The sequence below is a fragment of the Chlorocebus sabaeus genome, chromosome 15, assembly GCF_047675955.1.
Source record: "Chlorocebus sabaeus isolate Y175 chromosome 15, mChlSab1.0.hap1, whole genome shotgun sequence".
NCBI classification, from domain to species: Eukaryota; Metazoa; Chordata; class Mammalia; order Primates; family Cercopithecidae; genus Chlorocebus; species Chlorocebus sabaeus.
In genome coordinates this window covers 40582595-40654683 of record NC_132918.1, presented here as the reverse complement: position 1 = coordinate 40654683, position 72089 = coordinate 40582595, and the positions used below count along the sequence as shown (strand labels likewise).

At 36.7% G+C, this 72089-nt stretch overlaps 1 protein-coding gene across 3 annotated transcripts; it reads left to right on the top strand.

Annotated features, from left to right (window-relative positions):
- The first annotated feature begins 11552 nt into the window (after positions 1-11552).
- On the top strand, positions 11553-63490 carry TSC22D2 (TSC22 domain family member 2). Of its 3 annotated transcripts, XM_008008738.3 has the most exons (4): positions 11553-14022; positions 26318-26389; positions 60621-60672; positions 61917-63490. In XM_008008738.3, exons 1-4 carry the CDS (start codon positions 12065-12067, stop codon positions 62175-62177), a joined length of 2343 nt encoding a protein of 780 aa, XP_008006929.2. In that variant the 5' UTR covers positions 11553-12064; the 3' UTR covers positions 62178-63490. The 3 variants fall into 3 exon arrangements, 2 of the variants coding, with proteins under 2 accessions (XP_008006929.2, XP_008006930.2); XR_500445.3 differs by lacking the exons at positions 26318-26389; positions 61917-63490 and adding an exon at positions 41775-41931 and having other exon boundaries at positions 60621-60673; XM_008008739.3 differs by lacking the exon at positions 26318-26389.
- Positions 63491-72089: the final 8599 nt, after the last annotated feature.

The following is a 72089-nucleotide window of genomic DNA, read 5'->3' as shown; positions in this document are numbered from 1 at the left end:
TAGCTGATTATTCTGAGTTCTCATTATCCTGAAACTATATTAGCACTAAAGAAAAATATGTTTGCAAATTTGGCTTCTTTTATGTGATGGTTCTATCTCTCATGTACCAACCATAAATTCTTTGCCTCTGGGACTGCAAATGCTTCAGCATGTAATGGAAAGTTAGTATCACATGGCAAGACATTTGTTCTCATTGCAGAGTGAGGCCAGCTCTGAAATTCAAACCCTAATGAGAGCAAGTATGTAAATGAGAGCAGCCAAACCAAACAGATGAAGAAAACAAAGCCCAAGGAGTCTATAAAAGACATTTTTTAAAAATCTAAGTGTTCATTATTAATCAATAGCATTTAGACTCTATGAATTCAAAATAGAGCTTTTCCTAATACTTCGTTACTACCGTGACATATCTATAGACCTACATTTAAAAAACTAAGGAGTTTGTACCCTTAGAGTGTCTATATTTTTTAGATTTTTCTATGCAAAGGTTATTTTAGCCATTATACCAAATATTTAAAATATTTCAATGTGTCTTGAATTAAATATGATTAAGAATGGCTAGTGTCAAAGTAACGTGTATTCTTGATCAAGATTTTAATCTTATACTTTCTAAATACTAAATAAGCTATTTTCTCAAGGACTTCAACATACGATCCAATACATACCTTGTATATTTTCTGAAAATTTTGCAACAAATGAAATGCATCAATAAAAAGGTAAAGAAACTTTTATCTTGTAATTAAAATAGTATCTTTCTTTTTTTCCCTTTAAAAAAGACATGTTTCGGCCAGGCATGGTGACTCACACCTGTAATCCCAGCACTTTGGGAGGCGGAGGCAGGAGGATCACCTGAAGTCGGGAGTTCGAGACCAGCCTGACCAACATGGAGAAACCCCGTCTCTACTAAAAGTACAAAAATTAGCCAGGCATGGTGGCACATGCCTGTAATCCCAGCTACTCGGGAGGCTGAGGCAAGAGAATTGCTTAAACCCGGGAGGCGGAGGTTGCAGTGAGCCAAGATCATGCCATTGCACTCCAGCCTGGGCAACAAGAGCGAAACTTCATCTCAAAAAAAAAAAAAAAAAAAAAAGACATGTTTCAATTGCAGGGAATTTGTCTGTCATTGCAGGGAATTTCCCACTTTACCAATGTTCCACGCTTTTCAGCATGTTTATTTACTATCATAAATATTGAATAAAATTGTTGTAGCATGTTGTAAAAAGGGAACATTCATTTATTTATGTAACATTTACTTAGAATCCAGTATGTCCAGGTTATATTATTCACTCTGAGAATATAAGAATGAACAAGACAGATTAAAACCCTCTCCCTCTTGGAATAATCCATTTCAATATAGGAAGAGAGACAACAAACAAAATAAGTAAATAATATAGTATATTAGAAGGTTATAAGTGTGCTAGAGAAAAATCAAGCTGAAAAGAGGGATGGGAGGTGGAGACGTTTGCAGTTTTAAATAGTGTATTCAGGGAAGTCCTCACTGAAAAGATGACATTTGGGCCAAGACCTGAAGATGAGGGAATTAGTCATGCAAACAGCTTAGGGAATAAGGAGAAAATATAGTACGTACAAAGGTCCTGAGGCAGGAGGGTACATTGGTAGGCTACAAGAATAGCAAGGAGATCACTGTGGCTGGAGTAGGGTAAGCACAGAACAAATCATATAGGTTATTGTTAAGACTTGACTCTTATTCTGAGTATGACAGGAAACAATGAATTTGAGCAAAGTTGTACAAATCAGAAAAAGAGAAATGACTTGGATGTATTCACCTAGTCCTAGCAAGAAACTGAAGGCACAGTTCCAAGGGGATTTTGAGTACAAACTAATGTAAAGAACAATTACAGAAATGTGGGCAGTTAAGAGTCCAAACAAGGAATGCTGAGGCATTCCGGGGCTAGTACACTGGGGTTCTATCACCACACCTGGATCTGAAGCAGCCCAATAAGAGTTAGAGCCATGGGCGGGGATCTGATACGGGATGCAGTTGTAGAGGGATGGCATCACTACCAGAATCTCAGCCTAGCTCAAAGGGAGGGGGAAAGAAATACCCCAAGTTCTTTTTTCTACTACCCTCTGACCTCCTGCCTGCAGTTCTCATTGGCTAAACCCAGGGAAGACAAGGGATCCCTGGTGATGAGGGCCAGAGCACCCCATTCCTGGAATGCAAGAGTGCACAGAAGAGCAGGGAAATGATAGAGAAGTGGAATCAGGCAATAACCAGCACACTTGAGTGTTACCAATGCTGAAGCAAAGACATCTTCTGGACCCATTTATATATTTATTGCTGCATGTAAAAACAAGAATCCAAATTTGTTTGGGGAATTTAGATACATGAAGTATTAGCACTGAAAATAGTCATTTGTTCAGCCAACTCTGTAATTTTACAGTTAAAGAAACTGAGGCCCATCGAGACTATGACTTGTTCAGAGACACACAACTAGACACAATGCTGCAGAGACTGTAACAGAACAAAGGTTTCCCGACGTCCGTCTCTTTCAACTTTGCTTATAATATTTTAATTATTTTTCTGTCCTTTCTGTCCTTGTTAATTCCATTCTAAAATCCTTTTGTATTTCATAAATTAACTCTTATAAGTTTCTCTGCATTAGTTTGATTCAACTGAAAAGGTACCAATTATTTATAATATTATCTTTGAGGGCATTCAAATATATACTATTCCCAAGGGACAATTTATCTTTGGATAGCATTTATGAACTATCGTCGATCACAACAGCTAAAACTATAATCTTGGCTGTTGTTAATACACCCTTACAAAGTTATATTTGGCTTAGCCTGGAGTCTGTGGGTACATTTTAAAATATATAAAAGTAATATATTTAAATAAAAATGATATGTGATCATTGCAGAAATTTTGAAAAAAATATATAAAGCAAAAAAAAAAAAAAAAAAAGCCTATTATCTCATCCCTTAGATATAGCCGTTATTAAAGTTCTGATGTATTTCTCCCAAACTCTTTTCCTATGCATACATGTAATTTTTAAAAGGCATGATATAATTTTAAATTTTTTTACTTGGTATTCTAACATACTTAACATTTTTTAAAATTTTCAACAAATGACAAAAGTTCATCTTCAAAATGATTTTGACTTTTGAAAACAGAAGTCAACTAGAAGGTCAAGAATTTGAGACCAGACTAGCCAAAATGGTGAAACTCCATCTCTACTAAAAATACAAAAAATTAGTCAGGTATGGTGGTGGGCGCCTGTAATCCCGGCTACTCAGGAGGCTGAGGCAGGAGAATCCCTTGAACCCAGGAGGCAGAGGTTGCAGTGGGCTGAGATTGCACCACTGTACTCCAACCTGGGAGACAGAGTGAAACTCTGTCACAAAAAAAAAAAAAAAAAAAAAAAAAAAGTCACCTAGAAGCAAAGTTCATTAATAAGGTGGGCTATAAAGTTTGGGTAATATTTTTCTACCCATAACAAGGTACTATTTTAAAGCAATATGATCAGGATTTGTAAGCTTTATAATTAAGTTGTAAAATAATCTAAGTTTTAGGATATTTAACAAAAATGCAACACGAGCATGTGTACCCTTTTTAAAGAATTTACACAATAACTTTGGCATGCTATCCTTTTTTTTTTAATTGAGACGGTGTTTCTCTCTTGTTGCCTAGGCTGGAGTGCAATGGCATAATCTTGGCTCACTGCAACCTCTGCCTCCCAGGTTCAAGCGATTCTCCTGCCTCAGCCTCCCATGTAGCTGGGATTACGGGTGCCTGCCACCATGCCCGGCTAATTTTTGGTATTTTTAGTAGAGATGGGGTTTCACCATGTTGGCCAGGCTGGTCTCAAACTCCTGACCTCAGGTGATCCGTGCACCTCAGCCTCCCAAAGTGCTGGTATTGCAGGCGTAAGCCACCGCATCTGGCCTTCCTTTTTTAGTCTTAAGGTTTTATCATATCTTATAAAACGCCAAATGCCATCAAATAGTAACATATTTCAAAAGCATTGGATAAGATAAGCAAATTTTCTTCTTTTTGCTTGGAATTTATATCACCTATTCACATTTACATTGGAGCCTATGGTATAAAACATCTAGGTATTTCTTCTCTCATGTTCAACTAGGAAAACAGATTACCTTTGTGTGCTCTACAGAAAGTAATAATGGCCTATGGTGGCCTTGCTTTAGATTTTAGCTGAGTAGGAACAAATTTAACCTTTGTATACATAGGCCTGAGTTGAGAGAAGATAAAGGGAGATATGAAGAAAGTGCCCAGGCCAGTTGTCCCCACAGGTGCTTGAGAGTGTAACCTTGCTAATAAAGACATAGCCCATGAAACAGAATAATAATCATCTACTGTTCAATTGTACTGGACAAGGAAAAGAAAGTAGTTTCTACAAGAAAAGCAACCCACCAATATCAAAACGCATGGCCTTTCCACCGATCTCTTTCAGGAGAGGCCCCCGCTCTGAGGCCCTTTTATTACTACTTGAACTCTTTAAAGTGTCCCTAGATTTGCCTATGGATATTTTTATCCACTGAAAAAAAGGAGTCTCACCCCTGAGCATCCCTAAAATTAGCTCTATTTTTGTCACACTTATCTAATAATTACGTTTAAACAAAATGACTTCTTTTTCCCTGTTGTCCAGAGTTGTTGTTTTTTTTTCAAGTGGGGCATTTCAAGCTTCTCTTAAATATCGAAATCACTGCCCTTAAATTAAAGTTAAGGTTTCACTGAGAAAACGATTTCTCTCTTACAAAAACTTAGTCATTTTGCAACAAAGTTATTAAATCTCTATAAGAAATGCCATATAGATTATTGAATATTTCTTCCATTTTGGTATTACACAAATAGTATAGTCCTACAAAAAGAAACTTACCTTTGACCATATAAGTTATTTTTAAATCTCTCTAAACATAATACGCAATATATTATAAACTATTAGAGGTTAAGAAGATTTTTTAAAAAGGTTTCCTCGTAAGTGTAAATCAGATCATGCTAATCCTCTGCTTATAATCTGCCTGTGGCTTCTCATTGCATTTAAAATAAAATATCTGTTCCTTCACTTGGCCAACAATGTCCATATGATCTGGCCCTTGCCTACTGCTCAGATGCCCCCTACTCCCTTCCAACCACATACTAGTTTCCAGCACAAAGGCATTGTCCTCATCGGTCTCCCTTCCTAAAATGCTCCCCTGATGAGCTTGTCCTTAGCTCAAAGAACACTTCCTCAGGCCTACCTGCAGGTAACCTGAGTAAGGTACACTGTCTCCCTTCTCACCTTGCATTGTTGTTTCATTTTGTTCTTAACACTTACGAATATTTGAAATTATATTTTTTTGCTTATGTCTTTGGTGGTTGTTTCCCCCACTAAAATATAAGACCTATTTGAACAAGGACTTTGCTTTTCATGTCTGGTTCACAACTGTTTTCCCCAAGTTCAGCAAAGAGGCCAACATAGTAGGTTTCTTATGGAGTCTTGTTCTGTCACCCAGGCTGGAGTGCAGTGGTGTGATCTCGGCTCACTGCAATCTCTGCCTCCCAGGTTCAAGCGATTTTCGTGCCTCAGTCCCCCAAGTACCTGTGCCTGCTACCATGCTAGCTAATTTTTGTATTTTTAGTAGAGACAGGGTTTCACCATGTTGGCCAGGCTGGTCTCAAACTCCTGACCTCAAGTGATCTGCCCACCTCGGCCTCCCAAAGTGCTGGGATTACAGGTGTGAGCCACTGTGCCCAGCCAGGTTTCTAAATTTATGTTGAATGCATGAAGAAGTAGAGCTGGTATTATTATATTTGGAGCTGTTTGTTCAAGATACAAGCTTGATGTTACTATGATAAATCTTTCTATTCCACAGAAATAAAATATCTCAAATGAAATATTAGTACAAAAATTATTTTGAACACAGTAGTTACGCTTAAAGAAATTCAGTGGTGAATACTTACTATGATTGAATCATCACAATGTAATTTATCTTTCTTGAATATATGCATTTTTGTGTGACAGGCTGATTTTTTTTTCCTTGGAGGGTAGAGTCATTGTATTGATGAAATACCAATGAAAAAAACAAAAATGAAATGTGGATAAGCTAAACATCTAAAATTAGATTAGTTGTTGAGTAAATATACTCAATATGCAAAGAAAAAAGATTAGTATCAAAATCCAGAAACAATGGGGAAGGATAAAAATTCTAAACATTTGAAGATGAAAATATATTTACATCTAGTCAATTTAGTTTAACAATAGGTAAATGCCACAAAATGGGTGTCAAAACAATACTGTTACCATTATTAACTAGGGGTTTGATGGCCAAAATTAAAACAACCCTCTGGTTAACTTTTCACCTTGATTTTGCATTTCCCTATGTCTTTAGTTTGGTCACTTCCTTTTCCTTCAAAGATCCCACATTAAGGATGGGGGAAGGGAGTGAATATTAATTTGCAGAGAAACAGCTCATTACATGACCATTTTGAGTAACACCCAAATCCTTATGTAAACATGGATCATGTGTTGAGCTTTTAATGAGTATAAATGCTTTCAAGGTAGGATTTCAAGTATTCTAAAGTTAAATGCTAAAAGTGTTTTGTTTCCAGTGACTAAAGAGCTAGCTATTTTGGAATTAAAACATAACTGGGAATGCAAGGTAGTCAAGATTCTATCTGTACCTTTCAAAACTTTGGCTTCTATGAATAAAAGTAGTTCAATCAGCCAGGTTAGAATGACCTTCAGATTATCAGTCCGGAGCATTTAGGCTATCCTTCATGTGTGAATACAGTTCATATAAGTTTCTACACTCACATTTTTAAAAACTTTACAAGATGATAGTAGTAACATACAGAGGGAATTATTACTCCCAAGTCTAGAAATTTGCAGTCTTTCAATGTTCTTTTGTGAGTATTAAAGTTTTACAACTTAAAATTACAGGTATACTACAACTTTAATCAATACTTCAAATTCATATACAAGAAAGACTAGACAGTGATGATTCACTTTGTCAAAGAATGTGTCATTGAAAGTCTGTAAATAGCCCATCTATGACAGAATATGGCTTCTCCATAAAATCATGGATATCTAGTAACTGCTTTCTTCTTTTCTTTTTTTAATTAACAAATGGTATTGCCAGTAGTATCACATTGAGTTGCTATCTTTTCTTCTGAAGATGCCAAAGCACTGCCACATCTGTGACCTTTTTCCAAAGTTTTTCAGTGGGTTTGGTAGTTTAACACCCCTTTACCACAATGTTATTTCTTTTTAGTGATAGGGAAACTGAGGGATTAATAGACTTGTCAGCAATCACAAAACAAGATTATAGCAAAACTGGAGCTTACTCTTGATCTGTCCAACTAGGAAATGTAGTTTAAAAAAAAAACTTTATCCTCAGTGGCCACATATCATATTTAAAAAGAAAAATAAAGAAGTAATATAGTCATTAATGGATTTTGTTTGGATTTTCTGTTGCCCTACATTGCAGCATTTAAACAACTTGTAAAACCACAGAGCTAATATCTTACATTCTAAGTTAAATTCCATAAAATATAATACAGGCCTTAATAGGACATTATGTTTATCATCAGTTTGAAATGCACCCTTTACTTTTACCAAATTGCTACATTTTGCTTGAACATCAAAGGTCTTTGGACGTCAAGGAAATCTTCACTAAAAAAAAAAAAAGACATTGTTTCACAGTATATTAAACTCAAAAAGAAATAGAAGTTTCCTTAAAACACCTCATTATCAAGTAGGCATTTGTGCATCTCAGTCAAATTATATTTTTCTTTATAAAAGTATTTATGGAATTTTATTAGCCTTAGTTCTTTCTCATTATATTTTTTTTCCTTTTTGGGCAATACCACACAATGGACTCACTGAAGGGGATTATTAATATGATATTGTTCCAGAAATGGAACCCTAGGAAAATCATACTAATAAATCAAGTACTACTTATTTAGACAACTGATATTTATTTCTACCAAATGCTTTCTGGAACCTGAAAACTATTTCTCCATTTTGTATTTTTCTATTAGGTTGGCGCAAAAGTAATTGTGTTTTTTTGCCATCATGTAAGTGGCAAAAACCACAATTACTTTTGCACCAAACTCTAATAATTTGGTAATAAAAAACACAGAAAATAAGCATACGCTATTTCTAAACTCCGGAAAAAATTGTTAACTGGGCTATAGGTAGTCCAATTCTTAATACACAACACAGAGAATGTTCAATAAATGTCACTGTCTGATAGTATTAATGCTAAAGGGTTACTTCTCTTTGCCTAGGACGTTGCTTAATTTCTATGGAAAGTATCTTCTTTATCCCATAATGTTTAATGTATCATTATTATTTTAAATATATTATATCTTCATTTTAAAAAAAAGTCAGGTTTTCTTGAGTATCTAGAGTTTACATTCCAGGATTTTCTATGAAATAATGCACCATCTGGTACTGATACGGTTAGATAATAACCTACAAACATTTGGGGGTATGATGTTTACAGATGATGAAAAGATCTTGCTGTAGCAGTTTTTTATTTTATATCAGTAGAAACTGTCCTTAATTTTTAACTGCTTTTATTCCCCTGCATTATGTTTTCTAAATGTACCTCATGCATCACTGCAATTTGAAATATTTGAAAAAAGTATCAGGTACAGAAGAAACAGTCAAATTGGGGGCTCTAAGAGCAGTAATTGAGGATTCCCACAGCCTCTAGTATGGTCTCTGGGTGCAGGCATGCAGCCTGGTAACTGCATTAAGACTCCTAGTCTTGAGGTTTGGGACTCCAGGGATCTCTTTCTTCCAGTGAGTTAGGCTACCATGTTACTTATTAACAACACTCTATACAGGGAGAATATGTACTTGCATATACATCCTGCTTTCTATCATTTAAATTAGTTATTTAAAGGCTTTCAATTCTTTGTGGACCAACTTATGAATTACATACTTTTTAATTTAGATATAACTATGCCACTTTTTGTCCTCTACATTAATTTCAAACTTAATTGCAAAAATCAGAATTCTTATTTCTTCATAGCAGTTTGATGTAATAAATTCTGTACATTTTTTTTAAGGGCAAATGTATAAAAGTAGCTAGGGCCTTTAAACTTCTGGAAAACAGTATTTTCAAGAGAACTATTAAACACAAACACAAATCCTTAAACATCTAAACGAGACTTTTAAAAGTTATAAATCATATGCTTTTCCTAAGATGTCTTTGAACACCTTTAGCACCCTCATTACCAGAAATTTAGTCCACTTCTGGATCTCTTCTAAACTATCTTTATCTTTCCTTTCATCTCATAATATATCCTTTTAAGGAGAAATGGTCTTACAGATTACTCTAAGATTTTTCCTTTAAATATATGATTTAAGAGTATCATAACGAGTAATCAAGAAGTTTATATGATAAAATAATGTAAAGGGATGAGCAGGCATATAATACTCATTTTTCCAAAAGTACCACCATCAACACTACCCATAGATAACCACCTTAAACAATCTGGTAAATCAATCCAAAATTAAATTAAGCTTTTATAAATTCATAGTGGATTGAACCATTTGATCTAATTTATTGATGGAAAACTGCCTCTGACAATTACTGAAATTACAGATTTAGAAAAGAAACATTCCATTAGCTATCGCTGCCACAATAGCATAACGTTACATTTTATTCCATTACTTTCGCCCACCCCCTTAAGAAATAGGGATTTTATGTGGTCTTATTTCACATTCTGACTCTAGTCACTTGGGTTTGGAGGGCATGGTTTCCACTAAGATTAAAAGACCTAGCTGTATAAATTACAACTAAAGACCTAAAAAATTCTCTGCAAATTTAATTCTCAAAACACCTTTTGGGATTAAAAAGTATTTCTATTCTTCAAAGATTAGAGAACCGAGTTCAACGATTTTCTGATTTAAGTTATCATAATGTGATTGCTAACGCTGCAGTAGATATGAAATCTCCATTTCTATTAAGACTTAGATTTTACCTAAATGATGACTGCTTTAGTATGTCAGAGTTTAGGAGCCCATCCCCATTTTTTTTTAACTGCTTAAAAGAATGGCCTTACCATTTTCTTTGGCCAGGAACTAGCTACAAGATGAAAAATTTGCCAGTACTTTCTTTTCATAGTTATGCTTTGTACTGCAACAGGAAAGGGTGCTTTATCACTCGTTATGGTTGTTTGTGGCCCAATCCAAATCATATAACACCCTGGCTGCTACTAACAGTTTTAGAATAAACAAAAAGAAGAACTATAATGCAGTAGGTTCTACATTTATAAAGCCCATAAGCTGATTTCGTGCCGAAAGTAAAAACAGCGTCAGGAGTTTCAATGAATCCTGGAATCACAGCAACTTCAGGAAATTTAGGAATACGTTGGTAACCCTTAAGCTTTTTAAAAACTGACTTCACCCTGGGCAAGTAACCATCCCCTGATGCCGTTGTTGGAGACAGAATTTCTGGCAGGAAGATAATTTTCTGACTCAATCTGGCTTGCTGTTCTTGTTTAATCATCCCCATTTCTCTGAACATTTTAATCCTCTGACGACAATGGTCAACATTTATTTTCAGAAGTTTTAAAGTGATTTAGTTCTTCCAGCCGCATCTCTCTTTATCCCATCTAAGTTTTCCCCAGCCCCCATTCCTATCGCCCTCCTTTCACTAAGATTTTGCTAAACATTAGACACAAGCACATGACCTCCAGTCTTCCAATGTCTCGCAACAAACCGACGTAAAAACACCTGATTAGTTCCATTGTAAGCTTCCCTAGGCTTGGAATTTAAAAATTGTCTTTAGCTCGTCAATTCTTAAAGAACCTTCAACGCAAAATTTAAATTTAAAAATTTTTAAATAAAGAAACCGCTCCCTTTTTTAACCTTTAGCTCCGCCCATTACCCCCCCCCACCCCAGGTTCCACGCGATACTGCAGGAAACCGGAGGGGGCGGAGCGGTGACGTCACGACGCCGGTGCGTCACGGAACGGCGGCGGCTGCGGCGCTGGCGGTGGCTGCGGCAGCGGCGGCATTTTAGTCGGCAGCGGCGGCGGCAGCGGGGCTGCTGCTTCTCCCGGCATCCCTGGCGCGGCCATTTCAGCCCCATCTTGGCCCAGCGGAGGGAGCTGCAGCCGCCGCTTCAGCAGTTTGAATTTCAGTTTCTCCGGGGTTTAGGAATTGGGCGCACCGAGAAGGAGCCGAAGAAGCCGCCACCGCTACCTCACACAGCCGGGGCGCCTCCGCTCCCGTGCCAGCGGTCTGCCGCCGCCGCCGCCCCTCTGTGAGAGAAGCCGCGAGGGGAGGCCGAGACCGCCGTCGCCGCCCGCCCGCAGGGGTGGTTCCCCCTGTAAGGGGAGGACCGAGCCGGCTTTCCCCTCCCCCAGAGCGGGTTTCCGCCAGAGACAGTCGACATGTCCCTGGGGTTGAGCTCCGGCTAGAGCCGGGGAGGGAGGGCCGCCTGCCCGCGCCGCAGCCCCACCGCCCGCCGGCGGACCTTCAGCCAGCCCCGGCCCGCGGCTCCCGGCTGAATCAGGCATCTCCGACTCCGGACTCGCCACTCCTTCCCTCAGTCGGAGAGCCCAGCGCTGACGCCGGCACCGGCCTGAGGAGCCCGAGCGGGGCAGCACCGCCCCTCACGCCGCCGCCGCCACCGCCTCCTCCTCCTCCTCCTCCTCTTCGCCCTCCCACTCCCACCCCCAGCCAAGGCCTGCTGACCGCGCCGAGCGCCGAGCTGGACTGACCACGGCTGCCCGGAGACGGGAGAGGAAGCAGCCGGCCCGCCCCTGGGTTCGCGCTCTCGCCGCCTCTGAGGAAATTGAATTGAGGCGCCGCGGCTGCGGGAGCTGAAAAGGAAGGAGGAGCCGCCGCGGGACTGAGACGGGGGCAGAGCCGAAGAGACAGACACAGAGAAGGAAACGAGGAGGAGGATGTCTCACCGGGCGACCAGCGCCTGGATCAGCTCGTGACTCTTACAGCGGCGGGCCTCAGACCCCAGCGCAGACTCGGACTTTTGTCTTTGGGGGCCCGTGCTCTGCCCTCCCTGGTTTCCGGCAGGACCCGGTGGAGCCGGCGTGCCTCTCTGCCCTCCAGCCTTCTTCACCATGTCCAAGATGCCGGCCAAAAAGAAGAGCTGCTTCCAGATCACCAGTGTCACCACGGCCCAGGTGGCCACTAGCATCACCGAGGACACTGAGAGCTTGGACGACCCGGACGAGTCACGTACAGAGGACGTCTCTTCCGAGATTTTCGACGTCTCTCGGGCCACGGATTATGGCCCTGAGGAGGTCTGCGAGCGCAGCTCTTCCGAAGAGACGCTTAACAATGTTGGGGATGCGGAGACTCCCGGGACCGTCTCCCCAAACCTCCTTCTGGATGGGCAGCTGGCAGCGGCGGCTGCTGCTCCCGCCAACGGAGGAGGAGTCGTTTCGGCCCGGAGCGTGTCTGGGGCGCTCGCCAGTACCCTGGCGGCGGCCGCCACTTCGGCCCCCGCCTCAGGAGCACCCGGCGGCCCCCCGGTCGCGGGCTCATCCGCCGGGCCAGTGACTGCAGCCCCATCTCAGCCTCCCACCACTTGTAGTTCCCGTTTTCGCGTGATCAAGCTGGACCACGGGAGCGGAGAGCCCTATCGACGCGGCCGATGGACGTGTATGGAATACTATGAGCGGGATTCAGACAGCAGCGTCCTGACTAGATCCGGGGATTGCATTAGACACAGCAATACTTTTGACCAGACTGCGGAGCGGGACAGCGGCCTGGGCGCCACCGGAGGGTCGGTGGTGGTAGTAGTGGCCTCCATGCAGGGGGCGCACGGGCCCGAGTCGGGAACTGACAGCTCCTTGACTGCTGTGTCACAGCTACCCCCGTCGGAGAAAATGAGCCAGCCCACTCCGGCCCAGCCGCAGAGTTTTAGCGTTGGGCAGCCACAGCCACCGCCGCCACCCGTAGGTGGGGCTGTGGCTCAAACCTCGGCTCCGCTGCCGCCGTTCGCTGGAGCCGCGACCGGGCCGTCGCCAATGATGGCAGCCGCGCAGCCCAGCCAGCCCCAGGGAACGGGGCCCGGGGGACAGACTCTGCCGCCGACGAATGTAACCCTGGCACAGCCGGCTATGTCCCTGCCTCCGCAGCCGGGCCCTGCAGTCGGCGCTTCTGCTGCGCAGCAGCCCCAGCAGTTCGCGTATCCTCAGCCTCAGATACTGCCCGGACATTTGCTGCCCGTCCAACCCTCCGGCCAGAGTGAGTACCTGCAGCAGCACGTGGCCGGCCTGCAGCCGCCAAGCCCCGCGCAGCCGTCGTCCACCGGCGCCGCAGCGAGCCCCGCCACGGCGGCTAGCCTTCCCGTGGGCACTGGCCAGAATGTCTCCTCGGTGGGCGCGCAGCTCTTGGGCGCGTCTTCCCAGCCCAGCGAAGCCATGGCCCCCCGGACGGGACCAGCGCAAGGTGGGCAGGCCGCGCCATGTCAGCCGGCTGGAGTGCCCCCGGCTACTGTGGGAGGCGTGGTGCAGCCGTGCATGGGTCCTGCCGGGGCTGGGCAGCCCCAGTCCGTGCCTCCACCGCAGATGGGTGGCAGTGGTCCGCTGTCAGCCGTACCTGGTGGCCCTCACGCCGTGGTGCCCGGAGTTCCAAACGTGCCTGCAGCCGTGCCCGCTCCAAGCGTGCCTAGTGTGTCTACCACTTCTGTTACTATGCCAAATGTACCCGCGCCTCTGGCCCAGTCTCAACAGCTGAGCAGCCATACGCCAGTCAGCAGGAGCAGCAGCATAATCCAGCACGTTGGGCTGCCCTTAGCGCCAGGCACACACAGTGCACCAACAAGTCTACCACAGTCTGACCTAAGCCAGTTTCAGACTCAGACCCAACCTTTAGTCGGGCAAGTCGACGATACTAGAAGAAAATCAGAACCCCTACCTCAACCACCACTTTCTCTCATTGCTGAAAATAAGCCTGTTGTGAAGCCGCCTGTTGCAGATGCCCTGGCAAACCCCCTTCAGTTAACACCTATGAACAGTCTGGCCACCTCTGTATTCAGCATAGCTATTCCTGTTGATGGTGATGAAGACAGGTATGGAAATATCTATTTTAAATATTTGATAGAAATGCTTGGCCAACATTGTAGCTTAGGATGCAACTTTGGGAGATTTGTTGTCAACTGAGGCCCTTAGCATTTTTAAATACAAAATTTAGTGTTTGGTAAAATTGATTTAGATTGCTGATGTCAAAGGGTGTAATGAGCGAATTGGTCATGTCACAGTTGTTTAAAAGCACGAAAATGGGTCAGGATGCAACATTGTTTACTCAAAAAAAGGTGAATTTAAGCTTAATCCTTACCATTTAATGGTGGTAGCTAGTATGTTATGCTCCCATAGATTTGTTCTTTTCTTACATATCAGTCACACTCGAACACTTAAGGCAGAGAGATTTGTCAGTGTGAGTTTTGAGGCTGAGACATAATATTACTTACAAGTTTTCCTTTCTGGAAAACCAGAAGGCCCTCTAGTGAAAGAAAAAAAAAAAATCCATGTGAAGAATCTCCTCCAGTGTATCTGGAAGGGCTGGAGACATAATGGTGAAATGTCAAACCTGGCTTTGAAGATCATACTTAGTTCAGCCTTTTGATTAAAGAAGGTACACCCAGAGACTTCTCTAAGATACTTTTTTGTTGTTGTTAAGCAAAAACTGTACTGGAAAGATGTTCTTACCTTCCATCAGTCTATTTACTACAGGAAAGGGAGGTTGAGATCGATGTGGTGAAAGCTATAGTTCTTGAAATTTAAGAGTAATTTTTTAATAAAAGTGTAAATGTTAATAACTGGCTCCCTGTATTTAGGGATGCTTTTTTAATGGCCTAAATAAGATTTGGTGTATTGCTACACCAATACCACAAGAGCTGATGTTTGGTTATGGTTTAATGAGGATTTTTGTGGTTTTGAGGAAATGTCACATGTAAATTTGACATATATATTGCAAATTTTTAAAAGCCGACTCGTTGCAATGTTTTAAAATTATATTTTAAAATTATAGAAAAAGTTTCACGAATTTCACAGACATTTCTTTGCTGGGATTTTTGTTTAGCGAGAGGCTAATTTTAGGTGTTTTTAAAAGATGAAAAGTGGTATTATGGATTTCCAGAATAATTAGTGTGTGGAAGAATACAATGACATGTATGTTAAAGCTTTCTCTTTCCATGGTTTCTTCTGAGTTCCTTCACATTTCTTAACCTCCCATTTCTAATTAGCCTTGTATTTTTGTTATATACTTTTGTTGGTTTGAAAAATACTCACTGAAATTCATTCATCTTCTCTGCTTTTTGTAATTTAAAGTTCATCTTTTTTTGTAGGTGACTTACTTATGGGGAGTCTTTCTTCACTTGAGAACGCTTAGAGAACACCACGTGTCCATAAGTGCGCTCAGCTAGCTAGTCATTGAGAAATTTTGTGTGGATGGGACTACCAAGTAAACTGATTCCACAAGCCACTCAGAAAAATCTGTCTACTTTTTATAGTTGCTCCCATTGTCACACACAGGGACACACCTGTAACACAGATTGAGTTTATTTTTTCACCTTTGGTAATAATCAACAGGCATCTTCTCTTTTCTAGCTGCCACAAGCCATTTTTTTCCTGATAAGTTGGCAAATAACCTTTTCTTTCCTCTGTTCCTGTATACTGCCCTATATCTCTTCAAGAAATGATGACTGGTTTCCTGACGTACCCCGCTTTCTATACACACACACCCCTCCACCCAAGAATGCAGATTACATTTTCTCTCCTCTTCACACCTCTCAGTTCACAGAATACATACTTAGGTTCCTCAGAACTTTAGTATGATGATAGGCATGAAGCAGATAGTTCTGTTGATAGATGGAAATTGAAATGTATTTAGGATATGACATCAAAAATGCATTTATTTTTCCTCTTACTGTGTTAACAGTTGATAATCTGAAGAATCTCGTTTCCAAATTTGTGAATGTTTGAACTACAGATACTACTGTATCAGTGTTCTTATCAATTGCAACAGTTAATTCAGTGCAGGGGTTTTGATGTATGTGCAGTCCTATTTTAAACATGACACTTACCTCCCTCACCCTAATCATTTAAAATCTACATCGCTTACCAAATGTTCATTTCTAATTTTTGTTATAGTCTTTCATTGGTTTTTAACTTGACATGTTAGTTTCCAAGATGTAATCTTACACATTTGACTGTTTTGTCACTGGTCCAACATACCTGGTGAAGGAATAAATCCATTAAGTAGAAATAGTTGGGGTTTTTTTGTTTTGTTTTAATAGAAAGCCTTAGTAAAAAACAGGGCATTTTAAAATTTTGTGTTTGAAATTAAATAACAGTTTTCCAGGCATATGTTTAAATTACTGAGATGAGTACTTTTGAGGAGGCTACTATCTTAACTGAAAATTTTAATTTTAATGTGATTTTGGGTTACCGCCTTAAAATCTGCATACAGTTTTATATGCAGTCATTCAAATTTGAAATAAAACCAACTGGAGTGAGAGGTCTTGAGTAATTACGATTTAAACTTTGCAAGTAGTTTGACAAATTTCAGATCCTAAGGAAATATTTGTAAATAAGATGTATGCTTTTTTTTAAAAAAAAAAAAAAAAAAAAAAAAAAAAGACTTTAGTAAATAGTCTATTTATTTGAGAAAAGGAAGGAAAATGGGAAATTAACAAAAAGATTGAGGTGGTTTAGGTTGATACATTGAAAACTCTATCTTGAGATTTTGATTCCACTATCTAATACAAAGCTCTATATTGGCTTAATTTTGAGATCATTTAGAATTAAAGAACCGGGCCTTGTAGTAATACATCTTAATATTATCACACCTTTAAAAGGCTGATGGTTGTATATGCAGAAGGTTCTCAATTAGCATTGCCTATTGACTCTACATTAATTACCATAAAGTTTATCTTTCTGGCCATTTTCATTAGAAAGGTTTATGGTCAGTTGTTGAGACTTTTCAAATTGATTTTGTGTAAACTGGTGGATGTGATGGTTGAAAATATAATTCTTAAATGTGTAGCTACTTTTATAGTGAACTTTACAAAACTTGTTTGAACTGCATACACACTTAACAGTCTCCTATAAATGAGAGGAGGTGCAAAGTATTACTGGCCCTTTTGGAAAAGGACCACAGTACAGATCACTTTCCATAGATAGCTGACCAGTGTGAACTCTGTAGGCTGCATTCCAGGAACTCTTATGAATGGCTGCAATTGTGAGCTGTCATCTGTGGCCAAAAGACTGTTGAAAACCTGATTCTAAGGATCCTTTGGTGGCAGATATTTCTATGTCTTGTTAATGGTTTTATTTGTGTGGTTTGCTAATGACTGCTGATAAAGTATTATACGTTGTGAAAGTTAAGTGGTGCGTCCTGGTATGTGCCATAAATACACATTTTGTTTGTACATTTATATATATTTTAAACAAAATTCTGATTTTTTTTTTTACTTGAAGTTTAAGTGAGAGGATTAAGTGAATGTATACCAGGAGGCAGAACTGTCTCAATCTTAGACCTCTGTTATATGAAAGTCTCACTGAATTGAAGTCTCTAAAGATGGACATTTCTGTCTTGAATATGTTTCTTGGAAGCTGACATTTATCTGTTAAATTGTGAAGGTAATTTTGCTCTTGTAGGTTTACAGTTGATGTGTGAATTACATACTAGATACTATCTTAGGCCTATCTACATGTTTAAGAGTGTTCTTACTGAGGAGTTAGTAATAAAAATGTAAAATCATATATATGTGATATTATTGTTTAGTATAAAAACTGATATTGATGTATTCATCAGGAGCGCCACATGGATTACTAAAACATACTTTATTCATAAACGTGGCTCGAAGTAAAAGGAAATGACAGTTTTCCAAAAAGGCTTACGATTTTCCGAAGTACCTGAAATTCCTAAACCGTGAGCTATATCTGTAGGAGTGTTGGCCTTTTATATTCACAGTGACACATATTGTATAAAATTTTATGTGAACTAAATCATATAGGCCAAACATTGTTAAATATTTTTAGAAAACATAATGGCTTATATGTGTGTGAATTATACAGATTCCAACTATTTTAGTAACACTTGTTTTTTCTCTTTAGGAGATCACAACCCCTGAACTAAATCACCTTTATGAGAAGTCATTTTATATAGGACTGGTGGTAGGGGTATATATGTTCTCTACTTCCTGAGAATAAATATAATGCCAATTCATTTGTTATTTAAGAATCCTGGGCCAGGGGTGGTGGCTCATGCCTTGTAATCGCAGCACTTTGGGAGACCAAGGTCGGGATTGCTTGATGTTTGAGTTTGAGACCAGCCTAGGCAACATAGCGAGGCCTTGTCTCTACAAAACATTTAAAACTTAGCCAGGTCTGGAGGCCCACACCTATAGTTTTAGCTACTTGGAGAGGCTGAAGCAGGAGGATCACTTGAGCCCAGGAGCTGGAGGCTACAGTGAGCTATGTTATAATATTGCACTGAAGCCTGGGCCACACAGCAAGACCCTGTCTGTAAAAAGAAAAAGAAAAAATAATTCTGATAGCACTAATTTGGAAATAGTGAAATATAGTACTGGATCTGTGAATCTGGTACTTCCCAATTAGGAATGGGAGTCTATCTGTCTCTGCACCAGAAAAGATCAGAAGCAGTTATGAACAAATGGCAGCCCCACCAATCAAGTAGTAAAGAAACCCAAATAAATCTGTTTCCTAGTAGAGGAATAGTAGTTAGGAAAGTATAAAAGGATTCTGACCTTCCTTTCCTAAAATGGCAGGAGTTGGGGGTGGGGAAGTGTAGAATGATAGCAGATTACCAAGGTGGAAGAAAATACAGTGGAATAGCATGAAATATAGTCTCAAAAGAAATAGGAACACTTGTGAATATTGAGGAACGGTGTTCTATTTCCTTTTCTGAAGATTCTGTTTATTTCTTAATTGCATTACTCTTTAAATACTTAAAGTATGAGGAAGGAGAGGCCTTACAAAAGCAGGTCTGTCTGGCTAAACATAGCCTGAATGATATTCCGTAAGTAATTCCTTAATTGGAAAAGCAGATTTTTAGTAAGAAATATTAATCATATTTAAGGGGTATGTGTAGCAAAACTCCTGATATTTAAGTGTATGGTTTTTCTTTATACTAAACCAATGGGCTTGTGATTTGAGGCTACTATTTTCAATGGTATTGTGTGAATTATTGAGTCCACAAAGAATATGTATACCTGAATCATTGGTATAATGTCTTTCCCACAGCAATTCTTGAACGTATCAAATTACTCAATATTTGTTATATTCTTAATCTGGCATTGCTTAGGGCAAAAACTGGGTCTCCCTCATAAAAAGGTAGGAACAGTAGCCAGTTTGCACCATTCGTATACATCGTTCCATGACTTTAATAAGCATACTTTGATGTATACTCTTCAAATTTGGCTTAGTAATATTAAAAGTGTATTGATGGATGGTTTCTTATATGAAAGAAGTATTGCATGAGTTCTGCTCTCTTTTTTTTTTTTTTTTTTTTTTTTTTGAGACGGAGTCTCGCTGTGTCGCCCAGGGTGGAGTGCAGTGGCTGGATCTCAGCTCACTGCAAGCTCCGCCTCCCAGGTTTACGCCATTCTCCTGCCTCAGCCTCCTGAGTAGCTGGGGCTACAGGCGCCCACCACCTCGCCTGGCTAGTTTTTTTGTATTTTTTTAGTAGAGACGGGGTTTCACCGTGTTCGCCAGGATGGTCTCGATCTCCTGACCTCGTGATCCACCCATCTTGGCCTCCCAAAGTGCTGGGATTACAGGCTTGAGCCACCGCACCCGGCGAGTTCTGCTCTTAAATCAGGTGAATTAAATTCATCTAGATTGCTTATCTCAAATTTAAAGCCGCAAATCAGACTTAAATAATTAGTATTTAGTATTTAGTTTGATTTCTTTGTACCCAAGCTAATTTTTGTTTAGGAAGAAAAAGTGCTTCCATCCTTTTAAATTGTACATTTATTTGTGATGTTAAGTGAAAATTCTGCAGATAATTGAGTTAATTTTATTAGTGTTTGCCTGGGACATATACCTATTATTAGGGTAGGCAGGACAAATAAGTAAAGTCTAAATGTTAAATTACTTAAAGCTTCTTTTCCCATAAGCCTTTACTAAAATTTGTCTAAAGAATATTGCCTTGTAGAAGATGGAGTTTGTGATTAATGTGTCAATTATTATAAATAATGATGGCATAGTTTTAAATGTTAGTGTTAGGCTGTTCATCTTCATTATTACAGAAGTATATCATTTAATCTGAATAAAGGATTCCCAAAGCTAAGTGTAAAGCCCACTAGTTTCTAAAATAGAGTTAGTATTTAGTTTTTATCAAGTGGTTTTATATGTTAAAGCAAAACAAATCTTTGCTTGGTATACTGTCTACCTAGTCTTTGAAGACAAAACAAAGGAGGGAGGAGCTGTTTTGATCAAATAAAACCAATAGCATGTTTAATTATGTGTTAAGATATGTGAATGACCATTACAGAGACAGTGGAGTCAGACATACCTGGGCTAAAATCTAACTGCTGTATTTGACCTTGAGCTAGTTGGCGTAGATGCCTTGTTTCCTCTTATGAAAAATGGGGATTGTACCTACCTGGGTGAGTTTTAAAGGATTAAATGATGTATGCAAGTTATTTGAACAGTCTGTAACATAATATATGTGGCAAACGTATGTCACAGAAATGTTAATATTTCAGTGTCCAAACTGTTCTCCCAGATCACCCCTTCACATGCTGTAAATCATACCAAGAATCTTCTATTTTAGTATGAAAGCATAATTGTATGGTATGGTTGTAGTCAGAAAAAAGGAGATGATGTTTTAGTGCAGAGGAGTCATGATGTTGTAAGAAGTATAGGGAATTGTGTTCCAGTCATGGCTCTTCTATCATTTAGCTGGTTTCTTTGGTCAAGTCATTTCACTTGTCTGTTTTTCTTTTTTAAGACTTTGTCAAATTTTAAGATTTCTTCTAGCCTTATGTATATGAGACCATACATTCAGGTGTACTTCATGAGAGAACGGCAAACTTAAACCTTGTCACCCCTTTCCTGCCACTTGACTATTGTGTGGCAATAAATGAAGTTTGCAAATACTCATTAAGTAGGTTGATGGCCCAAGAAAACATTTAAAACAGCATATCAGTCATTCAGCTTTCATGATGCTCTGCGAGTAGTGAGCACTGGAATACAAATATCCTGCCCTCCTAGATCTCAGGCATTTCCATCATCATGAAAATGATGATCAGACGTATACTTTGACATACATTGTAGGTGGTGATGGAGTAATATAAGGTGCTAATGGGAACAATTTGAGACATCAGATCAGGTTGGGATTGGTAGGGTAGTAGACTGACTTCTATTTAAAAATTATTCTCTGCATAGGTATTTATATAGTTCAAAACTCAAAATATATAAAAGAGTAAAATCGAAAGTCTCTCTGCTTTCTCTGTCCTCTAGCCACCCAGTTTGTCCTTAGAAGTACCCATTATTACTTCTACATTCTTTTGAGGCTAACTCTTGAACTAAATCTTAAAATGGTCATTCAGATTAGGTCACTAAGAAAAGAAGGGGATAGTTTTCCAAGCAGAGATAAAAGGTAGTTTGTATAATGATTTGTGAAAGAGTGAGAATCTGTCGTTTGGAAAATGGTATTATTAATTTGACAGGAACCAGAGTGAAGGACTTAAATGTCATGGTAAGAAATTTAGATTTTTATTTATTTATTTATTTATTTATTTTTTTTGAGACGGAGTCTTGCTGTGTCACCCAGGCTGGAGTGCAGTGGCCAGATCTCAGCTGACTGCAAGCTCCGCCTCCCGGGTTCTCGCCATTCTCCTGCCTCAGCCTCCCGTGTAGCTGGGACCACAGGCGCCCGCCACCACGCCCGGCTAATTTTTTTTTTTTTTTTTTTTTTTTAAAGTAGAGACGGGGTTTCACTGTGTTAGCCAGGATGGTCTCGATCTCCTGACCTCGTGATCCGCCTGTCTTGGCCTCCCAAAGTGCTGGGATTACAGGCGTGAGCCACCGCGCCTGGCCAGAAATTTAGATTTTTATAGTAAGTTGCTGTTAAAGGTGTTTATTGAAGCTTTTATTGTTAAAATAATGTATATCTTGAAATGATTTCAGTATCCTTTCAGTGATTATTGCATTTTAAATTATAATCTTATGATAAAGTTGTGTTAAGGGAATACCTTCGGAGTGCTGAGTCCCAAAAATCAGAATTCTTATCTCATGAAATATGCCAAATATTTTGGTACACCTAGCTCTAAGTTTAAGTATTTTGTTTCCCTCAATATTACCTTGATAATGTCAGAACATTTGGTACATGTTGAGATACTCTACCAAAATTTGATTTATAGGCAGCATAATTTGGAAACTAACCCTATATTAAACAAAAAGCAAACTTACTTGTGTCAGGTCCTATGTATATAGACTTTCATTTGATCTTTTCAACAATTTGTAAGAAAGTGATTTCTTCCCTTCCTCCTTTCTTATGGTTTAAGGAAACAAACTCTTAGAATTTGAGTCACCTAGGTATTGGGTGACAAAGCATAGACTCATATTCAGACCTTTAACCCAAAGCCAGTGCTTTTGAATATTCCGAGTTACAAATTTGTTTTATTATTTGGCAGATAGTAAGTTAGGAGGAAGGAAGAGCTACCATAGTCACTGATTTGTTGTGTTGTAACCCTTTACCTAAAGGATATTTTTAATCATTTAAATTCCCCAGATAATAATACTGGAGATGGTGCTTGTTGATCTTCTTCATTTCGTATTTCCTTGGTTTCTATTTAGAGATCTCTGAAGTCATATTTTGGCATAGATAAGAGAAAGAGGTGTTTGTTGAGTGCTCAAGTACCTTATGCTTTAAGCTTTGACAATTTTTGTAGCTTAGTTTTGAGGTATGGAATGTTTGTGTTTTTCTCCCTGTTGTAGTCAGTTACCCTACAAAGTAGTATCTTGCAAAAACGGGTAGACATGCCACATGCTTTGAGTCATTTTCTGATGTAGTATTTTGACTTACTTGGAAATTAATGTGATGGACTATTGAATATGTAAAGTCAGGGAGAAAAGAATATATTTTGTTCAGTGGTGTTGAAGAATGTTTACAAATAGGAAAACAGCATTTTTGTTTAGGCGGCTGAAGTACAGTGTAAACCACATCTCAGTCTTCCTAGAATTGCTTCGTTGTCTCTGTATTTAGAGTGGTAGTTTATATTAATGTCGAATAAATTGTTAGAAAGCTGGTTTCAAATTTTACTTCCTGAGTGGAAGAGAATTTGTGACCACAGCTGCATAAAAAATCAGTATTTCGTTCTAATAAAATATTTAATTTCAGTTGCCTCTTCATGCTTTCAGGTTTCATAGACTGTAACCTTGAAATGATCCCATTAACAGCCTTTTCCTTGGGCTCTTAATCTCCTCAATTTTATGCCATTCCAAAATAGAAGTCTCTCTGATAATCAAGCCCTTCAATCTTTACAAATGGCTCTTTTCCCTTCTACTTTCTTGATCAGTAGTTTCACAGACTTGACTCCTTTAATCTATACCTGTTAATCAGTATTTGGAGACCAATTGTTGCTGTTTGCTACAAATCCCTCAGTTTATGGATAACATCCCAGTTGAAGTATCCCAGAAACAAAATTTCATAGCTTATAAGACTGTCTAAATTTTTACCTTTAAAATCTAGACTGTTTAAAGTTTTATGTAGTATATAGATTGTATAACTATGTACTATAGAAAACCATGTACTGTGGCTTCTTCACTTTGCATATATGTAGAGTGATTATTAATTGTTAGCTTTTTTCTAATATAAAGTGTATTCTAATATGTTCTAAAAACTTTTGATCCATTTATACAGTATTTTATTTCACAGGTTCTTTACACATCCCAGTATTTACTACTAACTACAAATATGTTTGTTTTTCACTTTTACATTTGACTTAAGAGATATTTCACTATTCTGTAAAACTGCTGGAATTTTATAACAAGTCATATGACTTCATTTGGCACCAACTTACCTGGAATATGAATTTGATTCAAATTAAATATTTATATTTCCAAAGTCAGAGGATCTAAAGTTCTTTTAAAGAGGCCAGGTGTGGTGGCTCATGGCTGTAATCCCAGCACTTGGGGAGGCCAAGGCGGGCAGATCACCTGAGGTCAGGAGTTTGAGACCAGCCTGGCCAACATGGTGAAACCCCATCTCTACCAAAAATACCAAAAATTAGCTGAGTGTGGTGGTGGGCACCTGTAATCCCAGCTACTCGGGAGGCTGAGGCGGGAAGACTGTTTGAACCCAGGAGGCAGAGTTTGCAGTACAGCCACGATTGTGCCATTGCACTCCAGCCTGGGTGAGAATAGTGAAACTCTGTCTCCAAAAAATAAATAAATAATAGTTATTTTAAAGACTATCATCCCTATAAATATATTGTGAGTATTCTTTAATGAATTTTGAATTGTAGACTTGAAGAATAACTTCCAAGTGTACTCTTTCTTATTCTTTTGTGTATACTACCTTCCTCTCTGAGTCACTCCATTTAAACTGGAGGTTTCCAAACAGACCTTTGAGGAGAGCAAACTAGTTCCCATATGTTCCTGGGCAAGCCTGTTTTTTTTAAAAACAAAACAAAAAGAAACAACAACCAAAAAAAAAACAAATTGAATGTTCAGTTGGTTCAGTTTTCATTTGATTTGGCAGACTGACTTCTAAGTACGGCGAAAAAAGTGGCCTGACAAATACATCTTAAGAGGATGTAAGCCGTTAAACAAACAGTAGTTAGAAACCTCTTAAGCTTTTCTTGTTATTAGCAGGTCTAATCAGTGTCTTTGATTGCCTTAGACCTAGTTAGGAGAAAAGCGGTGAAGGGGTTAAAAGAATAGAAAGGAGTTGAAGTAGGGCAAGCAATGAGAAATACACGTATTAGTCTCCTAATTAATCAAACAGTTACTTTAGTGATTCTCTGGCATCTTGGAAGTCATTTTTTTTAATTGTACTAATAATTCTGCACAGAGTTTAAGGCTGTTAATAGGACTCCAGAATTGGCATGTTGTATCTAAACCTCATTTTGTAGATTAAAATAATAGCTATTAAGAATTCACTGTATGCCAGGAACTTTACATTTAGACTCAGTTCTTCAGCCATCCTGCAAAGCTAGGTAGTAATGTAACCAGTTAACAGAAAAAGAGACAGACTTAAAGAGGTCAAACTAATGCTGCTGTGTGTTTAGTGTAGTGGTTTAAGAGCATAAACTCTGGAACTAGATTGCCACCTACTAGCTCAGTGATGTAAGCCAAGTTACTTCTATCTGACCCAGTTTTCTCATCTATGAGATGGGAATAGTGGTTCCTACCTCTTAGGGCTATTGTCAAAATGTAGTTAATGAGTGTAAAGCAGTTAAAATAGTGTGTGGTACCTAATAAATACATTCTTAACCACTGCTGTTCTGCTACAAAGTTATATGGCAAAGTTTTTGTTAGCTTCCAGACTTACAGGTTGAAGGTGGGGGAAGACTATAAAAGCGTGCTGAGGAGGAGGGAACAGGTTTGTCAAAAGTTTGGGTCCCCGCGGAACCAGTCCCTAGATAGGAGGTGAATCATACTTACTGGGAGACAGTCCAGAAGAGCCCATCAGTTAAGAGTCTATGGTGATAGCCCTAGGGAATGTTAGAAATGAAAAATAATTACGATAAATAGGCTTTTACCCCTTAAAGTGGTACAGTACCAATGCTAGAATTAGAAAGCTGCCAAACAATTGCAGCACCATTTTTTGCCCTAGACGAGAAAAAAAACACATATAAATAAATGGGTTTTGAAGGTGGAAATGTGTCAAGTCCAACCCAGGAAAGAACTCTTCATTGTTAATTATCAAACCTTTGCTACTTTTAACAGAGCCTAAGAAAAGTTTTTACATTGTGAAGATATAGCTTAACTTACTTTATATGGATACTCTACCTGAGAATAGCCTTGTTAAACTGTTAAACAAGATAGATGTTTATAAAGGCATTTGGTACAGATCAGTGTTGATTAGGCTATGAATTAGTCATATTTATATGCACACACACAAAATTGGATGCTACTTAGTATTTAGTTTCATCTGCATTACCTCTTTATAACTGTGATCCTGAATTATTGTTAAAGTCTGCTGGATTTTGTCCAGTTTTTAATTTCTTTCGAAGTGTTGTTTTAAGCAAACTTACATGGTTTTTAAATCTTTTTATTATTAAAAGTTACGCTGTTTTAGAAATCTAAAATCTTCCATCTTCTTTTGAAAAGTAGTGATTATACTGTACGTTCTCAACCTCATTTCCATTTGATTCTCGGATCTCACAGGAATCCTTCAACTGCTTTCTACCAAGCGTTCCATTTGAACACGTTACAGGAATCAAAGAGCCTCTGGGATAGGTATGAATACTTATACATATGGAATGCATACATGCAAAACTGTATGCATGAATTGCTTTGCACTGTACTGGTTTCTCATCATTAAAACTGATCTTTGTTATTTTATGCGGGGGAAATCACATGGTATCTAGCATGGGACAAAGCAGCAAAATAAACCAAAAGGACAATCTATATTTTATATAGAAAATAAACATACTTTTCTGCATCCTGTGTACTTTAAGTATATCTATATTTCTGAAGGGTTCCTATTGTGTTGAATTTTTGATATGAAATAGTCACTTCCCCAGTGTATTTTAATGCAAATACATATTCTATAAAATAAACTATATTTTAATTTTTGTGCTATTTTATGTTTTCTTTTTTTTTCCTGTAAAAGCCATAGTGATTCAAAGCAAAATGTTATTTCAAATTATGAAATTGGAGGAGGAACAAGACCAAGGTATCAAAGTAATCGTTGTTTAATTTTTGGCAAGAAACTTTAACTTCAAGTTTGTTTGCTAGAATTCACTAGGTCTGCATTACTGATTTGTAAGCCCCTAAAACAGTTCGCTTTCTTACAGAAATGCTATGTAGATTTTACTGTTAACTTTTAAAAATACAGAATGAAGTCTTGGAGTTCTTTTATGGCAAAAGATACTTTGGTTTATCTTTCTGCTTAACACACATTTTAAGTAGTGTATGCTCTGTTCAATCGTTTTGCTGAATATTTATTAGCACTCCATCATTTTGTGTTTAGTTAATAGAAGTTGAGTTCAAACAATGTTTTTAAAATTCACACAAAGCTCGTTAGATTCTTTTAACTCTGCCTGGCAACGCATTTGTGTCTTCTGCCATAGTTTTGGATAACACTCATGAACTCAACTCCATCTCTTTCATTAGAAAAGAGTATTGCTAAGTGCATGTACATGTCATATTAAGACATGATACACATTGCCTAGAAATGCTAAAACAGTCTTAATTCTTCGGCTTGATTTGCTTGTGTGTGTCACTCTAGGGAAATAACAGTTTTTTTTTGATGTTGTGTTCCAGAAATGTTTTTAAATAGTTACTTTTAGAACAGGAAGTTTTAAAATTTGTAGTACCGTGTTTATAAAATAAATTTTTAAATAGTTCTCTAGCCATTTAAATTAATACATAAATGTAAATTGTGAGATGAAATAAACATGAAAGTTTAATCATTCAGATAGTTTTCCAAATGTAGCCAGAATGTGAGTACTTTGGACTATGCTTTATAGTTTCCCTTAGAAAAAGGAAAAATAGTACTCTGTTTAGAAATGTAATAAGAGTAGCTTTCAAAAGTTTGATGATTTATTTCAAATAGCTAACTTTGAGCTGTCATGGTGTCAATATGAATGATATATATTATTTTTATCTGTAGAAAGGTTTGAGCTATATTTTTAATAATTTGAATCTAATATTGAAAGGTTTATTTTGTTTCATAATAAAACAACCATAGAAGGTTGGCTGTACATCATTTGTTGTTACAGCTAAATACTCCTTATCTGTTTTCTTTTTTAGATACCAGAAACTTTTAAGTATCAGAAATGAGACAGGTTGCGTATCTATGGTTTCTCATGGGTTGCAAATACTTATTTTATCTTCTCCTTGGAGCCTGTTGTTCAGAGCCAAAGAAGTTAGTGGATATTTGTAGTGTGTTAATGCCAAAATATAGTAAAATCAAAATATAATGAGATCAGCCATTCTTCACTGTAAATTGGCCTTGTTGGTACTAAGGTGACAAGCCCAACCCAATAGAAACTGGCTAGTGGCTTTCTTTGAACTTTTCAACTAGCTTATTAAATTTTCCATTGAGAGAAGCAATCATGGCTAACTTTGTTAGTTTTAATAATCTACACTTTCAGTTGGTAACTACAGAATTACTGATAGGTGTATCAGCTGATAAAGTATCGTGAGACCGTTTATTCCTTGCAAACGGGTTGAAGATTTGTGTGTGTTAAGCTTTAAAAAATATTAAATATAACTTCTGACCTTGTTTGTTTTGGACATCACCAAATTACATTGTTCATTTTTACTCTTATAAATTCAGGATTTTTTATTTTACTAATTTGTCAAAGAGGTATTTGGCAGGGGTGATTCTACTATTAAAGAGAGACATTGACTGGGCGCAGTGGCTCACGCCTGTAATATCAGCACTTTGGGAGGCTGAGGCAGGTGGATCACCTGAGATCAGAAGTTCGAAACCAGCCTGGTCAACATGGTAAAACCCCATCTCTACTAAAAATACAAAAATTAGCTGGGTACGGTGGCACGTGCCTATAATCCCAGCTACTCAGAAGGCCAAGGCAGGAGAATTACTTAAACCTGGGAAGCGGAGGTTGCAGTGAGCTGAGATTGCGCCATTGCACTCCAGCCTGGGTGACAAGAGCGAAACTCCATCTCAAAAAGAAAAAGAGAGATGTTTGGAGTTTAAGGGACTGCAAGTCCCTAACGTTATCTTCTACATTATCTATTTTGAGGCATAGATTTGTCTCACTATTGCTAGATAACAAATTTTAGGCTCCTATTTATGAATGTTGGAAATCATTTTCAGTAGGGGCAGCTTTTAAGTGCCCATTTTCAGTAAACCTGCCCTAAATAGCTGAATATCCCTAGTTTGATTTTGCATAACTCGAAAGACAAGAATCTCCTTTTTTCCCCAGGAAATCTTTCAATTTAGCAGAATATCTTTTAAAATATAAGTAACTAATGTACCTTTCTCATATTGACTTAAAATTCTCTAATGGCCCCTTTGTTTCCTTCCATATTTAAATTATAATTGGCAAATTAATAGACTTTTCACCAAGCAGCCTGCCTCTGCCTATATTTAGATACTTCTCCTTGCATTTATATCCAGTGCTTTACTCAGTTATTGTACTAAAATTGAAGCCACCCTCAAGCCTTCCTTTCCCTTTTTCTGTAGGTGCCATCATGGTTTCTGTCTTCTCTGTTTGGCATTTGCAGAGTCCTCAGGGAATCAATTAGCTGAAACCATCTTCAAATGTAGGGACAGTAGATACTGATAACTCAAAAATAATCCAACCCTTTCTTCAGTAGCCCAAACTGTTTTTGAGTTGACTTTTTACTAAAATAAATACTATAACTGCCGTAGCTTTCTGGGAGATTATCTTACTATGGAGGAGTTAATTTTTCATGAGATCCTAGCCTATTGGTATTTCAGAATAGTAACTTTAAAATTTGACTTCCTATTTTCTAAACAACAGTTTTCCAAAGTTAATACTTGGCATTGCTTTGTTAAATTGGCAGAATTAGTTTAGAAACCTATCCTGATGATCACTGGGGTGCAGGGAGCAGGTTGTCTTTGGGAGTCCTTTGTTTACAAAAGCTCAGCGTAAGAATTTATAGCAAACAATTTTACCCTCTTCTAAATACCAGGTCACTAAAGTAAAGGAGTACTAAAGGGAAGAAACTTCAGCTAGACTAAAGGAAGAAATTAGGTAGCTTGTAAGGCTTTAACCCTATTGATAAGCATTTGCAGAGCTTTTGTCTTCATTAAGAAATGCATAAATGTTGTTAAAACAAGTGAGAGAACAGTTGCTAGGTGTACATACCCTTGAGTCTGCTTGTCTATCCTTATGATAACATCAGTATTTAGAGAGAAGTTTATAAGGAAAGTAGTTGACATGGGTTATTAACTTAAAATGAAAGTCTAGTAAGTTTATCCTAAATTTTTTCACTAGATAATTGATGATCTCTCAGATTGTTTTCTACAGTGATTATTCACTTACATTTATTACCTCTAATTTTAAAATTATTGGATTAAAAAAAGTCGTCTTATTTCAATAGCCTCAAGTATTTTGTGTAGGGAACGCCTTCCAGTATTTCCTATCATTGTTCTCTATGAGATGTTTTTGAAGCTAGGAATAAATTAGAACTAAGCTGCTTGTATCATAAATACCTTTGGTAACATATGAGACAATTTATTTTGTTTTACTCATCTCTAAGAAGCTTGGCTCCATCATGAACATCCACCAGTACTTGTTATCTCAAATGGTAAAACTCAAGTTGTACAACTTAGCTGATCTAGTTTTTGAATGCTTGGTGATAGGACTTGTTAAATTTTTTTATTGAAGTATAATTTGTATCAGAAAAGTGCACCATTCATAAATACATAGCTCTAATTGAACACACCTGTGTAACCAGCGCCCAGATCAAGACAGAATGTTATAAGCCCCTTTCATTTCCTCTTCGTGCCCCCCATCAGTCACTTCCCCTCCCAATCCTAATTTCTAATGTGTTATGTAGGACCATACAGTATGTGTTTTGTGTCTGACCTCTTTCACCCAGTATTATATTTGAGATTCATCTGTATGGTTCTGCATAGTTGTAGATATGAACTATGTAATTTTAAAGAATCAAGTAAGTTGTTTGTTGGAGATTGGTATTGGTTAGATGTTCTCTCCTAGTGATTATGCGTAAGTATCTTGAGGATATGTACCTGAACCATTTTGTGACCAACCCCAACAGATTCCTTACTAATTTGTGCCTAGTACTTACATAATTTATTATCTGATTATATTTCAACCAATTCCATAAAAGATGTCTAGTAGAGGATAGTCCAGGAAGCTAAAAATTAGTAGAGTATAGCCTTTTAATGATTGTCACCTTTTATTCTTCCTCCCGCCCTCCCTCTTTCCTTCCTTCATTTCTTCCTTTCTTTCTTCTTCCCTTCCTCTCCTTCCTTCCTTTTATTTTACTTTTTAATCTGAAATAATTTTAAAGTTGTAAAAATAGTGCTGAGGGTTCTTGTATGTCCTTTACCTAGCTTCCCTTAATGTTAACATGTTGTACAGCCTTAGTACAATTATCAAAGTTAGGAAGTTAACATTGATAGAATACTGTTAACTACAGATCTTATTTTAATTTTACCAAGTTTTCCACTTTTTTAAGTGTCCTTTTTCTGTTCCAGGATCCAATTCAGGATTCCACATTGTGTTTAGTCATTATGTCTTCCATTTTAATTTGTAACATAGTACTGTTCCTTTATTGAACATAGTAAGTACCAAGTCTGGTCTTATTGGTGTGGAGAGTCAGTTAAGTAAGGTTGCCTCCAAATTTCCACCTTTTCTGCAGTGCTTACTACAGTTGCTATTCTCACAGAACTCTTTCGTACCACGTATATAGTAAGTACCAAGTCTGGTCTTATTGGTGTGGAGAGTCAGTTAAGTAAGGTTTTCATCAGTAGTTTAATCTGTAGTTTTTAAGTGGGGAATGGGACAGGCCCAGGGTAGGGGGGGCAGGTAATCAGTGGTACTTAGAGGATGAAAGCTTTATATATTCATTCTAAAACTCATTTTTGAATCTCTGATTTAGATGGAAACCTCAGGGTGTGGTTATGTTCAGATGACGTTAAATCAAGGAAGTGACAGCCATTGAGGATGACAGCATTTATAAATTTAACTGAAACAAATACAGAAACCAAGAAATTGGAAGAACTTACATGTAAATTCAGGGAGGTTGAAACCTAGGTTGACTAGTTATAGCAAAAAAAAAAAAAAAAATACTTAGATATGTGTGTTAATGGCATTTTGTAGTATTGGTTAGCAAGTGACAGGGCTGCCACAAGAACTAATGTGATTTTAGGTGATATTTCTAGAACTAGAGTAAGAAATTATGGTGACTAATCTGTTGTACTCCGTTTCTACAGAATAGTTGTTCTAAATACAAAACTAACTAGAAAACCAAATTTCTTTATACTCTACTTGCACATCCAGGAGTATTTCAATAGGCAGACCTGAGCAAGCTTACTAAAAGTAAATGGATCCCTTGGGAAATGGTCTTGCCATCACTATCTTCCTGTCTGTTAACCAAGGATGCTGATTTTAAGTGAAATTTAGTTTTAGTTACTTTAAATTGCCTACGCTGGAGTTTTATTTCCCCCACTTTTCTAAATGGAAAAGAAAAGAGGTAAGTACAAGCATTGGAATTGAACTCATTTACTTGTTTTGTCATTATTGGCTGTGATTATCAGTAAACCTTAAAGAGCTGTGTATTTGCTTAAGGAATGGAAGACTAGCAAATTATTCTGCTCTTTTAGGAAAGAATTCCATGTCAGAGGCAGTAAATGTTGGTCTGAATAGAGAAACCAGTGGAGCTTCCCTCAGAAGAAAATGAGTGACAGTAAGCTTATTTGGAAATGAGAATTGCTGTAGATAGTGGTGGTAAATGAAGCCCCACAAATAACTAGGCACCAGTTATCACCATGCTGATCATTTCAGCAGCATCTTAAAAACTAGTGAATTCTTCATACCCAGGTGCCAAGTGGAGGTAGAGTAACTCATGGAGAGAAATAACTACACATTACAGACTGACTGGCAGAATTTAAGGTTAACTTCATTTAGAAATCATGGACTATATATATAAATGGGCATCATCAGTCTAGGTCACAGTCATAGGACCATAGGGAAAACCAGGCCTCCAAGTTTTTAAAAGCCACATGGTTGGTTATGAAATTGATGCTCTCAAAAATACAATTCAAATTCTTGTTGATCTGGAAATAAGAGTAGTATGTAGGAAAGAAATACAATTGTATGTAGAGTGTAGTGAATGTAGGTCATTGGAATTTTAATGAAAGAAGCCACTTAAAACTGTTTGAAAGCTGTGCCTACAATATTCTGAAAAGCTACTTGGGAAGCTCAGTAAAGTATTAGATGCTTGGTCATATTAATAAAGTAGTCTGTTTAACAATACGTGTTTGTCCCAAATTATAGATACTTGCTGTTTAAGGCATTTTTCTGTTACCATCTTAAGTGGTCTTAGATCACCTTTTCCAACCAAAAGACTCTAAAACCTTAAAAATCTCACTTTTTTAGAGTAGCTCTGAATGAATCTAAGGGAAAATATCAGGAACGTTTACAATTCCTTGACTCAGCAAAAGTTTGTTCTCCTATAATTAAATACTAGAAGAAACAGTAAGATTTAGTAACTGCTTTCAATGAGCTTGGTCTTAATATGGAAAATGGTAAAGACATTATCACGTGATTGAAAGTGATAATATATAAAATGTAAGCACTTCATGTCTCAAGTACAGCTGGAGGGATTGGTCAAAGTTTCTTCAAGAGGTGGCTTTTGAGTTGGAAACTGAAAGGTGGGTAGAATTTGGTCACGCAGAATTAAAGAACTGAGGGGAAGGGAACATTCCAGTTAGAGGAAGTACTGTGCACCACTATGAAAGTACTGGGCTTATATGATAAGGATAAAATTAAATTTGGTGGGTGTATAACATATTTGAAGACAGGCGAGGAGAGCAGTTAGATTAGAGACGGTGATTCTAGAAAGGTACTGAAGCCTGAATTAGGCAATGGGGATGAGATAGGAATTACAGGATTTTACAACTGATTGGTCATGATAGGGGAGCAGTCGAACCTGACTCTAAAGTGCCAAACCTAATTGACTGAGGGAATGCTGGTATTGTTAGGAAGTATTAGTGAAAGAATTAGTTTGGGAAGGAGAAAGTAGTGATGAGGTTTTTGGTTTTAGCTGTTTTTTGGATAAGTACATCCAAAAAACTGGCTGGTACAAAGTCGAGGTGAAAATATTTGGGATACAGCTGAGGCTGCAGACTTGCAGCTTGACATAGAAATTAAAGCTAGTTGAGATTTAAGAATGTTTTATTAGAGTTCAAGCTTTAGGAAAGGCCAAGGTTGCCAAGGATTAGAGTAGGGTAAAGGGTCAAGCCAGGACCTTGGGCAATATCACCTGTATTTAGAGAACAGAAGGAAGTCTGAAGAGGATGATTGGTCTTAGAGATTAGAACATTCTGAGGATATTATGTTCCAATCAAAAAGAAGAGAAATGTCTGAGTCTTTATTTTGAAATAATTTGAAATTTACAGAAAAATTACAAGAATAGTACAGAGAACTCAATCTTCTTACCAAGATTCAATGTTTGTTAACATTTTGTCATATTTGCTTTATCATCCTAACATATTATTTTAGGAACCACTAACAAGGTGAAACCCCATCTCTACTAAAAATACAAAAATTAGCCAGGCATGGTGGCAGACACCTGTAGTGCTCGGTACTCAGGAGGCTGAGGCAGGAGAATGGTGTGAACCCAGGAGGTGGAGCTGGCAGTGAGCCGAGATTGCACCACTGCACTCCAGCCTGGGTGACAGAGTGAGACTCCATCTCAAGAAAAAAAAAAGTAGATAGGAAGTACCATATCCATTTAACTTCAGATACTTCAGCGTATGTTTCCTAAGAAGATTATTCTCTTAACAATATAATTACCAAATTCAGGGTATCTTATATTAATGTACTGTTATCAAATACGAATATATAGTACATATTCAGATTTTGTCAGTTATTACAATAATATCCTTCATAACTATTTTTTAATCTGTTAGAAGAGCCAGTATAGGTTCACCAATTATACTTATGTTGTCTTTTTCACCTCCTGTCTTGTTTGAATATGTGAGTACTTGTATTAGTCACCTATAGGATTATTTAAAATTTAGATATTTACAAAAAAGGCAGTATTAACGTTTTGGATAAAATACTAGAAAAAAAATGTACTTGCCTAGCTAGTTTCTATTATTGGAAGTATTGGGAGGCAAGGGAATACTGCCTAAAATCCAACTGAAACAACTACTAGAATTGGTGAAGTTTTATAAGGGGAGGTCTTTTATTGCTCAAAGTTGGGGTGGTGGGTGGCAAGACTAGGAGAACATTTGTATATTCATGTGTCCGTTACAATAGAAATTGAAGTATATTCGTGTACTTGCCTTTCCGTACTGTGATTTTTGTATGTATGTATTAAATTGGGCTTTTAATTATTTTGAGTTGGAAAAAATAGTATAATTTTAAAGACATTTTACATCACCATTTGGGTTTGCAAATTATGTATTGCTATCCTTTATATTATGTTGTATCCTCTTAGTTTTATTCTGGTAGTTGTGTTAGGTGTCTTGTCTGCTGTGAGATTTTTAACCACAAATCCGAATCTCATTATTCGAAGTGGTGTTTCACTGGACCCTAAACATCTCTTCTCTAAGCTTTTCTATGGCTAGCTGAAGTGGGACACTAGACATTCTGACATCTATTTTCAGCACATTACTAGATTTCAGAATTGGCAAAGAGAAATTATTTCTTAACTGCTCACCCACCATTATATATGCTTTCTGCTAATATGTCTACCACCTTCCTCTTTAGTAAATTTAATATGTTATTTAATAAATTTCTCAACCTAAGTCATCCCAGCCTATTTTGAGATGTTTTGATAATTATTTTCAGGTGAAATTTGAGAAACAGTTTTGAAAAAGGTGGGAATAGCTGGTAAGGTCTCTTTATTATTTATTTATTCATTTATTCAATTCTTTTTTTTTTTTTTTTTTTTTTTTTGAGACGGAGTCTTGCTTTGTCGCCCAGGCTGGAGTGCAGTGGCCGGATCTCAGCTCACTGCAAGCTCCGCCTCCCGGGTTTACGCCATTCTCCTGCCTCAGCCTCCCGAGTAGCTGGGACTACAGGCGCCTGCCACCTCGCCCGGCTAGGTTTTTGTATTTTTTGGTAGAGACGGGGTTTCACCGAGTTAGCTAGGATGGTCTCGATCTCCTGACCTCGTGATCCGCCCGTCTCGGCCTCCCAAAGTGCTGGGATTACAGGCTTGAGCCACCGCGCCCGGCCCTATTCAATTCTTTTAACTTTTCAGTCAAATAGATTTTAAGTAAACCAAGGCTTTGAATAGAACAGAAAAGTGTATGTATGTGTGTACACATGAACTAACTCGCCAAACTCAATGTATTTTTTTCTACAGAATCTAAAATTCTATTGCAGAGCTTTAAAACAAACAAACAAACAAACAAACAAAAAAAAAAACTAACTGAACTTGTTCAGACAAGAAGGAAATTTAAGGAACCCGGAATTGTTGAACCAGATAAACATAGAACATCTTTTTGGGTTTTGTCGTTCTTGTTGTTTTGTTTTTCTATTCTAGTCCTCAGCAATTTAAAATTTTAAATTCACACCTCTTCAGTTGTATTTAAGTCCACAGTTGGGCAACCTTTTGGGAAGAAAGAAATATTAATGGAATTATTTTAATTTTTTATTTTTATTAAGATTTGAGGTGGTAGGTAGAGGTAGAAGAAAGAGATGACTGACTCTTTGTATTCTAGCCTGACATTCTTTTAGTTTGTGTGTATAAACATGCTCATAATATTCCAAGTTACTCAAATCAGGGAATATATTAAATTTTTGTGATTGATACAGAGCTTTTAAATGCCTTAGCTTACCAAAAATTAGCTCCTGTGTTTAAGCTTTAGTTGGCTACTTCTAAAGTATTTTTCATATTTGATAGAAATAAATTTAAATAAGTGATAATAATTTAGAGTTTATCAATTAGTAAATATCCTTAAGAAATAACATTTTTATGCCAGTTTATCTCCCAATTGTTTCAAAGTTTGAAGATTGTTGGTCATAAATACTAAAAGATTTGGAAGGTACTATTGTATTTTTCACTTGTGTGATTATTTGGCACAAAAATAGTGTGGTGTCTTCACTAAGTTAAAGTATGTATGCAGGCAGCATGGCTGTCAGTGTCCCCAGCTATTTATATGGCCACATACTGAGAATTTTCTTTGTGACTTCAGTATCAATACTAATGGTGGTATCCATAGTAACTACGTATTTTCTACCAATAGCAAGATGTTCAGAATATATGTAACCTTTGTCGTAGAAGACAGAAACATCTTTCTACATATCTGCCTGCTAATAAAGAAGTATATTTTCCCTAGTCCTACACACTATTGGAAGGGGAACAAGGAGGAAGAAGAGTTGCAGTGTCTGGCTAATAACACTCCTGTTCACAGTGATGCTAACCATTGGTCTTCAGAAAATGTCTGCGTTTATTTGTAGTAGCTGTTTTTATTTTAGATAGTACTTAGTCCAGAAAATGTTGCTAAATGTATTTTTCTAGAGTGGTCATAACTACTTCTGTTTCAAGAAATAAGAGATACCATCTCTTCAAAAAGCATAATATATTATGGTCTCTTTACAAGTTCTATTTCACCCGAGCATGATGGCTCATGCCTGTAATCCCAGCGCTTTGGGAGGCCAAGGTGGGCAGATTGCTTGAGCTCAGGAGTTGCGTCCAGCCTGGGCAACATGGCAAAACCTCGTCTCTACAAAAAATACAAAAATTAGCCAGGTGTGATGGCGCATGCCTGTAATCCCAGCTAATTGGGAGGCTGAGGCATAAGAATTGCTTGAACTCACAAGGTAGAGGTTGCAGTGAGCCGAGATTGCACCACTGCACTCCAGGGCCACAGAATGAGACTCTGTCTCAATAAATATATAAATAAATGTTCCGTTTCTTTTGTGTTAGCCACTATTAAGCTCAGAGTCAAAAAATAGGAGGCTTTTTTTTTTTTCTTTCTGAGACAGAATTTTACTCTGCCACCCAGGCTGGAGTGCAGTGGCACAATGTTGGCTCACTACAACCTCTGCCTTCTGGGTTTAAGTGATTCTCTTGCTTCCCGAATAGCTGGGATTATAGGCGCCACCACCACGCCCTACTAATTTTTGTACTTTTCATAAAGACGGGGTTTCAGCACGCTGGCCAGGCTGGTCTCAAACTCCTGTCTTCAAGTGATCCGCCCTGCCCTGGCCTCTCAAAGTTCTGAGATTACAGGTGTGAGCCACTGTGTCCAACCCAAATATTCAGCTTTCTGTTAACAAAACATGCAGTTCCTTATTATACATATATTTGAGTGTTATGTAACTGGCTTATACTTACTTTGATTTTCCGTTTTTAGAGGGAGCTCTACCTTTAATTTCAATATCTTTTTCTTTTGCCTTCTTTATAAGCTGTTTCTACTCCTTTTGAAAGGATCAAATGTATAAATCATTTGAGAATAAGCATGTTAAAAATACCAATAGCCTATCTTCTTAGAGTTGTTTTTCAAAGCTGTATTAATGAAATTTTTTAAGTTGTGTATTTTGTGTTTCTTCTACCAATAGGTGCATTTGATTTAATGCATAAATACCCAACACTTTATATATGTATATACATGTACTTATGCTTATATATGTATGTGTATATATGTACATATGCTTATATATGTATATATATGCTTATATATATTTAGTTTCTGGTATAGCTAATTGTGTCTTAAATGATATCTTGGATCAACCACAGATAGATGAAGTTTCTTGTCATTGTGTGTTGTGTGTCTTTTTATGTGTGTCTTTTTAATTTTATTATTATTTTTTTGAGATGGTGTCTTGCTCTGTCACCCAAGCTGGAGTGCAGTGGTGCGATCTGGACTCACTGCAACCTCCACCTCCCGGGTTCAAGCGATTCTCCTACCTCAGCCTCCTGAGTAGCTGGGATTATGGGCGCCCACCATCATGCCTGCCTAATTTTTGTATTTTTTAGTAGAGATGGGGTCTCTCCATGTTGGTCAGACTGGTCTTGAACTCCTGACCTCAAATGATCCACCACCTTGGTATCCCAAAGTGCTGGGCTTACAGGCGTGAGCCACTGCACCTGGCCTGTCTTTTTATATGTTAATTTTTTGGAACATACTGTCTTCCCAGCAGTTTTATTTTTATTTAGGTACATTTGTACTAATTTTTAAAGTAAATTTATCTTTGATATTTTAAAGTTTATTTTTTCAATATATAACCTATGGAATGACTCTGTGTAATTTATTGGAAGACATAAAGGATTGCCCTGTTTGCCCCCTTTTTCCATTTAAAAATAAGTATTTCTGACCAAGCATTGGTTTATCATGGCTAGGATTTCTCCAAACAATGTAGTGAACTTTTTTGAACAGCAGGGTGAAAATATGGCTATATTAATGGATAATCTTGTAGAATTTTCAGAATATTCTAAGGAAATGTGGTTTAAACCTGAAAACAAAATTTTCTATCAAACTAAGATAAGCACATTCATTAGAAAACCAGGTTCCTTTAGGAACTCTTGTCGACCTGTTTGATTTAGCATATCCATTTTCAAGTAATTACTTGGAAATTATAAATCATCCACCTTCCTCCCCTTTCACTGTTTTTTTCTTTTAATATAGATTCACCTTCTCACAAAAGGAAATGATAAATAACTATAGGGAATACGTGGGATTTGGTTTTGGTAGCAGTCTTGCCAGAGAGTCAAGATTATGATTGATAATATTAGTACAGTTTTCTCATTAAATATTCATTTTTAGGAAGAATTCTAATTTTAAATTTTAAAGGGTATCTTGTTAATCTGAATGCTGTTCATCTGTAACCACTTTACCCAGTTTCATTTCAGGTTGTTAATAAGGATGTCCTACATGTTGGAATTTAATGATTTAAACTCTTGAAATATGACCCTGGACTTGGTAACAACTAGTTTTGAAAATGTATGCTTAGGAAAATTTTGATACATAAGTTTTGTATCTTTTAAAATGTATACAGTTCTAAAGTCCTGATTTAACCATACATTTGTGTAATGTACACACTCTTAAAAAAATTTTTGTACGTTTTCGCAGTAAAATAACTGCTTCACATGACTGGTTTAATTGTATCTTCCAAAAATACTTTCTAAGCATTTACCATAACAAGACTTTTTTGTTGGCAGGCCCTTTAACAAAGGGTCAAGCAGTCGGCCCTTTAAATGACCTTAAATCAAAGCCCTGCAGACAAGCAGATTTACCAGCATTATAGATAAGTATTTCAGGAAGTATTTACTTTACTAAATATGACTGTATGTTTGTCCTATAAAAAGTAAATCTTCAAAAGATTTAAAAATTTTTAGTATATTAGTTGATAGGAGATAAGAGTTTTATTAACACTTTCTAGAAATGTTTGGTAATATGTTAATGAAATGACCACAACTTTAAACTACTTATCCTCATAAATACGGATTTTTGCCTTCACCAGGTGATTACATTATAAGGCTGTGCTTTCACAGAAGACAAAATAAAGTTGTATGATTTATATTGAAGTCAAATGTGTTGTGAGATTACATTTGGAAAGATTATATTGGAAAAATTCTAATAATTTTTCAGGCTATGTGAGAGACTTAAGTGACCATGTGTAATAGAAAAGTTCCATTGAAAGTTAAAATCTGCAACAGCATGACCCAACCTGTACATTCGGGTCAAGTATCTTTTTAGATAGCTGCAGAGCAATGCTGTCTTTCAGTTTTCTATAGCTTTATGCGTATTGATCATCCTCAGTAAGGGCCCTTTTCTTTCTCCCATCCCCTCTGCCCCTTTATAGTGTTTTATTTAGGGAGTTAATTTAGGCAAAACTATGCCCACAAATCTGTGGGTTTCCTTTTCTGTGGATTACTGGCAACCAAAAATATAAATGTACATTCTTATCAGACAGAAAATGTTATTAATGATATTATTCTTCAGTGATTAGCATAGATGCCCAATTGAAAACTTTCTGGTAAAATTTAATAAATTTAACATGATATTTTTAATGAAGTGATTTTTGCCATTATTAAATCTTCCTCCAGTTTTCTTCCCTGCCCATATACAGATGAGCAATAGGGACCACTGCTGCATAGGATACATTGTTATGTCAGTTACATAAAGCACATAATAAAATTTAATTCTTGCCATTATGTTGTCTGTTTTCAAAATCGGGGATAGTAGAGACAGATGAAGATTTAGATATAAAAATGGAATTCTTTCTTAAGCACTTAAATGATCCGTATGGATTGTTACTGATCCAGCCACCCATGCTGTAAATCTAGAAACACCCGGCATGGTGGCTCATGCCTGTAATCCTAGCACTTTGGGAGGCCGAGGTGGGCGGATCACGAGGTCAGAGATCGAGACCATCCTGGCTAACATAGTGAAACCCTGTCTCTACTAAAAATACAAAAAAAAAAAGAAAAAAGAAAATAATTCTCCGGGCGTGGTGGCACGTGCCTGTAATCCCACCTACTCAGGAGGCTGAGACAGGAGAATTGCTTGAACCCAGGAGGTGGAGGTTGCAGTGAGCTGAGATCACGCCACTGCACTCCAGCCTGGGCGACAGAGTGAGACTCCGTCTCAAAATAAATAAAAAAATAAAATAAAATAAGAAACTCATATACATAGATGTGGACCAAACAATAGAACTCAAATGCTGTTCTACAGGACTACAAAGCTGTCTGTATCAGGTTATGGTGTTAAATCATAATTTCTGGATCATGATCTTAAACCTTTAATTGGTTCCATTTCTACTTTACTTTTTACTAACAAGTATCCTGATGGCCTGAAAATCCATGTTGAAATTTAAAGTTTGAATTTTCCAGATCAAATATGAAATTTATTTTCATTTTTTAAAGTACAAAATATCAGTTGTATAATCATGGTAAAACATAAAATTTTGCTATAAAAGATTTTTAAAGGCTATTTGATTAAAACACTTATTTACTTAAAACTCTTTGCTAGAATTTTTTTTAGAATTCAGCATCGGAGGAGGAATGTGACATAATAATGATCGAAAGCCGAAAGTTTAAAAGTTGTGATGCCCTCACATGGTTGGAGGGTTATTCTAGCTTCTAAGGACTGAATGTTGTCCACAAGAGTGTCATCAGGTCATAAATTGGTAAGACTTAATGGCTTAGATTTTATGTATTATACCTGATGTTATTGTATTGAGATGAATATTTATGAACAAAAAGCACATTGTGTAAGAGTACAATATTAAATATAAGTTAAAACTTGGAATTTTAAATATTTGGAGTATGTAAGCCTTTCAAAGTCTCTTGAGGCTGAAGACTGTATCTTTGCAGTGGTGTTTACTAAATACATCAGTTTAAAAAAAGAAAGTGAAATCCTGTATTATAGTAAGATTATTGAAATACTGCTATTGCATCTGCTGTAGATGCCTACAATATAGTGAAGAACCCAAATACTTTCTAGGTGTTATACCAGGAGATATTTGAGAAATAATATATTCATCTTTTCTTTTAAAAAAAAATCCATTTTTCTTAATATATAGCTTAATTGTATTGCTTTGGGGGATTTTATTTCTTAATAAAAGACATGTTTCCTCTAAATGTCTAAAATAAAGCCAAGAAAATTTTTTCAGTTCTTACATTGAGAATACCTAAGATGCTGATATCATATGAAAATGATATATTAGAAGTCATTGCACATTTTTTATATTCCCTGAAAATTAATTTTCTCTCAGAATTGTATTCTGCTTAGGAAAAAACTACTTTGTTTTGTGCACTTTCTTATTTTGCTTTGTTTTATACAGCCGTATTTTGTAGGGGGACCATTGGAAGAGTTTAGCTCAGGATAAGACCTTGTACTTTTAATCTGAAGATTATAATATTTTGTAGATGAAGAAGAGTCTGGATTATTTGTCCAAGGTCATATAATCGTAGAATTCATGTTTTCATTAAAGTGTGGTATACATATCCTGCATGTCAGTCAAGAATTATTTGAAATTATTTATTTTCCAAAAAAGCCAGAAGGTATGGGTTGATATCAGCTAAACAGGCCACTATATATATATTCCAACTTTATCCTTAACCAGAGATATGTTATTTTATCCCTTGCCCATTCTGCCTTTTGAATAATATTCTAAATTGTTTCTGATATAGTATTCCATGATTTCATTACATTCTGTAAGCTTAAGTCCCTTAAGCCAGTAATTACAATCAATAGTAGTCTGGAGGGAAATACAACAAACTAAGTTATCTCTTATTCCATATACTTTTCTATTTTCTTTATTTTCTATAATCTACATAACTTTGATAATCAGGAAAATAATTTCTAATTTCTCTAGTACAGGATATCCATATTTAGTAGTCAGTGGTTGGGATTCAGGAGATCATGAACCATGTGGAATTTTGGGTAGAATTTTTTTATGTTCACTTTTCTGTGAAAAGTTCAGAGCATTTGTCAGATTTTTTTTCAGGGCGTTTGTCAAATTTTCGTCTGTCAAAAACAGTTAGGAAACATTGCTAGTGAATGTTTTGTGTCAAAAGGACAGTCCTTGTTAGACACCTAAGTATGACTCGTGAAAAATTTCTAGCAAGAACATTGATCCTATGACTCTTACTGATGTTTATTCAGTGCTGGGTTACTTATAAATGCCCATTAGACTGATGGGACAAATCAGAGCCAAGCCACATTTAGTTTAGGAATTTCGTACTGTCAGTCTCTGTGCTCAAGGGTCAATTGGATTTTTCTGCAAAGTAGTTGTATTTTGGCCACTGAGTGTCAGGCACTGTGCTGAATTTTTTTGGCACGTTATCTCATTTAATTTTCACAAAGTCATATATTAATAGACATTATCAATATCCTCACTTTACAGAGAAGAAAATTGAAAGCTTAGGGAAGTTAAGTAACTTGCTCAAGCCACATAGCCGTTGAGTTCTGGAGCTAGAATTCAAATCTTATTACTAACTGGAACCTGGGTATCGGTATGCTGGTATGCTGGTATCCTCTGAAAACTTGAAGGATAAGATAAAGGAGAATTTTATATTGTATGAAGATGTGAATTCATAAATTTGATTTATCTTGAACTTAAGTAGCAATGGGTCATCCTCCATTACAAAACTATCTTTTAAAGTATTTGCCAAAAAATAAATGTTGGAGGTTGCTTACTATCTAAAAGTTAAGTATTAATTGCATTTAAAAATAAATTCTTTTCGGATTTAATGCTTCTGAGTATATGCAAATATATATTTTTTTTAAGAAAAGTCTTAGTACTTATTAGAATAGTGTTATTAAGGAACTCATCCTTTCGTATTTAGGATTTATAAACAGCAAACACTAGGAAGCATTGATTTAAAAAGCAGCTTTGAACTGCAGATATTTCTTGGGATAGTGGGATATATTGCATGTAAAACCCTTATTAAATGCTATGTGAGAGTTTTCCATTTGCCTTTAGTTGTGAATAATTCTATTGAGAAACCTCTTTTTTTGGCCCACTTTTAAAGCATTTATCAGGCAAAATTAATTTTTGGGGATACATGAGATTTTTTGGTTTTGTTTTCTCTTGTACTTTGTCATATCCTTTTTGTTGGTTTAATTTTACTCTCAGATGAGCTCCACGCCTTATAACCTTTTCCCTATTTTTAAGTGTTAATAATAAAAGGTTGAATCTGCAATAATAGTACTGCTTAAAACCGTAAGAATTTGTTTGCTTCTGAGTGATGTTGAAACAGTCTGCAGATCTAGTATAAACTGTTTCTCTAGCACCATGGTTAAAAATGCACAACTTGATAGGTCATCAGAATATGAGAATTCTATCTAAAAGTCTTTTTCTTTTTTAATAATAAATTTGTACCCCAACTTCTGTAGTAGTAATATGTTTGCCTTTTCAAAATTCAAACTGGGAAATTTGGAAAATAGAATAAGAATAATCATACTTAATCCAAGTTTTTAACAATTACCATCTTACTGTTTGCATATTCCCAGACTTGGAATACATATATATTAATAGTTGCAATCATGGTAGATAAGTAGATTTTCAATAGTTTTTCAACTATTTAGTTAAAACTAAAGCTAATACTGATACGTGATAGGTTTTAATTTTTGACTGATACTTGTTATCTGTGATACCATTCCCTCCTGTTTTTCCTTCTGCCTTGCTGGTTGTTGCTTCTCAGACCAGTTGGCAGGCTTTCCCTTCTGTCTGTTCTTTTAAATATTATTGGAGGCCGGGCATGGTGGCTCATGTCTATAATCCCAGCACTTTAGGAGACTGAGGTGGGAGGATCACTTGAGCCCAGGAGTTCAAGACCAGCCTGGACAACATAGGGAGTTATCTCTACAGAAGTAATTTGCTGGGCATGGTGATGCACACCTGTGGTCTCAGCTACTTGGGAGGCTGAGGTGGGAGGATTGCTTGGGCCTGAGAAGTCAAGGCTGCAGTGAGCCATGATCACACCACTCCACTCCTGCCTGGGCAACAGAGTGAGACTTGGTCTCAATAAATAAATAAATAAAGGAGTCATCAGAATGCTGTCTTCTTCTTACATTCTTCATCGTAATAAGAGCTTATAGGTGGCTTCCAGGCACATACCATCTTTATGCTATAGGAAGTCACCTGTGTGCTCTAAGGTGCTCAAGCGCATTACTTCTAGCCTAGGTATCTCTCCTTACATTCAAACTTCCCTGATCTCTCATAGCCAGTTAATCACAAAGTACTGCCATGTCTGCCTCATGAGTGTTTTGCCAGCCTATCCATCTCTTGTCCCCATTCAGTGCACTATCCTTTCTTATGTGAAAATGCAACAACCTTCTGACTGGTCCTTGTCGTTTGAGTTTTCTAATGTGGCCAGCTGCACCTACTGTTCTTTTTACTTGGAACATTTTTTTGTACCTGTCTTCTTTTTCTCCACCCAACTGTGTCACTTCCTCTTTCCTGATCCAAGAGTTTGATTATGTGCCCCCAGAACACCCTCTCAGATCTTGCTCTGTCTTAGCACTTATCACCCTTAACATATTGTATATCTCCTGCACTAATTGTAAACTCACAAACTCTGGAATTATGTTTATTTGACGTATCCCCAGTGTCTGATAAATGTTTTAAGTTCATTAAAACCCCTTTGGAATGTAGCGTCACAAAATTTGGTATTTGAAAATAATGTTAGAGATTATTGTATGGAATTAGAGACAAGACTCAAATGTAGAAACCACATTACCTAACTCCTAAGTCAGTGTTTCTTGTGTATTTCATGACATTTAGATTTTGACCACTATAAATTATTACTGCAAGTTACTAGGTAACATAGTAAGTGTTTACCATGTGCCAAATACTAATGCATTATCTCACTGAATCCCAGTACCCCGGTCCTATTATTGTCCTTTGGGGAGGCTAAATATTAGCTTGTCTAAAGTCATATCTCAGTTTTGGTGCAGTGGCTCAAGCCTGTAATCCCAGCACTTTGAGAGTCCAAGGCAGGAGGACTGCTTAAGGCCAGGAGTTCAGGAGCAGCTTGAGTAACCCTGTCCCTACCCGCAAAAAAGAAAAATTAGCTAGACATCGTGGCACATGCCTGTAATCCCACTGAGACAGAAGGATCACTTGAGCCCAGGAGTTTAAGGCAGCAGAGAGCTATGATGGTGCCATTGCATTCCAGCCTGGGAGACAGCAAGACTGTGTGTTATAAAATAAGATGAGAGATGGGATTCCAAAGTGGGTATAACTCCAGAACCAATGCCCTTTTATTTAATACCACCTCTCAGAATTTATCTTTTGAGTTTTGAATTATAAAGCTGAGTTAGAAGGGAATTTAGTGGTCATTTATTCTAACCACCTATCCTGTACTTGGATCATGTCTAGTGTTCCTTCCAAGTTGTCATCTAGTCTCTCAACACCTCCAGTGATACCTTAGTTTGCATCCTGGTCTCTTTTTGTATTTATAAACCTCCCATAAACCCTTTCTGTAAAACAGAATCTTGAAATGTGAAGCAGAGAAATCAAATGATTGCCATCACTTAAAGCATATATAAGCAGCACTAAAAAGTCTGTGGAGATATTGAACTGGATACATCCTCTAGTTATTTCTGTATTTTCATAGCTGCTATAATCAAGAATGTGGTTTCCAGTTCATCGCCGTAAGTCACTGGTTTTAGTACATAGTCCTAAAGTTCTTTTTCAAAAATGGATAAGGAGACATTGCTTAATACCTTAGAGATCACAAGGACGTTTCTCTACTTATTGATTGTGGTGATGATACAAGGACTTCGTGGGAAACCTTTATGTGTGACGTGATCCTCAATGTAAAAAGAGTGAAATAAATGTGAATATCTTCAGACTCCTGGGTCTAGTTTACATAGAACTTGCACTTATTCATGAGTCATGCTTAAAGGCATGGTAGTTTGAATTGTCTTTTTTATCTGACCAAAAGCCTTTAGGATTTTTAATTCTCCCTGTAGACCTAATTTTGATTGAATAGAGAGTGAGATTAGTCAGCTGAGAGAACCCATAAATAGATACTATGAGGCATGATTATACAACCAAGCTTTTCACTAGATTTACAAATGGTTTCTCCTTAAATCCATGATTCTAATGTAAAAAAGTCTCTGTCAAGGTTTTTATCTTAAGATCATTAAGAGTTTTTAACATCCACTTTATTGTCCATGAAGTCTTCTATGATTTAGTCATCATCATGATCAGTATATGGAGTTACCAAGTTTCACTGGCCATGGCAACAGTAACCTGGAAATTCATAGAGCCTAGCCCTTTTCTGTTACTCAAACTTAAAACCGTTTTTCTATTTACATCAATTGCCTATACTGTATAGAAACTGGCACACTTTTCTTCTTTCTCAGTGGGTAACAACCAGATTCAAGGAACATTAAAAACTTACCTTTATTAGCGAGAAAAAAAGTCTTGAGGTCTTGCCCATATTTTACTCTGTTCCAGCGATACTCTTAATTAGTTTCTAATAGTTTAAATAGTTGGTTAATTTCTTAGATCTTTGTCCTGGCATGATGAGCCCAATATAACATCTGTTTATACCAAACTTATAAAAATATGTATTAGATAATATATTGTAAGTTGTATTCTGTCTTTTTCTTCAAGTAATATGTTTACTATCAATTATATGCAGAGTAGTGTTGTAATAAGTAGATCCTGGAGATGGACAGTTTCTGCTTTTAAGGTTTAATTCAAGAGAAAGGAACATTTGATAAAGACAAAAAATCATGGACGAATCAGAGAAGTGGAGCCTGTTGGCAAGAAAGGAAGAAGGCTAAGGAAAATGTAGGTGTGGAGCATTCCATCTCAAGTGACAGTCTTATCTCTGGAATCTAAATCGATTTAACAAATTTCAGGTCATGATGTAAGTGTAGAATTCATCATAAAAGATTTCACACAAACAGTTGTAAAATTCTATCATTCACCATGTCTTAATTATTAGAATTGTTATTGCCTAAAAGAATTCAAGGACATGAATCTAGACTGAAATGATAAAAACTTGGATGTCAAACTTTTTGTCTCTGAAAATGTGCCTACTTGAGTACAGTTTTGCTTGAGTGAAAAAACCTAATGACCCTTTAGATTTTATAGTAGTGCTGTTTTCTGCTTTACATCAGAATCCCTTTTTGAATAAGGTAATTCTAAAGCAGTGATTCTTAGCTAAGGTAATAATTTGTTTAAAAGCAAACAACACTTTATACCACTTTTCTTACTTGCTTTTAGTAATATTTAGTGTTGAATTTTCATATAACAGTACTAAGGGAAGACCTGGGATATTTTTAAATACCCTTTTTGGAAATTTTTATTTGAATTGAATTGGTTATATTTCAGTGGCTTTTGGAAAAATTTCCCACAGTAAGATAAGTTTATTTTACTCTAAATAATGAAACACCAAGATCCCAAAGAAGATCCATAAGAACGTTATTGACGTCCAATCCACAGGGATCCTGTGTTTAATAAGCCTTGTACAGGAGAATCACTTGAACCCAGGAGGCAGAGGTTGCAGTGAGCAGAGATCAGGCCATTGCACTCCAGCCTGGGTGACAAAAGCAAGACTCTGTCTCAATAATAATAATAATAATAATAATAATAAGCTTTGTAAATGTAAATCTCAAGTCAAACAATTTTTGTTAACATATATTTTGTGGCTACATTAAATCTTTAACATCTAATTGAATACAAAAAAATCAATTTATTAAGGAATAACTAGGATTTTATTTTGGGTGAAACATAAATATAAAACCTGTTTCTTAATACTAATCATAATTGATTTTTATTCATGTTTCACTGCATTGGGAGATTAACTCTTATTTAATTTTCCCAAGATACACTGGGAAAGTAGACCTTATAAAGTGTCAAAATCCAAATTGATCCAAATGATAAAAGGAACTAATTGGGTGGTTATGTGTACTGTTGTAAACAGTCTCACATAATCCTTATAGCAGTCCTTTAATATATGTACAACTGTATCCCATTTTATAGTTGAGGTAACTAGTTTCAGTATGTTAACTTGCTAGGATCACCCCACCAGTAAGTGGGTGGAGTTTGGATTAAAAGTCAGCTAGCCTCACACTTGTAATTCCAGCACTTTGGGAGGCCGAGACAGGCGGATCACGAGGTCAGGAGTTCGAGACCAGCCTGGCCAACATAGTGAAACCCCATTCTTACTGAAGATACAAAAATAACTGGGCATGGTGGTGTGCATTTGTAGTCCCAACTACTTGGGAGGCTGAGACAGGGGAATCACTTGAACCTGGGAGGTGGAGGTTGTGGTGAGCTGAGATCGTGCCAATGCACTCCAGCCTAGGCAACACATCAAGACTCCGTCTCCAAAAAAAAAAAAAAAAAAACCTAGTATAATTCTAAAGCCTATGCTTTTAAACCATTTTATTATTCTTTCTGAATTCAACTTTTTGCTTAGGCTAGGCAACTGCTGAGTGAGAGGTTGTCTTACCCCTCAATGTCTGACCCCAGAGTGAAGTAGAGAACAGAAAATACTTTAGACAAGAGATAGTAAACTGAAACGTAGTCAACTTTAATTCTTCAAGGCATATATTTAGAGTGTTGCCTTTATATTTGTTGAAAGTGAAAAGTGTAATCCTTGGGTGGGTACAGTGGCACACGCTTATAATCCCAACACTTTGGGAGGCCAGGGCAGGAGGATCGCTTGAGTCCAGTAGTTTGAAACTAGCATGGGCAACAGAGTGAGATCTGTCTCTACAAACAACAAAAAAAACATTTTTAAAAAGAAAGATGTAATTCCTTGCTCAAACCCAATCCACTATAATTATAGAAAATATTCCAAATGGAAAACATTCATTGGTTTATTAAAAATAAAGACTAGGCTTCCCCCCCCCCACCCCCAATATGATATAGTCTGTTCATTTCCCTAAGGAATGATGAGCATGCTTGGTGCTCTCCTTTTAGTCTAAATCAGAATCAAGCAATTGTCTCTTTAAAAACCTGATGATATTCTTCTGAGTTTCGCCCTATTTTGAAACGGTTCCGTGACAACCTTTATTTATTACTGTACTTGGACTTTGGGGGACAGATTAGGAAGGAGACTTAAAGTAGCAAAGAAAAATTAGTTAATAACTTCGGAGCAAATTGTAGTCACGAAATCCTAGTGACTAGCCTAATATAATTTTACTTTGTCAAATACATTGTTCATAGAATTACACTTTTTCTAAAAAGCTATTTTAACTAACATTTCTGCACTTTGAAGAAATAGTCATAAAGAAAAGAAATAGACAAAATGAAAAGATGAGCAAAAATTATGTACTTTTCACTGGTATTTGGCTTTTGGTATATACATATACCAAAGGAGATAGTCTCATTTTTACTTTAATCAAGTCTCATTGTAGAAATGGGATTGAGAAGATATTTAAACAAGGCATCTAAATAAGAATGACTTTAATAAAAAGAAATAATATGTTGAGAATGAGGAGGCAAATGTGAGGCCATTAGATGAAATAAGTAGCATTCCTAAGAATAGTTTCTTCCCAAGCCCATCTTTTTCCATGACTCTTCACATGTTAGTGTTCTCCAGTGTTTTGGCCCCACTTATCTTTTCATTGTTTGTGCAGGTTTGTCTTCTCCTATGGTTTCAGTCATGTACTGCATTCTTACAGCTTTCAAATCTAGATTTCTAGGCCAGAGACTACTGTGGAGTTCTCAATACCTATTTCCAGCAGCCTTCTCTCTATTTCTCCAACAGGATTCTACATTTCCATGTCTCCAAATTCAGTAGTCCCAAGTGAAACTTAAATTTCTTTTCTCATCTTTATTTGCAGCGCTTTATTTGCACATCTTTATTTGCACCACCTACTCCCCACCCCACTTCATCCTCCCCAAAATGTAGCCACTCTGTAATACACCAGCCAACTCCTAGTTGCTCCAAGAATAAAGCCCTAGGCATCCTTAGCATTTTCTTTGTCATAGTCTCTTTCCTTTATCATCTCACTGATCTCTCAAGATTCGGTGTGCTTCAATTGAAACTTGAAATATTTTCTAATTCCTCTCACCCTTTTTTTCCTCTGAGGTACCAGTGTACATCTAAGTCTAGGTAACTGTCAGTCTTATACTATTTTTCCAGTCACCAAGAAATAATTTAAAGTAGCAGGTATTATAGTGTCAAGTTTTTAATTTGAGCTTATTATTGGTATGTATTACCAATTACTTGGTATGTATTATTCATTCCTCAATAATATACTGTCATCAGATTAGGTAGTTGCTGCTATGTAAACAGTAAAATGAAATTTCTTTCAAGAGAGCCTGCTCTAAATGTTAAGTACTTCAATATCAAGGAAAATGCCACCCTCCTCATATCCCTTTATCCTGTCCTTTCTTAGGTCTTACTCAGAGGAAGGAAATAATCTTTTCAACCTGTTAAACCTTGCCTATTGTTAGTCTATTAAGAAGTAATGATTTCATCTAATAAGAAATAATGCTAGGTAGGATGACTGGTTCCTGTAATCGTAGCTACTCAGGAGGCTGAGGTGGGAGAATTGCTTTAGCCCAGGAGTTAGAGACCACCCTGGGCAACACCCTGGCCCTGTTTCTAAACAACAAATTTTAAAAATCAGCTGGGAATGGTGGCGCACACCTGTAGTTCCAGCTGCTCGGTTGACTGAGACTGAAGTAGGAGGATTGCTTGTGCCCAGGAGTTTGAGGCTGCAGTGAATCATGATCATGCCACGGCACTCCAGCCTGGGCCTCAGATCAAGACCCCGTCTCTAAAAAACAACAACTAGCTAGCACACAAAGTCAAGTATCTTAAATAAATGTAACTCTATATTATTATAACATTTAAGTGTTAACTTGCAATAGGATATTTAACTTTGTTTGGAATATTTGGACTGCATAAATAGTGAAACTGCTGTGCAAATTTTACTTTTGTACCAGTCTTCAATTTTTCCAGACTAAGTTCTTATCTCTTCGATTTTGAATATTTTCGTGGATTTTTAGTTCAGCTAGTTTTAATATGAAGTTTCTTTAAAATGGCTCTACAAGAGAAATGTAATTTTATCAGAATTTTACTACCAAATATTAAAATGATCCCCCCAAAATATCATAACTTGGAAATGTGAAAGAGATTTGGATAAAGAAGATAATGTTAATTTTAATCTTGTATATATATTGGGGGATAAATTTTTAATGTAGTTTTTATTGTGTAAGTTTACATAACTTTTTGTAGTATAGATCTTTACCGCAAATTTTTATCATTTGCTTACCAGATTTACTTTGAATAAACAGAAATCACTGTACTGGGAGCTATAATCATAATTTACATCATATTTGCAGATGGTTATAATTCACTCTAAACCAAGAAACGGAATTTTTACAAATCACAAATATCACTTACGTTGATCATTGTTTTGTTTGTTGAATATAGTACCTTATCTTGCAGAATGAAATAGTTCCTAGAGAAAATAGAGTTGGCACCTCTTCCCTCCTTTCTCCCTTTCCTATTTTCTATCATTCCTTTTCCTGTCTGCCATTTGTTCATGTCTGGAGTTTACACTGTACAAGATAGCTCCTTCATGAGTCATTTTCATTTTGGAACACGGTTTTCATTGTTCTTCAAGATGTAGTAAAAGTACTCTTGCTTCTATCTCTGTCCTGCATCCGCCTGCCTTCCGAAACAGATAGCCACTTCCTTAATGTGTGTATATCCTTCTTTATGTGTATATAAGAAAACCAATGTGTATTATCTTTCTTAATGTAAATTATAATGTATTGTACACACATCTGTACCTTTACTTTTAAAGATCTCCAGGATACATTATTCCCATCTCAGTACTTAGAAAAGTATCTTCATGGTTCTTTAATAGATGCATACTATTTAATTGAATGGATGGCTATGCCATGATTCATTTAACCAGAAGTGTTGCTGTTATAAACAGTATTGTAATGAGTAGCCTTGTTAAATACATTATTTGCTATGTATATAAAGTATCTAGAGGATAAATTCCCAGATGAATGATTGCTGGCTTAAAGAGTGAATAATTAAGGGGAGGTCGGGAGAGAAGAGAGGGAAAAGGAGAGAAATCTGTTTTGGAAAATAGTATTACATTATAGTTTTAATTTGTATTTTTATTTTATGATTCAGATGTTGAGTCTTTTTTCATGTCTGTCTTGTTAATGTTCAGTGTGAATTCCCTCCATTTTTCTATTGGGCATCTGGTCTTACAGATTTTAGGAAAATTATTAGAGACTTTTTAACTTTAAAAAAAAAAATTAGGCGTGCAGTTACATAGTCCTCTCTCACCAAAGTATTAAAGAAATTCTAATTAAATGGCTTTATTTAAAGTTCTTAGTACAGATGATAAGACTGACTCTAGACAAAGGGAGTCTAAGGTAGGAGATGGACTTCGTATAGATTGATTGCTCTTTCATCTACGCTTTATTGGCTAGCCATTTGATAAAATTAACAATATAAATATAAAATATGCTGAGGGCATTGGTGAACAAGGTTTTTGTAGAAGATGCTGACAATAAATATCAATCATTATATAAGTATTTAACTGGGTTTTTAATAGTTCCTTGGTAAAAGCATTTATCACACCATTGCAGGACTGGCTACTTGAGAAAAAGTAACACTTAAGTTTTGTAAGTAGAAATTTTACCTGCTTGCTCAGGATGAATAATAGCTTTAAAATAACTTATTTTTGTGTTACTGCTAATAATAATCTCTATGGGGCATTTTGGGTTTCTTTTTTTTAATCATGAAATTAAACATTATTTGTTTTATATTGGTAGAACTGATGGTCAATAATTAGAATAACATAACATTTTGAGTTCTTAGTTTATTATTAACTTCACCCAATTTTTATTCTTCACCATAGAGGTTTGCATTCAGCTAGAGATTGTCTACATGAATTTTATTTATTTAGGCCCTTTTGAAAGGAAAATTGTTATTTGTTCTTGAGTAAGCTATAAATATGTTTTTAGTTCCCTCTTACAGAAGAGTGGTGGATTTTTAAAACTATATATAACCTCACAAGCTTGCTGAACTGTAGATTTATTCATTTATTTCTTTGTAATCAGTGACTTGCATTTTCTTAATTTTCTTTCTAAAAAACAAAACATGCATTTGTTAGAGAATAGGCAAAATGTTACCCAGGTTAGAATTAATGCATTTTAGTAGTAATGATGTTATTACAGTGCTTATTTTGGGAGATGGGAGTGGGTGGAATAAAGGTTATAGATGATTTACTGGAAACAGTATATGATTCCTGAGGACTGCCCCCAAAGAAAGGTATAGCTTCCTTGTGCTTGTGCGTTTCTGAAGAATCAGTTTTAGTTGGTTTGGGCAAGGGGGGGTGAGCATGAAGTACGCCAGATTTGCCAACTCAAAGGAGTTTGTATTACAAAAAATTTGTGTAATTTGGAGAGTTCCTGTAGTGCATTTATAGTTGTGGTTGTAACTCAATGCAAAGTTAGAGGAGTCTGAGTAAAACAAGGCATTTTATTTATTTATTTATTGCAGTATTCTAATTAAAGATACATAATATTTTTAAGACATCTTCAGCTTTCTAACAAACCAGAAGAACATTTTCGTTCTTAGCAATTAGGTAAACTATATTGGCTATAAAAAGATCACTAAGCAAGTGCCTTTTCTAAGAGGTTCCCTCCCTTATTCTCAGAGCTGAACCTCTTCTAGGAATATGCCAGATAAGATAAATGGCATATTCTGAGCATGGTTTAATCTTTGGATCCATGCTTATGGTTTCACAACTTAACATTTGGTACTTCATTAAAGCATTCTTAATAATATACATAATTCTGGATTTATTTCGGGTCACTAGAGATTATTTTTTCACAGTCTTACTATGATGGAAGAAAATACATGTGTTTTGACATTAGGTCCAGGTTTGAATCCTGTTCCTGGTGTTGTGTCTTTGAGCAAGTTACTTGACCTCAGTTTCCTCAACTGTAAAATGAGAATGTTGCTCAGGCTTGTTGTAAGGACTCATTAAGATAAGGTGTGCCTGCCCTAAAGTAGACAATCATTAAGTTTTCTTTTCCTCTATCTTGTTAATTTGTTAATTAGCATTTATATCTAGGGGAAGATGGAAAGACAAAGTAGTCAAAATATGTCCATTTTGGGAAAAAGAGAAGTAGTTACTTTTCTTAGAGACAGGTCTGGCTCTCTCACCCAGGCTGGAGTGCAGTGATGAACCCTGAACTCCTGGGCTCAAGCAAGCTTCCCTCACAGCCTTCTGAGTAACTGGGACCACGGGCTTGCTTTCTTTTCTCTTTTTTTTTTCTTTTCTTTTCTTCTTTCTTTTCTTTCATGGGTTCTCACTATGTTGCCCAGGCTGAATTTTTTTATTTTAAATAAGTAGTCATGATGTCTGTGTCCACATTACTACAGATAAAGAAGAAAGTTGGTTTCTCACAGTTTTTTAAAAATAGAGATCAAGGCCGGGCGTGTGGCTCACACCTGTAATCCCAGCACTTTGGGACGCCGAGGCAGGCAGATCACCTGAGGTTGGGAGTTCGAGACCAGCCTGACTAACATTAGAGAATCTCCATCTCCACTAAAAATACAAAATTAGCCGGGTGTGGTGGCACATACCTGTAATCCCACCTACTCAGGAGGCCGAGGCAGGAGAATCTTGAACCTGGGAGGAGGAGGTTGCGGTGAGCCGAGATTGCGCCATTGCACTCCAGCCTGGGCAACAAGAGTGAAACTGTCTCAAAACAAAAAATTAAATTAGATTACCTGTTTCTTTAGTGATTTTAACTTGTGAAGTTGGAAATTCTTCATCCGTCCTCTTGCTTTCTCAGTGATGTTGCAAGTAATCTTATGGTAAGAGTAAGGAAACCTAGGAGGAAAAGCTGTGGTGGGGAACCAGTTAGGATCAATTAAAAGATGAACAGCATGGAAAGCCAACCTGTCTTACTGTAGCATTGATACTTTGAGTTTTACTTTTTCTGTGAGTGTAAGTATAATTAGCTTTAAACACTGAATTCAAGCTCATTTATTTTGGAGCAGCAATTCCGGTAAATAAATACTTTCTTATAGGTCTTTCTTACTTTCCACAGCTCTATATTTCTGTTCATTCTCTCCATATCCACAAGTTTTAATGCATCTATAAATGCTAATAAATGTTTGATTTTTATTCTAAGAATAATTCATAGTAAATAGAAAGTTTATTTTTAAAAATTATCTTTTGACTTTATTTAGCACTTACAGTTTACCATAATAGTTTTAAAAAGAAAATTCTGAACTCATTTTTCCCTCATGCTTCTGTGGCAGTAATTGTAACACTTGGTTTAAAATTGACGTATTTCAGTTTGAGTGTGTATATACACATACACACTAATCTGAAATATTTGTTTATACTACCACCATTATAGGTTACTGGGTATATATACTTTGTGCTGGGAATAAAGACAGAAAGCGTTTTCTTAGGGAGCTTAAGTTTGGAAACTGGTTAACCATCAAAATATAATGTGCTGAATGTGATAATTGGGAAAACAAGGTATATAGTATTACAACATTAGGTGAAGGAAGGAAATTATTGATTCTGCTTCAGTTGATCTTTCTTATTTTAAAAGAGAGTCAAATCTCACTATGATAACTTTGAACATAATAGAAAACATCTTGATACCCTCATTGAAACAGTATTTTTAAACCATATTCTGGGATCTTGAAATAAAATAGTCTCTTATTTGCTTAAGACTACCATATTGGTGTCTTCATTGTAAATCTGGCTGTTTAAAGCAGTGGTTCTCAAACTTTAGTTTCTATCTGAATCGCCTGGAGAGTTTGTTAAAATAGATTACGGGGCCCCGCCTCAAGAGTAAATCTGGGGTGGGTCCAAATATTTACATTTCTAACAAAGTCTGGGTGGGTCCAAATGTTTACCTTTCTAACAAGTTTTCCAGGTGATGCTGATGCTTCTAGTTCACGGACTACACTTTGAGAACTGATTTATCTGAACTTAAAGAATTTTAATGCCTTCCTCATATGAACCAATAATTGTTTCAAGTCTATCATATCTAATTACTGTCAGTATGCATTGAGTTGCTGTGTGCTAAGCACTGAATTCACTTATTCACAAAGGTAAAGAAGTTATGGAACCTTTCTCAAGGAGCTCAATCTAATAGGATCAACAGTGGTAGTATTATAATACTCAAAGTAATCACTGTCTGTATTGAGTGCTCAGTGTGCCAACTACTATGCTGAGCATTATTTAAACTCATTTAATCCTCACAATTGGCATATAATCCTTATTTTAAATGAAAAAACTGAGGTCTAGAAAGGTTAAATAATTTCCATATAGTGAGTATATGGAGGAGCTAGAATTTGCTATTCTGCCTTTTTGCACTACAAAAAGTTTGCGAAGATTGGTAGACCCCAGAAAGGATGGAGTAATTGGCTCTACCTTAGAAAATCAAACAGCATCGCAGAAGAGATGGCACTGGAGCATCTTAAGGGACTGGTGTAAGATAGCCAGATGAATTGGAACTGTGAGCACTTCCAGCTGAGGGAGCAGTTTCTGCAAAGCCAAGGAAACCTGAGAGAACATATTTCAACAGACTGCAAATAGTTATATAAGACCATAACACAATAGGCAGATGGGGTATAAGAGGAAAACAGATTGTATAAGGCAGAGGTCAAAGTCATAAAGAATTTTATGTACCAGGCTAAAAAGTTTTAAAAATAGAATTAGGCTTCTTAATTTTTCCTACTATAACTTTCATTTGTAAGCCTGCAGTTCTCAAAGCATAGTCAGACAGCAGATTCCACATCATCCGGGAACTTGTTAGAAATGCAGATTCCTGGTTCCATGCCTACTAAATCAGAAACTCTGAGGGGGAAGCCCAGCAACCTGCGTTTTAACAAGACCTCCAGATGATTCTGGTGCGTGCTAAAGCTTGAGACCCCTGCAGTAGGTTATAGAATTCTTGAATAATAGCCTTCAAGATAGTTAAAGGTCACTATAGTGGTAGTAATTATATTTGACACTGATTTATTCTATTAGAGTATAACACCTAATAGTTGAAATATTAATACCTGTTAAGGGATACATCTTCATCATTATTTATATCTTGCAAACCTGTTTCTTCTGTTGTTAAAAGAGATCGTAGGAAAAGAGTTTGTTAGATCAGCATTCAAAGAATAGCATGCTAATTATTCTTCCTTAGCTATGGGAATCATTTTAAAACTCGCTGACTGATTTTAATTATCAACAAAACAAAACAGTAAACCCTTTTTTAAGGGTTTTGGGGTTTTTTGTTGTTTTACTGCTTATTAATACATAAAACTGATGTTGTAGTTAGTATTTAAGGTGTGCTATTTAAACCAAATGTGTTGAAGGAATCAAATTATTTAAGTCATGAAATGACTTAAAAGTAATTCAATCTTTCTTTGCCATGTCAATAAAAATATAGAACATATAATCTGGGATTCCCAAGCAAGCTAATCTAAATGCCTGTCACCATCTTTTTTGCCAAAATGTGTTCAGTATTTGTGGTGAATATATCTGCATGGTATCTGGCACTGAAGTACATATTAAAGCCTTATGGTTTACTTAGTGGTTCTGTAGTTTATAGTTACATATAGTCACACTTTGCACAGCTCACTAAAAGCATTTAAAGCCCAGCACGTATAAAGTATTTGTTAATGATCCATAAATCCTTTCTAGATACTAGATATACAAAACCTCTTTTCATCTTAGAAATAGTAGCAGCAAGAAGTGAAGGTAGTATGCTGTAATTAATGTGGTTAATGCTCAAATAAACAAACTTAGTTTTCCATCTAATGATTTAAGGTTTCAAGGATTTAGAAGTGGAAAATCCCTTGAGGCATTGACATCAACCCCTTTGTTTTACCGATGGGGAAACTGAGATCCAGGGAAGTTAAATAGGTGATTTGCTGATGGTCACATAGGAAATGAATAGCAGGAAATCATAGGACAGGATATTTCTGAGCCTCAATCTGTTATGACATTGTGGGTCCACACCATCAAAGTAAAGTAGTTTCCACGTATTTTAGCACTAAAATCTTAGGTGGAATATACTTTATGAAGAGTATTTAGTAACATATAAAAATTATCTTTTTGTATTGGTACAGTAAGCTAAAGTATCAGATTTTTCTTTACAAGAGTAATTTTTAAAAACCTAATAACTGTTTTTTGAAATAAAATGTAAAAAAAAGAAAAAGAAAAGGGTATAAATTCCAGCTATTCTTACTACTTAATACATAGTAGAATATAAACCACCAAAGAGGACAATTATTCAGCCTTGTGTGTTATTATCGTACAGTTGCTAAGGTGATATTTGAACTTGGAATGTGCTTAACAGGCTGGATAACTTTTCAGTTATTCCCAGGAAAAACTGATCGAAACCACATACCTTATAGGTGATTCTACCCTTGTAGGTTATTCTTGCCAGCAAGTAACCTACAAAGACATGTAGGTCTGCCAGAATGTTGAGTTTCTTTTCTTTTTTTGAGATGGAGTTTTGCTCTTGTTGCCCAGGCTGGATTGCAATGAATGGCATGATCTCGGCTCACTGCAGCCTCTGCCTCCTGGGTTCAAGCAGTTCTCCTGCCTCAGCCTCCTGAGTAGCTGGGATTACAGGCGCCCACCACCATACCTGGTTATTTTTTTTTGTATTTTTAGTTTCACCATGACGGGGTTTCACCATGTTAGCCAGGCTGGTCTGGAGCTCCTGGCCTCAAGTGATCCTCCCGCCTCGGCCTCCCAAAGTGCTGGGGTTACAAGCATGAGCCACCGCACCAGGCTGAATGTTGAGTTTCTTGTTAACCAATCTTGCCCAAAGGCTTTCTGAATCATTTTTAGAAGCCATTAAAATTTTTTTAAAAAAACTAGATGTTTATAAAACTTATAGCAGAAAAGTCTTACTAAGAAGAAGGACTAGAAAAAAAAAAAGTCAAGCCATCATCTGAATTTTACTACAATAAGTAATTATTGGAATTTCTACATGAAAGGCAATTAGAATATATAGTTGGTTAATGAAGAAATTTAAGAGATACAGAGAAGGCACTGCCCATTTAAAATGTATCCTTTTAAAACCACTGAACAGAGAAATTCTTAATACAATTGAGAGTTAAAGTAGCATACATATATCACAGGCAAATTAGAAATGTTGGCACTACGAAGGACCTGTAGAAGTCTTCAATTTACTGAGACTCTCATTTTAGAAATGAGAGCTTTGAGTACTGAAATTGTTAGAACAGAATAAGCTATTTTAAATTACTATATATTTGGTTTTAAGTGAAGCACGAATGTCTTTTACATTCTTTTAAGAGTTGGAAGGGAGGTTAAATTTTTTAGAATAATTTAATGACATATTCTAATTTTTTCCAGTGCATCTGGGGGAGGTGTTGTAGCCATTGACAACAAAATAGAACAAGCAATGGTAAGTAAAAGTTTACAGTTCTCCCATTTCATAGATTGTTGGTTGTATGGAACACTTAGCTTTTGTCAATTTTAGAAAACAAATAATGTATTTAAACCAAAGATGACCAAATCATGTTTTTTGATGAGATTTCGTTGTAGATGCTAGAACATTGAGAATTTTTAGTCTAGAAATACTAATTGAGTAAGTATTTCTCCCATTTGAATATCTCACATTTCATGCATTATCATTGATAAGGACCATTGGTGAGGGGGATACATGTTTAAAGACAACATGTTCCCCAAATATTTCAGCATTGAAAATACTTCAGAGCGAAAAAGAGTATTAAAGCAAAAACAGCTAGAGGTCTGATGGAAGTAGACTATAAGTAAGCTGTAAGTAGGCCAGGCACAGTATCTGTAATCCCAGCACTTGAGCTGAGGTGGGAGGATCAGTTGAGGCCAGGAGTTTGAGACCAACCTGGGCAACATAGCAAGACCTTGTCTCTACAAAAAAAAGTTGGTATTTTTGTTTGTTTTGAGATAGTCTCGCTCTGTCACCCAGGCTGAAGTACAGTGGCATGATTTTGGCTCACTGCAACCTCCAGCTCCCAGGTTCAAGCGATTCTCCTGCCTCAGCCTCCTGAGTAGTTGGAACCACAGGTGCACACCACCACATCTGGCTAATTTTTGTATTTTTATTAGAGACGGGGTTTCACCATGTTGGGCAAGGTAGTCTCAAACTCCTGACCTCAGGTGATCTACCCGCCTCAGCCTCCCAATGTGCTGGGATTACAGGTGTGAGACCTTACAGGACTGTTAGTCTCAAACTTGTTTTTTAATCCTAAAATTTTAAAGTCCAAAATGTTATCTTTAAAGCAGTACTATGACTAGTTTAACATCAAACAGCTTTCCGTTGGAATATTGTTCCTTTGTTCTCTTGATCTACCATTTTAAGCATGTGATTTTAACCTTTTTTTTTTTTTTTTTTTTATTCTAAGCTTAAAGAGTTGACAGTTTAAGAAGCTAGTATTTTTTGGAAATTGTCCCAAACTTTGAAGAGAAAATTCTGAGCTTACTGCTCTAGTTGGGAACTGGGTTTTTTCCAACCCATCTTCCATAGGCTCGGTCAAGATAAAGCAGAAATCTTAAAAGCAAGAGCAGGAAAAGTAATATAAAAACTTAAACAGCACCAAGTAGGCTGGAACCAGATAGCACCACCTTTACCTTTTCACTCTTTGACATTCCTAATTTTGTTTTTCACAGGATCTGGTGAAAAGCCATTTGATGTATGCAGTAAGAGAAGAAGTGGAAGTTTTAAAGGAACAAATAAAAGAATTAGTTGAAAGAAACTCTTTACTTGAACGAGAAAATGCACTGTTAAAATCTCTTTCAAACAATGATCAATTATCCCAACTCCCAACCCAACAGGCCAATCCTGGTAGCACTTCTCAACAGCAAGCAGTGATAGCACAGCCTCCGCAGCCAACGCAACCTCCACAGCAGCCGAATGTCTCCTCAGCATAAAGCTTTCTTAAGCCTCATTAAGAAAAAAACTGAAAGCAATCTATCCTTGTGTGCCACTGGTGTTCTTTCCACTTTATACGAAAGCAAGTAGCCATGCTTTGGTTGTGTGTTTGGCCTTTTCAGTATTAGACAATCATTCTACAAGAGCTTTTCCTCTCTCTGAAATGTCATGCAGCGCTGTTGATGTCCAGTTCTATGTCATCAGTACACAAGGAGAATAATGGGGTTTATTAAAGCGAGCAAAGTCTGCATTTTACCTGGTGCGCATGAGTGGGGTCTTTAAGAGTTTTGGTGGCTCTCCCATGTTTCCTATTACCCTTGGATTTACCCTGAGCCTTCCTATCACATTGTAAATAACAGTTCATCTAAAGAGCCACTTTTCTTTCAATATCAGTAACATTTGCCTACATAAGTTTTCATTTATTTGTGTTTTATTTATTACAGGGCTGCTATTTTCATAATGTACATGAACAATGTCACAGAACTTTTTTAATTTTTTTGAATAATTATAAGTATCAGTAAAGGAAGTGAAAGACAGGATTGCATTTAATAGATAAAACGTTTAGGCAATAATTGAACAAAAGAATCCTGGCATATTTCTAACACTAATGGCAATTTACTTTTGGTATTTATTTTCAGTAGTAAAGACCCAGCTTGAATGTAAATTTTGTATAGTGTAAGTATGAAGAACATAGTGCAACTGTACAGGTAGTCACCAGTTATTGTGATATAATAAATAATTGGGCTATTTTGATGAAGAAAACTTTGTTCATTTGTTTCTACTTTCTAAGAGAAATTGCCACGATTCCTCTGCTTTTCAACATTTCGTATGACTTTTTTTTCGGGTGGGAATAAAAAGCTGTGAAATTGTTCAACCTACTTTGTAACCAAAGAAGCAAAGCTGTGTAATGGAGTTTTTTGGGTTTTTTTGTTTTGTTTTTTTTTTTGGGTTTTTTTTGTCTTTTTTTTTATAATGCACATTCTTTATGTATTTTTATTTAGTGTTTTCTCAGTCACAATTTTCTTTGCTGTCTAGCATGATCTGCATGACCTATAATCTTTGAACCACTTTCGTACCTCATGTTTTTATCCAGCACTCTTATTGTAATATGTACTAGTCTGTGAACAATGTCAAATAAAAGAGAACGAACAGGTAGTTTGGTGGAGCTGAGCTAGTGTACAATACACTAGTTGTAAAAAAAAAAAAAAAGTGAGCCATCTTTTGTTCATTTAAAATGGTGTTTTGAATTTCGTATGCAGAAAACGTTTTGTTACATTGCAGATTTTAATGTATTTAATAAATGCAACATGCAGATTAAGTGCAGTGTATACTGAGTATTTAAATTAAAATGTACATTTCATAAATACAGTTTCAAAAGAAAGCATCATTTTGTGTATACTAACACATTAAGTGTATGTCAGAAATTGATGTATAAATATATATTTTAACACATTTTCTGAAATTAAACTGCAGTTTTGTTGAAATATTTGGCTCTATATGTGTTCAAAATTTGACTAGATTTGTATTTTCACAATTCAAAATACTCCTTAAAGACCTGTTAATAATGACTTACTGATAGTTCTTAAATTTTCAAATTAAAACAATTTAAAGAATGCAAGAATAGTGAGCAATATTTGTACTCAATATTCATATTATGTTAGTGATACTTAAGTAGGAAATCCTTGTCTACCAAAACTTTTACTTGAATTCAGAAAGGTGCCTGTAGAAATTAATATGCGCTGCATCTGTAGCCAGCTAGCTAATCAGAGTCAATGAGAACCAGTAGTTAGTTCTCTCTGTTAAAAGACGTGTTTATTTGAAGTAAAAATTTAATCAGATTAGCCACAAACGAGGCATAAAATTGGGATGTACATGAGATTGCCAAATATTTTCTATTCTAGTTGCGCTGTAAGACATTGAACAAAATGTTAATGAATAACATAAATAAAGGAACTAAGTACATAGGCTTGAGTAAGCAACCCTAAGGATGTGTAGTAAGATTCCAAGTAGAGCTGCTACAGGTGAGATACTTAATGGAATGTGAAACTTCGCTGTTGGACTGTTAACCAGAGAGGTTTGCTGGCTGTGCCCCTCCAGTGCTAACTATGATATGTGATATTTAATACAGGTGGAGAAAAACTAGTCTTAGAAAAAGAGGTGGGATTTTTGTGAAAATGGATTCCATTTTGATTCTGGGGCTGGAAAAACACTTTATAAACAAAGTAATAGTCTCCAAGAAAATGAATAATATGTTAAGGTTTAAAATGGTAACAGCAGTTATTACTACTTTTATATTAAAAAAAATAGAAAAGGAGAGAAAACATGGGTAGTTCACAGAAGAGATAGAGCAGTTTCTAAAGGTTCAACTTCTAGTAACCTAAAAAATGCAAATTAATATTTTTAGCAAATTGTAATGTGTCCAAAGTAGTAGGACTTAACATAGAAAGGCTTTCCTGTGTACTTTTAGAAAGTAATTTGGCAATATGTTTCAAGAGCCTTAAATAATAAGCTTTTCAGTGTAACGACAGAAGATACTCAACTCATGGTGCATTGTTCAAAAATGCAAAACTATTGTCGTGCCTGCCCTCTGCTTTCCCATCATCCCCTCCTGCTGTCAAAATCCAAACTATCCCTACTGTCAACCCTTCCCCCAGCTGATTGTTTAGGATCTTAAGTAACTTCCAGTTCAGCTATTTGGAGTCTCCAGCTATTTGGAGTCTTACAGGAATGCCATCTATCTATTTCTGTCAGTGTAATGCCCATAGAGCAAGGTCCCGGACACATAAGCTTTTCTGTTTTAGCCAATAAATCATAAGTAAAAATGTTTCTGATACGGTAATTGTCTACAGTTCAAACCTAACTTTCCCCAAATAAAATTTAGGTTGTTCCAATGTGATCTCACAGCTTGCCACACCAAAAACAAATAGTAGGGGTTAGGAGGCATTAAATGTACAGTTTCCTTAACTCCTAATTGTCCAAAATAGCTGAATTTTTCAAATTCTATTTATAATATCCTAATTTAGAAGTATTGAGATAGCGTTTTATAATCAAGCCTCCAGTGATTGGGGATCACAACTGCCATTATTCACAAGAATTTTCACAAGTGAATGATTATGTTTCTCCAAGTTGCAAACTCCAGTAATTCATGGACCTTAAAAAAAAAAAAAAAAATAGTACCAGAATGTCTCTCTTCTTGAAAATTTATCTTTGCAGAACCAGAAATAGCTAATTGTCTGGAAACAACTTTTAAGATTTGAAGTCACATTTTTAAAAGAAATTTTATGGCTCAGTGACAAGCACTTTGTGACATGGCTCAATTTTCTTAAATAATCCTAGGAAAAGGACAAAAGCCAGCCCTCAAGATTGACAATTTGAGGACATAATAAGCCAACTAATAATGCAGCAAGAAATACTTGTTCCTATACACAGTCAGGGATGGTTTTTTTCAGGGTAGGTTTCCTCAAAAACATGACACCTGAGTCTTGAAGGTCATAAGAGCCAGAGGGAAGGGCGTTCCAAGCACAAGAAAAGAGAACTTAATGGCTTAAGAGCATAAACAAGGCTCCTAGAGCAGCCACAGAATTGCACTGGAGACAGGCAGACAATGACTTCCCCCCTGACCTAGTATTTTGGCATCTATTCAGAAAGCAAGAATGATTTATTGAATGGTTTTAAGCAATGGGATACTGTGCTCAAATTCTGCTGGATGTGCACAATTCCAATGGCAGATGGGAGGTAGATTAGAGTAGCTGAAACGAAGCTGAGAAATAATTTAGGAGGGATGATAATCCAGAAAATAAACGATGAAAAGGCAAAATTATAAAGGCGATTTTGTGAAGCTCATGAAGGAAGTTTGTCTTGTGTCTTTCTGTACCATTTTCCTCTGCACAATGAACATCTCATTCCCAGTATCAGGTATCAGGTGCCTATATCCTTTTTTTTTTTTTTTTTCTTTTTTTTTTTTTTTTTTTGAGACAATCTTGCTGTTGCTCAGGCTGGAGTGCAGTGGCAAGATCTTGGCTCACTGCAACCTCTGCCTCCCAGGTTCAACCGATTCTCCTGCCTCAACCTCCTGAGTAGCTGGTGTTACAGGTGTGTGCCACCATGCCGGGCTAATTTTTGTATTTTTAGTAGAGACGGGGTTTCACCATGTTGGCCAGGCTGGTCTTGAACTCCTGACCTCAAATGATCTCCCCCGCCCGCCCGGGCCTCCTAGAGTGTTGATTACAGGCGTGAGCCACCACACCCAGCTGCCTATTTTCTTGTCCCTCCAAAAAAAGATTAAAGAGTCCCAACTCATACTTGAAAGTTTGACTCAGTCTTTTCCTTCCAACAGTCATAAATCTGTGAAATGAAAGTCTTTGTTTCCTTAAAGGAATTTCAAGAATTTAACAAAAGGGTCGGGCGAATGGAACCTTTGCTGTCACTATGCCTCTGTGTCAATTCTACCCTAAAGGTAAACTAAATGTAATCCTTTTATAGTGACTAGGATTAGGATGATTCCAAAGTCTCCCTAAAATCTATTCCTTGCTCCCTGGAAAGGATAATACTGGTTCTGTCCCCCACTGTAGGTACTGACAACCCAAGGCAGAATAGGTTTTGCTAGGCTTTAGCCTTTTATTCTTTGGCATAGGTCAGTCCTGCAGGCTTCTTTTTTCTAAGTCTCCTGCTTATCCAAAACTAGCCCTTTTCTCCCACCTCCTTCTGCTTCAAGCCTCTTAATAATCCATATTTCTATTTCCTAGCAGTAGTAATAGTTTATTATTTAGTGATGTATACTTGCACCCTATTTACTCCTTTTCAACATTTCAAGATAAATCTTTGTCATGTATTTCTGTACCAGTTCACAGAATTTCTACAGCAAGATCCCTTTAAATGTATGGCTTTCCTTCATAGGTTGCAAGGATTACTTTATACAAGTGCTATTGTAACTATATCTTTCGTGGAGTACAATTGGTATGACATGCTGTGTTCATAGATGAAAATGCTAAGTGAGGCACTCTGAAGCAAGTTAAAGTTCACAGACATTCTTGCTTCCCCCCCCACACCCCTCCATGGAATCATCAAATAAGAAAAATAAGACAGATTTTCAGATTGGCGATGGCCAAGTAAGACGCTGGTATTTTGCACTGGCGCTGTCCACTTAGTTGTTGAGTTTGTTCAGCATACCTGGATGGTGAGTGAGTTAGCTTTATTTTTCATTCTCAGCAGGGAAACTGATAGACTAGGCAGTTTGGGGAGTTTTCCCACTGTCTACGGTCATGGGTCCAGAGTATCTAAGTTTACAGACTACGACATTGTCCACAGAAGCCATATTTATACCTTTGGAGGGAAGGGAAAGGTGTGCTTGGATCATAAAAACAACTGAATTTTAAAACAAGGCAAATGCCGCAGTTCAACTTTTCCATAAAAAAGTTAAGTTCATCTCTTCATTCTTTTGCATTCCTACAATATTTCCATATAACAACTGTAAAATACTCTTGCCTGCTGCAATCCAAATATCCAGATCACAGTTCTTGCTGTCATTTCACAGGCATGCAATGTATCTATAGATAGGTCATACCTGAGGGAGATCAGAGACAGCAAGGGAACATTTTCCCCACACTTGAGACTGAAATAATAACAGGTCAGTGTCTAATTCTAGTTTTCCTACTAAAAAGACACATGTATGATATTGTAAAACCCTAAAAGTGACGTTTTCAAGAAATTTAGGCTTCATTATTTTATTTTAAAAAAATGTTGACATGCAATTTAATTCTATTTCAATGTAGGTGCTGCAACCTGTACTGGATGTTTGGGGATAGAAAGATGATTGGGACATGATTTGTGTGCTCCAATGAGCTCAGTCCAGTGTAAGTGTAAAAAAGTGCCATATTGTTTATTCAGAGTATATGTTATAGTTTGTGAACCTTATATCATTTGTTAAATGAAAGGTTTTTATAAATCAACAGTAATATTGCCATCCCATGTAAAAATCCTTTGATATTGCCAGGAAACAACTTTAAATCACCAGAAAGCTTTAACATCAAATAATACTTTTAGAAGGAGGGGAAAAGCCTCCCACCTCAACATTGAGCCTGTGAAGTATTACCTAAAAAAGAGGAACTAATCTGAGAAAAGTTTACACATTTTTAATACTCTAAGTTGTAGATAATGGAATTGATTTAAATGAAAGTTAACTAGAATAGGATTCATGTGTCATGAACTATATTGTCTATTGTCTCATAAGCAACACACTTACTATCTTGGCTGACAAAATCAGCTACCATTCAATGAACCAAGTTAAGAATAACTCAGGTGACTGACGCCAAAAATAAATCTCTAATAGAGCTGAGAATACAGAAACACAAATATATGTTGAGTAAGTAATAAAAGTGATATTTCAAATTAGTAAGGAACAAATGGATTATTCAATAAATAGTATGGGATAGCATAACAATTTAGAAAAAAATACCAAGTTAGATCTTTCACAAAAATTAACTCCAGCTAGACTAGCTGTTAGTCTTCTACTTTTTGGTTACTCCCTTTTAGAAATTGGAAGCGATATACCCTTTCCCTTTGAAAATGCACGTAAGCAAAGAACTTTACAAATCGGTTATGAAGAGATGCTCCATTACAGCAAAATAAGGAAAGTGCACATTAAAACACAAGAAACCATCTCAGATCCAACTAATATTTAGCATGCATACAAATCAAAAACTGGAAAGGGTGTGGAAAAACAGGAATACATTGCTAGTGAGCATACAAATTGGCACAGCCTCTTTTAAAGACAATTGTGTTTCACCCATTAAATTTTAAAAGTCACATACCCTGTAACCTAACAATTCCAACTTTTAATGTCCTAAAGAAACATACATGTGTTCACAAGATAACTTGTACAATTATGTCAATTGCACCTTTGTACAGTAGACCCCCTTATCTGCAGTTTCACTTTTTGAGGTTTCAGTCATCCAAGGTCAACCACAATACAAACATATTAAATGGAACATTCCAGAAATGAACATAAGTTTTAAACTTCAAACCTTTCTGCATAGTATAATAAAAATCTCTCACTATCCTTCTCCATCCTGCCTGGGACAGGAATCATCCCTTTGTCGAGTGTATCCACAGTGTATACTCTCTGCCCATTAGTCATTTCTGTTATCAGATCATAAAAAAACATAGTACATAGAGGGTTTGGTACTATTCATGGTTTCAGGCATTCAGTGGGGGTCTTGGAAAATATCCTCCATGATGGGGGAGCTACTGTAATACTATGAAATTGGAAAAACCAAAATACTCATCAAGAGGATGGAATATGGTACACATGATGAAATATTAAGTATCAATGAAAAAGAGAAAGTCCTACATGTCTGGCATGGAAGGATCTCCAGGAGACAATGTTAAAAGTTTGGGGGAAAAAATTGAAAGACAATACCTGTAATACATACGATACTATTGATGTTACATCACACACACACACACACAAACACACACACACAAATACTGTATAGTGTACTTCTACAAGTACATATTTGTGTATTATATAGAGAGAAGGTCTGGAAGGATACTAACCAAACTGTTAACAGTAGTTTGGTAGCGTGCGTTAGCTTTAACTGTAATGTTTGATGTTTTTGAATATGCATTCATGTATTGTTTGTGTAATGACAAATTAATAAATTAGAAATAAAATAATGTTTTCTTCTTGTCTGCTGCTAATGTTTCCACTGGTACCTGGGGTCTCATCATGTTCAGTGCCTTTCCTCCCCAGGAATATCTTCCCCCTCTACCTGTTTCTTCTACTTCGCCTTCTCCTATGGCTTTTTCACATCAGTATTTATACAGGCTCAATAAATAACTGGCCAATAAATGAGTAGCCCACCTCCCCTAACTGAAAATGTGTTCTCTCCACTTGTTTTTTCAGCTCCCTCCGCTTCCTTTCCACTTTTACCTCTTCCACGTACAGCTCATCACAAACACAGTCTGGCTTTAGCTCCCACTGTGCCACTGAAACTGTTCTCGTCAAGGTCTTTGATGGTCACTTTGTTGCTAATTCTATCCCATATCTATTGAACTGCTTTACTCCTAATTTCTCTTTATGATCATTTCATTACTCTAGTAGTTTTCTATCTCTTCATTTTCTAACTTTACTTTTTTTTTTTTTATAAGAGTTTCCCTTATGAAAAGTATATAGTTGAATTTTCTTTTTTGAACCAGGCAACACTTCATTCCATAAAATAGAATAAGTGTTCCCGATTTTTTCTTTTATAGAGATGAAGTCTTGCTATGTTGTCCAGGCTGGCTTTGAACTCCTAGGCTCAAACAATCCTCCCTCTTCAGTCTCCCAAGTAGCTGGGACTACAGGTATCCATCACTGTTTCTGGCTTGAATTTTTAATTTCTTAACCCAATCTGTCTTTTGATAGAAAAATTTAGTCCATGTCTGTTTCATCAGTGGCATATTTGGATGTATTTCTGCCACCTTATTTCATATTTTCTCCTTAAAACGCTTTCTAGGGAAGCCCTACTCCCACCCCCGGCCACCGCCCCGCCACACACACACCCTTTTTCCCTTTTCTTGACTTTCATTCAGTTGTTTCTTACTCATTTTTGATCCCTCTTTTGGTTGGGAAGTATACATTCCATATGCATTCTTCAGTGGTTACAATTTTGTGTAGCATTTTGTTCTGGATTTCTCAACCATATACAAAAGTGAACTGTATAATGAGCTCCCATGTACTTATCGTCTAGTTTTAAAAATTATCTAATCATGGCCAATCTTGCATTATTTATACTCCCACTCATTTCCCCTCCCCAGGATACTCAAGAATGTCACCCCCCAGAAGAGAGTTCTAAGAGGATGAGGAAAACGTCAGCCCCAGGGGGGGAATTCCAGGCGGAGGAGGAGAAAGGGCTCTGGGACCTACATATGGGGTTTAAAGTGAAGACCTAGGAAACTTGGGGTGAGAGGATGCCAACACTTAGAAGTAATCCATGATGCTCTGGATTATTTTGAAGGAAATCTAAGATATCGTAGACTTCATCCATATATATTTCAGCGTATACCTCTAAAGGACAAGGATTTTTTAAAGAAAAATTATAACCAAAATACCATCACCCCACCTCAAAATTAACAATTCCTTAATATCATTAAAAATCTACTCAATGTCCACATTTCCCTGATTATCATACATTTCTTATGGTGTATTTGTTTGAATGTGGATCAAAATAAGGTCCATACACTGCAATTGGTTGGCAGGCCTCTAAAGTCCCTCTTAATATGTGGGCTCCCCATACCTCTCTTTTCCCCTTGAAATTCTTCAAGAATCTCAGTTATTTGCCCCATAGCTTTTTCTGAAGTCTGAGTTTTCCTAATTGCATTCTTGTAGAATCCTCTGTCCCTGTATTTCCTAAATTAGTTCTAGAAGTTTAATCAGATTTATATTTTGTCAAGATTAATTCGTAAGTGGTGGTATATACTTCCATCATATAATGTCTGTCTCTATTTTGTGATGTTGGAAGCATTGATAATCATTACCTAGACCCATTAGCGTATTAATTCTATTATCCCTTCTCACTCATTAGCAAAATACTTCTCTAAAGACAGACTTGCCCTTACCAACTATTCAGCTACCCTGTGGTACAGTTTGTATAAGAAAGGGAGAGGCTTAGTTCTTTCCTTTTATTTCCCAGTTTTCAAAATAATGAGTACCTACCAAGGAATAAAAATAAATAAGGTATAATTAGGGAAGACTTACTCTGATATTTTATTCTGGGAAGAAGGCAAAGAGAATGTAGCGAGTTGATTTTGGATGCTATGACTCAGGGGTTAGTAGAGAGAAGCCAGGAAAAAGCCCCAAAAAAGTTGTTAACAGGAAATGGTGACCTGAAGATTTGTCTGTTTACTGCTGAGTCTGGGAGTAACTTCTAAGT

What these genes read in the sequence shown, in the direction of transcription:
- TSC22D2 (XM_008008738.3), top strand. Translation starts at nt 12,065, where the DNA reads ATGTCCAAGATGCCGGCCAAAAAGAAGAGCTGCTTCCAGATCACCAGT. An exon ending in TCAAAGAGCCTCTGGGATAG is followed by an intron (nt 26,390 to 60,620) that starts GTATGAATACTT and finishes AATTTTTTCCAG; the next exon opens with TGCATCTGGGGGAGGTGTTG. An exon ending in ACAAAATAGAACAAGCAATG is followed by an intron (nt 60,673 to 61,916) that starts GTAAGTAAAAGT and finishes TGTTTTTCACAG; the next exon opens with GATCTGGTGAAAAGCCATTT.